The sequence below is a fragment of the Gouania willdenowi genome, chromosome 5 (assembly GCF_900634775.1).
Source record: "Gouania willdenowi chromosome 5, fGouWil2.1, whole genome shotgun sequence".
NCBI lineage: Eukaryota > Metazoa > Chordata > Actinopteri > Blenniiformes > Gobiesocidae > Gouania > Gouania willdenowi.
The window spans coordinates 22,371,124-22,434,999 of NC_041048.1; the positions used below are offsets into that span (position 1 = coordinate 22,371,124).

The following is a 63,876-nucleotide window of genomic DNA, read 5'->3' on the forward strand; positions in this document are numbered from 1 at the left end:
ACCGCAAATGGCACATAAAATTGAGCATGAACTTTAATGAGATTACATCAATAGAATGTAATATGGTCACAAATGTGATAAGATGTCCTCTACAGCATCAAGTAATCCTGTTTCAATAAATTACAACATTTAGGATTTTGTTGAGCATAGTACTGTTAGTTTGTGGTGAATTTGTCCCAAAATGACCTAAAAAAAAAAAAACAAGGAATATTCCCTGATTATTTTTGAATATGTTGTTAAATCTTTCCAAGGTACCCCTGCAATGTGCTCCTGTACCCCTAGGGGTACGCATACCCTGTGTTTGGGACCACTGAGAGTAATCCTCTAAAAATACGCAGTATTGTTTTATATATTATATTACTTCTCCAGAGAAGTCCAGATCAGTGTGTGAGGTACATCAAAACATCCGGAAAGGACGTTGGTGTTTGCAGGAATGTTCTCTCTCTCCTCTCTCTCTCTCGATCTCTCTCGCTCTCTCTCTCTCTCTCTCTCTCTCTCTCTCTCTCTCTCCTCTCTCTCTCTCCTCTCCTCTCCCTCTCTCTCTCTCCGGTGCAGACATGATTTGTGAATCACATCAAGGCGCGTCACAAGTTGTCAAGATTGTATTTTTTTAGCCCACGACGTGGACAGTTTGTGAGGCCACGACACCACTGGAAGAGCAACTTTGCATGCTCTGGGTTGTTGTTGTTGTGAGACCTTTTTTATTTTTTATTTTTTTCCCCAAAGGTGTGGGAGTCGTGTGCAAGAAGCCTGGCAGAGCCAAAACAAAGGACAGATGCAGTACTGAGACAACAAAGGATCCACGCGTGTTACCTGGCGTTTTTTTTTTTTTCATCAACTACAATTTTCCACGAGATTTCAACTGGACCTATACTCTTAAACCCTGCACGGCAGACATCTATTCGCAGCCTTAAACAATTTTAAAAAAATAAAACGAAAAATTCAAAGCCTAAAAGAGAAAAACAACCAAGCATTAGCCAAGCTTTGGGGGAAATCCGATAGTCAGTAAGCTGTTTTACACCGGGATACAAGCCTCTGAAAGGGCTAAGAATGGTGAATGAAAGGATGCTGGGAAGATGCTACTTCCCTGCTGCTGTCAGCTTCCATTGAATCCAGAGAGCAGACGCTTCAACCCATGAAAAATAATCTGTCCCCATTGGCTGGACCGCCGTGCACATGCTATAACAACAGGATATGCGAAGAGCTATGGGCTGATCTGATAGCCTATCATGTGCCAAATGTGTTGGTCAGGATGTGATTCGTCTACTGAAACCATAGTGCCTAAATAATACAAATAAACATTAAAACAAGCATATTATTATTAATTATTAATAATAACAACATAATGTTCAAGTATCGGATCCGCATGTTTTTTAATGAATTCAAAGTGTTGTTACTGATGCGCTCTGGATCGAGCGGCACGGACACGGGGTTCGGCGGCTGTGGGTGTTCGCAGCTCGGCTGTTCTCACCGGGACGATGAAGAGGAATACTACGGCTCTGACCCGCGGCCCCGCAGCCTCACCTGCCCGGATAACGAAGGGGCCAAAGCTGTGGAAGGAGCGGCTGCTTTCAACCTGGGAGCTTCTTCCCTTCCGAGCCTATCAGAGAGCGGGATGCTGTCACCACAGTGCCGGATCTGCTTCCAGGGGCCCGAGAAGGTAAGGCTGGGGTTAGGGGTGGACTGGGACCAACATTTCATCTCTGGTATTTTCTGTCCAGCCCAGCCCCGTTATCCGAGGACACAATGGAGAAGCCATTATTAAGTCAGTGATCATCAACATGTGGCTCTTTATGTCTTAATTGTAATTATTATTCCCCCAGAAAACTTTCAAACTAGGAAACTTTTAACCTATTTTCTTTGTCTCATTTTTTCCTCCTTTTCAAAAAGTTCTGACACTTTTTTTTCAGACTTCAACAACCTTTAGCCAATAAAAATACCTTTTTCAGAATCAATCAGTATCAGAATTACTTTATTAATCCCAGTGGGAAATTGTTTTTGTCACAGCCACCCAAGAATTACAAATAAAAGAATAAACGTTTAACAAAGACGAAAGAAAGAATAAACGTTAGATACGTGTATAATTAAGTGAAAATAAGGATTGGATACACATTACAGTAATAAAAAAGTAAAGTAAGATGATAATAATACAAATATGACACAGATATTTACAATAATCGAGCTGTGAGGTTACAGTGATGAATTATACAGTTTGATCGCCACAGGCAGGAATGATTTCCTTCTGTGACTGACCAGCACATCATGTAGTGGGTGGGACTCATTGACCAAGATGGCCTTCACCTTGGACAGGCTCCTCCTCTCTGTCACCACTGTCAGAGAGTCAGTTTGATCCCCACAAACCTCACTGGCCTTGCAGATGAGACTGTTGAGTTTGTTGGCGTCCCCTTTTTGACACTTTTAGTAATTTTTGGTGCAACTTTTCATCCAAATAATTAACTTTTCCCCAATAAATACCACTTGTTTTTATTTTTCCTACATTTTTCCTTATTTTGTTCTACATTTTTGCCCTTTTTCACTATTGTTTGCCACATTTTGCCCCTTTTCACCATCATTTGCCACATTTTGACCATTTAAACTACCCCTTGCCATCACGTACCACTTGGTTCCTCTTTTTTTGCCAGTTTTTTAGACACTTGATTGCTTTTGGCCGATTTTAGTCAGACGATGCCCCATATATATGGCCAGTCCACTCAGCTCCAGCTGGCTGGTGGTAAACATAAGCTTGAATAGGACTGGGGTCAGTGGTGACCAGTTAAGTCAGCGAGCTGGGGGAAAAACACCACTCCATAATAAGTCACTCAAGAGCACGTAGTTCTCAACTGAGTTTAGGAACCAAAATTGTCCTTTAATGACAAGCTGTTACCCACACTAAGAAAAATGTATCTAAACCATAAAACGACTTTGGTATTGGGTCCCTGCCCCAAACCCCCAAGTTAAGAACCTCTGTTTTAGAACAGTGGGTGCCCAAAACATGCTCTCACATTAGGGGTCACACACATGGTGCCCGCATGCACCATGTGAGGTGCTCTCAGGAGCTCTAGTCACCAATGAGCTTCATCTAAAATCTGATCTACTTTCCAGGATTCAAACTCACAAAGATAAATTCACATGTCATATGTAGAATAGTACTTAATAGAGTTAAATACAGCTACTGATAAAGTTTTAGCATTAAATTACTATCTTTTAATGTGTATTTTTACTAAAACATTGTGACCAATGTTTTAAAGCGCTGCAGATTTGGTGTATGGTCAGTGTGTGGTATATAATGATATATAGAATCTATTTTTAAAAATGCAAGGTGGTTTTTGTAAAATATGACATAATTGTTATTTTTATAAACGTTACTTGTTACACGATCAGCTAAAAGTTGTTTGTTAGAAGCTAGTAAACTAGGAAGATGATAATTGTCTATGAAATGTAACGAAAATAAAATAATTGCGCAATCAAGGAGAAATAAAGCATTGTATGTTGAAACTTAAACATGTCCTACCTTTTTAAGTTACTGCTAGCCTTCCTTATAATCTTACGCTCTAATTAGAGTGAAACCATTAACATTTAGTAATAAAAAAGTGCTTTTCTAACTGGTAGACCTTCAGACTATTTAGTACCTACGAAGTAGCTCACAGCTCAAGTTTGGTGACCCCTAAATCAGGGCATAGATGGGGGAGTAATTTAAAAAAACTAGTGTACCTTATAGTTGCACTTCCACATGTAAATGATACAGATGTTAGGCTATGTAAGGCATCTACAATATCCATGCAATAGGTGTCAGTCATCGTAGGATTTTCACTTCTAAATTCCTTGATTTTGTGATAATTTTTGGTGTATTTTAGAGGAATTTGGGGGACTTATTTGAAAAAAACAGACAAAAGCAAAAAAAGGTTTTGAAAAAATTTAAATTCTTTTCACAATTTGCAATTCAAAATAACTGCAGTCATGTTATATAGTGTATTTAGAGGGAGTGAGATATCTAGAACAAAATAATTTGGTTATTTACACAATGATTCATGTAAGCTGTTTATTTTGTTTCTCCTGCAGCCGGATTTGGTCCCTGGGCGTCAAGTTTGACACATGCCACTTAGAGGAATTAGTGAGACATGAAGAAAGTTTTCTACGTTGTTCAAAGTCAGGGGGTTATTGTGTCACATGTAGGCCTATAAATAAAATATGTATTTATATTGAGCACTGGATAGCATGTGATTTAAAGGTTAGTCATTGTGCCAGTAAGAAGGTTGTTGTCCCACAAATTTGGATTGGTCTTGATTTATTCCTTGTTGCATTTTTTTAGGTCACACCATGCAAGTTGATGGACTCTTTAATTGGCACTTTGTTAGATAATAGTTTGAACTTGTTTTGGACTATTTTTGCACGGTGTATTTGTACTTTGAGTGTCTCTAACTGTGGACTTAGTTGAACGTTAGTGAGCAGCTGCCTTATTTTACGAGTTTGGGTCCTACACACACCTCAGTCTTCAAAGAACCTTTATGTATCAAACTAATGCTTATTCCACGGGTCTATGGTTGTAGTTTATGTTGAGCAAAAAAGTAATGATGCTGCAGTTGTTTCCCACAAATGCTCACTGCCACAGAAGCCTTCTAAAACTTATATACACACAACACAACATAGATCTTTGGATTTTTAATGCAGGCAAAGGATGAAGAAAATGAAAGATTATAAAATGAAAGTGAAGCAGAATGCTGCAAACTGCATCGAAATCTGACTCTCTCAATCTGATAATTTTTTAGGCAGAGGAATGCATTAGTAGTCAATGATTCCTCAACATTATATTTGCTGCTTTGTTTGGATTTGACTGTGGAGGCTGTCTCCGCTCTGCAGTGCTGTTCAAACACTTTGCAGCTAATGCAGAGATAAAACCTTTGATCGCACAAAATGTACCGTAGCTGACGTCTCTTCAGTAAACATTATGGAAAACAAAACAAAAAAATATCTTGTCACAGTCATAAAATACACATCAGTAGACTGCAGGGTAGAATTAACGCTCAAGATCTAAACACGGTTGTTTCCTCTGCAAAAACAACAAACGAACAAAAACACACAAAAAAACCCAAATGAAATCACCTGCAGAGTCAGACAGAGAATAAGAGAGAGCTGTCAGTGCAAGGGCCTCAGAGAGCCTCATACTGACAACAACATCCTGCCTCAGCTGTCCTGTGATTTCTTTTGAGGCTGCAGGCAGTGGCATGAGAAAAGAAAATTATATATTGGGATGAAGGTGTTTGGCAGCAAATATGCAGCCACGTCACAAACTGTCACTTCATTACCAGCCCTTTTTCTCTCTGTCTGCTGCATTGCATTTAAAGACTCTAACATTACATTACACTAAGGGCAGTATAAGCATCAGAATTAGAGCACTGTCATATTACACAATCATAGCACATATTGCATCTTATAGCTCTGCAAGGAAGTATTGTGTATCTTTCCATATTGTCATTACTTTTAGTTAAACGAGAATCTACAGTAAGAGAGAAACCAGGATCTTGAGTGGATTCCTGCTGGGCCCTCTGTGTTGGGTGGATGTCTATGTGTGGCCTGGGGTCTGTGGGGTGTCAGGGGTGCGATGCAGTCTCTGGGCTGGTCTCGTGGGTCCGGGTCAGTGGCTTTCAATAGCGGCTCTGACATGCACATCTGTTGTAGATGCTCAGACATGTCTGGGGATGTGGGTTAGCTTACGGTGTGACATAACTTAGAAATCTTTGTTTCCAACAAATAGCTCTGTGACACTTGTAAGCACACACTCACTCGCTATGTTCATTCTTATCTAGAGGTTGACTGATATGGGATTTTCAAAGGCCAATGTAGATACAAAAAATCAGCCGATGGTTGATATCTAAAGCTGATTTTGGAAGCCGATATTTGAGGCCAATATACTTTTTTTTTTAAAGCACATTGATTATGAAAGACGATTGAAACACACATATGATATAAATGTGCATATTAGACATTAAATTAAATACACCAATAGAACGTTTAACATTTATTGAATTTTAAATATACCCGTACACAACCAAGTAAAACAAAAATCCTAATCCTATTAAGGATATAATAGGATATGGATATTTGATCAGGCACTATTATAATATATCCTTATCCTATTATATTGGCTTTTTATTTGTATGCCTATTGGCTTCTATCTCTCCCATGCACATTCTATCATTATTATTACTTTTTTAGTTGTTGTATATTCATACATCCAAATGGATGTTTTTTTATGTTATGTTAATGGCTACTCCAAAGTGCTAAAAAAAATTGGAAAAAAGTCCGTATTTCGGTTGACCTCTACTCTTATCTTCATCGCATCTGAGCATTAGGATTTTTATCCCGCTAATATTCTTTATTCATATGTCATTACATAGCATTTTACATTACATACATTGCACAGCAGATTTCACTCCTTGGCACATTAGTAGCATCACATTATAAAATCAGCACGCTCTCGTCCTTTGTCCTGTCCTCCCTGACCCCTTTACCATCGTATTGCTTCCCTTACTTTTCCCCAATAACGTCTAACTTGCCCTTCCTTAGGGAGAGCTGGGGAAAGTTACACTTCAAATAATAAATGGATTCTTTCATTTTTCTCAAGAATTAAAAATGGATAGTTGCTAACTTATCAAGAAAAAAACATGTAAAATATGAATGTCACTTAATCAAAGGAAACATTTGTTAATTTCTAGGTATCTTTTATATAATTTTAACAGTGCAGCATCAACAACAAAATAAAGTAGTCCATGAAAGGCTATTCTGTTGGGTGCACAATCACGTGCTACCTAAAGCTGTTTTATGAACATTTTTGTCCCATGTCACCCTTATCCTTGTTCTTATCCTTTTGTAATATCGCTTGTACCCCTTAGTTCACGTTACGCATTATTTGTGTCAACAGGCTCGTCTAAACCCTTTCCTCTGCCTTGTCCAACATTAACCACGGATTTAAGCCTTTTATTAATTTATTTCTGTTTTGGCCATTTTAGATTTTGACCTTTATTATTTTATGTATTTTAAGGTCGCCACAAATTGTTATCAGTGAAAGGGGAAAAAGTCTCTGTAAAAACTTGTCCTACAGGGCCTCTACTATGACGCTGGTTACTTACGCTGAATGACTAACCTGCTCGGGACCAGGTTAAGTGCTAGGATAAGATCTGAGCAAGTATAAAAGCCTCCTGACGAATCAGCTCTCTTGAAAACTCACCCGGCCAAAAATGGGCGGATCATTTTCTGTGCACGTTGCTGCATGGATCTGATCTGATCTGATCTGATGGCTGATTGAAGAGAAAGAATGGATTAATGCAATTTTTTCATTTACCCAATGATATCCTATAGGAAAGATATAGATTATTATCTGATGGACTGACCAACATTAGTCAGCTGATAAAGCCTGTGTGCGTTGGGGGCTCTTTGACTGATAACTTGATTCATCCATTCATATAAGCTGTTGGTGATGCAGAGAGCCTCAGTCTTGTAAGACAAAACAGCCTGTATAAAATACAAATATTGTCCACCTTATAATGTATGCTGAGACTGTATGAACCCAATATCAGAGCCACAAATTGCACCCAAAATAAGGCAGATACGTGAATAGAAACACTTCTACGTCATAGTAAAGTGAAACTGATCAGTGTCTGTTTATTCTCTGATGAATTAATATTGTATAATCTCACAAATGTATGAATTAACAGTCATCAATGATCTGCCAGCGTTCCTTCCTCCCTGCTTTTGCTGCAGCAACAGTGTTGTTTTTGATCTGACTTACGGATTTTAATTCTTCATATTTTTGAGCAATTATTCCTCATTTGTGACGTTAGTCGCTCTGCACAATTTCTCCATGTTTGTGATTGGTCTCCACCCCTTTTATGTGAGCCGGCACTGATCCAGGTTGGAAAACTCTGAATGTTTGGATAAGTGAAGTCTGCTAACAGAGACATATCCAGGATATACTTATCCAGCTTCGTAGTACAGGACCATAATGTTAGAAATAAAATTGACAAATGTTACTGTGTACCCCATGAGATGTTGTCAAGTACCCCTAAGGGTACACGACACGTACCCCTGGTTGGGAACCACTGACCCAAAGTACTACTACCAACCATATCTTTGTGAACATTGGAACTAAACTGTGTGACGCTGAACTTCAGCCAATCAGAGATCTTTCTACCAACGGAGCAATCTCATGAGCTGCTTTAGGCATTACTGTTGGCTGCTCGAGCTGTTCGTCAAAAGTCATTGCACGTTCTCGATCTGAGAGTAGGGACAGTCCAATGGCATGTCTTCCAGAAGAAGTCTCTAACGCAGCTTTTGCCACAGCGGTTACACGACAAATCAAGAGGAAAATGTAAGACCGAGATGGGGAAGCAACAGAATAAAGGCACAAACGTGTTCAGGAGGAACGGACTGCGCGGATGTTCATCTGACTTAGTATGCGGCGGACTGTGAGCAATCCTCTTTCAGTCAGCGCAGTCCACCCCAAGTTAGAGAGAGAGAGTGAGAAGAGACGAGATAAATAGCTTATAAAAAATTATCTAAGGTGGAAAGAAAAGAGCCATTTCACCTGCAGTGTGGACGGAGTGTGTCTGCTCTGATCAGCTGGGCTCGACTGCTTGTGTGTGAGGAGCACGGCTCTGAGCCTCTTACTGTCCTCACAGCAGTGAGTAATGCTTGCTTTCATGTCTCTAAAACATCAGAAATCTCTTCAAAAACACAAGATAAAGTCCCTACGTTTGTTGCTAGTTTCTATGAAGAAAACAGTTGCAAAGAGTTCCACAGTATGCATGTGCACAAGAAAACCGGTTAGGTTCGTTCAGGAGGGAAAGGGGGAGTGTGGAGCGCCTCACTATTCTACATACCGCAGCTTTAAGTTGCCTAAAGAGCAACAACTTTAGCTATTTTTGATATAAGTGTCTCAGAATAAGGCACAGCAGTCGATGATACGATGCCTCAATAGAGGAGAGGCTGATGAGGGATTAGTGCCCATGTTTTTAATACCATATTACATGAAGTGGCTCGATGCATGTACAATTCATGCAGCTGCCTTTTTTCTGCAGGGGGAGCTGCTGAACCCTTGTCGCTGCAACGGCTCCGTGCGCTGTACTCACCATTCCTGCCTGATCCGCTGGATCAGTGAAAGGGGATCCTGGAGCTGCGAGCTGTGCTACTTCAAGTACCAGGTCCTGTCCATCAGCACCAAGAACCCACTGCAGGTACAGTCACCACGGAGTTTGCAAGTTCTCGCTCAGTGTTATACAAACTCAACGCTTCTTCATTTTGATGTCTGATTGGCAGAAACACACAATACCTGAGGGAGCAATGTAGGATTCTTGCTTTCATGAAGTGCTTTTTATTCAAGGCTTATGACAAGGAACAGTAGTGCACAGCAGAGGTCATTTCTTAATGGGAAAATAACAACACCCTTTTCAAACATTCAACAGCTACGTCTTCTTTTTAATTGGTTATTCTTTACTGAGCAATATCATGTTTTTTGTTTTACTTTATTGCATATTGAAATGCTAATGAGTGCAAATTATAAACTCAAGACAGTAACTTGAAATGCACTGACATTTTCAGAGGTGAAAGTAATGGATTACTCACATTACTGTAACTGAGGTGCTTTTATGGGTACTTGTACTTTTTTGAGAATATTTCTAAATCAATAATGTTACTTGTACTTAAGTACGTTTTAAAATAAGTTAAGAAATTCATTAACTGGCACCCTGTCCAGGGTGTACCCCCGCCCAGCGCTCTATGAGAGCCGGAGATTGGCACCGGCAGACCCCCGCGACCCTGTTAAACGGGAATAAGCGGGTATGAAGATGGATGGATGGAAGAAATTCATTACATTTTGATTCTACACCCAACCGTTACTGAGTAAATTAATGTTTTTTGTTTTGTTTTTTCCTGAGGATTTTTTATTTATTTTGAATTCAATTCATTGGTGTTATTTTATTTAAAACAGAATTGTATATTTAACAAACCTTTTATTTTATACAGATGCCTTTGTGGAAAATAGATCAAGTTCCAATTGTGCAAGATTTGGTCTCTTCCTTTTTAAGTTTATACATGAGATGTTTACTGTAAGCAAGGGAATCGTGGCAATATTTATTACCAGAAATAAACGTAGGGCGTGAAAGTAACTAGTAGCTTTTACTTTGAGTTCTATTTAATTGAGCTACTATTTACTTGTACTTGTATTTTATGTATGATTTACTTGTACTTACTTATTAGTATAATGTCAATCAAGTAACAGTTCTTCTACTTGAGTAGGATATATCAGTACTCTTTACACCTCTGGGAATTAGCCACCCAATCAAATGTATTTATACTGCATTATATTACCACTTAATTTCAGTAAGTTACTGATGAGTAGAAGTATTAAAACCCTGCAACCCTGAAAAAAGGAGCAAGCAGGTCATAAAATGGATAGAACACATAACTACAACAAAATAACAACAAAAAGAAAACAACACGACCTACAAAAACAAATGATTGAAGTCAAGTTTAGTAAAGCAGTGAGAGTAGCTAAATAACAGTACTCAGAGACACTTCAACAGCAGTTAGCTCCTTATGACATTACTTCTGTCTGGAAAGGCTTGCAGGAAATCACAAAGCGAGGCAAACCAAGCTTGTTTTTTAGTAAAGAAAGAACAATGATCATTTTGCATCCAAAATATATTTATTTCAATCCCCTTTGCCCTCATCCAGTGGCAGGCCATCTCTCTGACGGTGATTGAAAAGGTGCAGATTGCAGCCATCATTCTGGGCTTCCTGTTCCTCATTGCCAGTATTTCGTGGCTGGTGTGGTCCTCGCTCAGCCCTTCAGCCAAATGGCAACGACAGGACCTCCTTTTCCAGATCTGCTACTGCATGTATGGCTTCATGGATATTGTTTGTGTAGGTAAGAATGGGGAGGGGGGCTTTTGATTCTTTATTCATTTTGATTCCAATCCATCTTTTATTTTGACTTTTGTGAACGTGCTTTGAGGGTGAAATTGTCAGAGTTTTGATGTGTATTCAGTTGGTCATGAGTGTTTAACAAAATTCAGTTCAGGACTTCAAAAAGCCAATTATCCCAAACCTTTCTGTGAACAAATATAAATCCATAACTTTCTGACAAAATATTTCTACCTATAATCTTTGATGGGATATTTTTAGGACGTTGTCTGGGTAGAACCTATTAGCCTTTATACTGGTGTCGATACTTCCTGCTTATTGGTGCATATTCCTGTCCTCTCTTAAACAAACAAAAACATAAATACCCATTTTGAGGTTAAACATACCTCACATTTTATTTCATTGCAGTAAACATAGTCAAATGCTGCATATATAAAACAACCACTTCCACAACTACTCCTTCACAATAAGAGCTCTGGATCTTAAATCAACAAATTACTTTTATAGGACTATTCGTCAGCGTATATATCAACTAAAAAAGTGCATAACCACAAGCTAAATTATTGTTAATAGAGATAAAATCCACTCCAGCCCAAGCAGACAGATTTGTTGGATGTGTTATAAAGAAGTGTGACAGATTATGATGGATATCTAGCTCTGTTGGAAAAGGGAATATGCTTACCTGTTAGATTTCATTGCTTTAGTCCATTCAGTGTATCATAGATGGATTGTTTTAGTTTTTATTTATTTTTTTAACTCTGTCCACAACTGAAGTCTGAACCAAATAGTCATAATCTACATTATTCTCAATGAATATATAAATATACCACAGTACTTCCCCTCCTTTTTACTCAATTGTGATTCTTAATGAACAATGAACTGTTTGTCTGTATGTAACCCTGTTTCCTGTTCCACCTCCCGTCCCTTTTACACCCTCTACTTAGGTCTTATAATCCACGAAGGATCATCTGTTTACCGGATCTTTAAACGCTGGCAGGCGGTTAACCAGCAGTGGAAAGTCCTGAATTATGAGAAAGTGAAGGACCTCGGTGACCTCATGAGTGCCAGCAGTAAAGCTTTGGCTCGTGTTGGGAGGGACTCCCCTAACATCGCCACAGACAGCGAGAGGAGAGCGATACGGCACATCAGGACTATCCTCCAACACCACTGTGGCTACACTATTTTGCACATCCTGAGTCAGCTTAGAGTCAACAGCCTTCACAGCAACAACCATGAGGTGGTCATGAGAGTGACCACTGTATGAGGTTGATTTTTGTCTAAAGGACAGCTACAGTACGTTCAATGGACAGAATAATGTTGATTTTGGGTGATTTGTAACAAAAAGCCAAAAACTAGACATAATTTATTCTAATCTGCCATATAAACACTGCTGCAGAGTGTCAGCCTCAGACTTTGAATCCAATATCTTTAAGGGTTTAAAAGGGTTTGTGGTTGTGAACAGATACGTGTGGTTTTTACAAAAACTGTAAAAAAAAAAAAAAAAAAGAGGTTAAAACTTTTGATTTGTGTCAACCATGAATGAATCTTGGTTTAAAATGTGTCAGAGTACATTTGTTTTGTTTCATAATAAAATTGTGATTGGATCATCATAAGCATACATGTGTAAGGTTTTTGTTTTTTTTAACTCTGTACAAATGTGACCACATAATGAGTGTTTAACATCAATTTAGTGGATTCAAGTGGTTTGCAAGCAGTCGTACAGGAGCTTCTAGAAATGATTAAAAACCCTGAGCTTGGCCTTTCAATTAATTTAGTCAAATTTATTCAACATCAGCACTCATTAAACACATCCATTTGAATTCCATGCAAAGGTGTTTCCTTTGTATCTGTGATAAAGAGCTGAAAAGCTGACTCGGGTGCCTTCACAATAGAAACAGAGCCAATAAGTGAATGAAGTGGCTCCTTGTGAGCACACAGATAAAACATAAAAACAGACCCATCTGCTGAAACCTGGCAACCTCATAATTTATATTGGGTGGGATTTTTTTCCTCAGAAGCTGAGAAAAAAAAACCATTTGGCTCAATATAAAGTATAGCACTGTTGTCAATGCGGTTTTTAAATGGATCCAAATGTGTAGAAGGTATTTTTGTAGAGTCGTAAGGATTTATTGACAATTGTGTGATTATGTTTGTCTATTGCAGTCCACAATGTTGTTTCAAATAATTCTAAATCCATATCCAATATTTCTTTATTTATCCTCTAGTATGATAGTAGAAACAGGAAGTTTCACAGTAACGGTTGAACAGAACAACAACAGAGCCCTGCACAACCTACCCCGGAATACATTTTAAATAAATATACTGTACTAATACACATTGGGCTAGCCACAAACATCTTCTTTTTTCTTTTTTTTCTCTTCTCGTAATTGTTTTTAGGAATAAGACCCAAAATAGAAATATGAGAATCCCAAATGTTATTAATTTTTGACTTTGAAGCTTACTACTCCACAACATTACTGCATTTAAAAACACAATGTAATTGTGTTATCTGTCATTACAACCTTTAAGTTGAGTCATTGTCATCAGAACCAAATATTCTCATTGTAAAACAACACTCTTGTTTCAATTTGAAAAAACAAAATTCAATACTTTTTTTTTTTTTTTCAAATTAAAAAAATTTAGTGAACATTCGAAAACTATGGGTCGCTGATTGTAAAGTTGCGCATGCTGAAATAAACAGCAACTTTTTTGCAACATTTAGCAACAAACCACGTTTAAAAAAAGGTGTGATTTTTTTTAATATTACCTTTAACCAGATTTACAATGTGTGAAATTTGTGATATTTCTTTTCTCGTAAAAATATAATGTCAATGATGAATCTAGATGTTAAATATAAAATATGAATATAAATGTTAAATCTAAATGTTAAATGTTGAATCTAATTGTCACGGGTGAAACAAAATATTAATGCGCACATTCACCAAAAGTACCAAAATAAAAGCTCATTCCGATGAATTTGCATAACTAAAAATGTAGTTTCACCCGTGACATTTAGATTTAACATTTAGCATTTACATTTAATTGACGTTATAGTTTAACGAGAAAAGAAATTTCACGAATGTTGCTGTAAATCTGGTCAAAAGCAACATAAAAAATACCCACATTTTTTTAAACGTTTTTTTTTTTTTTCTTCGCATAAATGTAGCAAAACGTTGCTGTTTATTTTAGCAACTTTACTATCGGCGCCCAATAGAAACAGTTACAATGTCTAAAATTGTTTATTTTTTCTGATTTGGTTCAGAAAATAATATTTATTAATAATGGGTGGGAAAAAAATCAGTAAATAACTGACAGTTAACGCGGTGAGTAGCGGTTTTTATCAAACCTGGCAACCCAGGTTGGACGCTTGAAGATGACGTCACGTTGTGCGACACACACACACACTCTCTCTCTTCAGCGTACACATGTGATAGAATAACAGCGGAGAGTCTAAGCGGAGTTGTTTGTCCGATAAACGAGGCACCATGAAGCGGTCTGCGTGTTCCTCTGAGCCCGCTGACAGCTCACCAGCGATGCCTCAGAAGCGCTACTACAGACAGAGAGCTCATTCTAACCCCATGGCTCATCACTCCTTTGACTAGTGAGTTGAGGCCATGTGTGCTGCTTATTCATCAGTAACAGTAAACCAGGGGTTTCTAATAAGTGCACAGCTGAATTTGTCCCAATTACCTCCTAAAGCCCTGCCCCCAGGCTAATGGGTTATTATTACTACTTTACTGGTTTAGCCTAAATCAATGGATTGGGTGAACCCAGTTACATTATTCATTGCTTTCCTAAGGTTTTGTGTTTTAAGGCAGGAGTCAGTCATCAACCTTTCTGTAACCGTGAGCTATTCAAAGTTACTGGATAATCAACAGTTTGATACACACATAGATACTACTACAATTTCCCAGTTTCACTTTAATTGGGGAGAGATACTGTAATCAAGAAAGACTTTGCATCTACTTAAAAAGTTAGGAAATACTTCAGTGTTTTATTGCAACACGTTATTTCTCTTTAATGTTTGCCATTGTTTCATTTTCAAATGACCACTTATGAACTATTTCATCGGGAATCATCATGTTCCTATTTTACTAGACACTAACTACTTTTTCACTAACTGAAGCATGTTCTTCTAAAAATCTAAACACCAAATGTGCAGAATCTTTAATGAAATTCTATCTGCGATACTTGAACACATTTGTCTCAATGTTTCAGTGAAAATAAACATTTAAGGATAGTTAATTTAAAAAAAAAAAAAAAAAAATGTATGAAGTGCAGCAGTGTTTAACTCTACTAAGGCTCTGACGACATATGTCATCAGAATTTATCTTTGTGAGTTTGAAGCCTTGTTACTAGGGATGTAACGATTCACTCAACTCCCGATACGATTCAATTCCCGATACTGGGTTCACGATACGATTCTCTCATGATTTATTTTACAAAATGGGACTGTAGACAAATGATTGAAAAATATTCCTTTATCTTTTTTGGGGAAAAGAACTAGAAAATACTGTACTATTTTCCTTTTATTTTTCATTGTCAAAAGAATCCCATCATAAACTATTCAAAACATTGCAATTTAATCTTGAATGAAATAAATAAAGGAATAATACAAATGAAGAAGAAGCCTATTAATTTAAATTCTGGTTCTATAGTAAACAATGCTAAACTGCGTAATAGTTCTTTTTCTTTTTAAAAGTGCAACTGAAAATGTATTTTGTGCCTTAACAATTGGACTTAAAAAAAACAAAAAAACAGTCATTTTACTGTATTTACATCAGATATTTGTTTAGACCAGCAGAGGGCGCTGGTAATCCAGTGTTTGGTTGGGATGCAGCTATTCTGTGCAGTGAAGAAGCGATGCTATGCTAGCAGACAGAGCTAATTGAAAAACGTGACTTTTACAGATATTCACGTAATATTACAAATATTCTTTCGGTGCTAAAGGGGTAAGGAATCATTTATGAACATGTTTAAGAGTAGAAGGCGGCCAGAAAGAAAGTAGTAGCAGATTCCGCCCTCCACTTCGGCATTTGGACAAGAGAAGGATAAATATATAGCGCCCTCTGCGGTTTAAAAAAGTACTGCGATTCAATTTTCAGAGTCGATGTGAACCGTGATAGCTATGAATTTATTTTTAACTGCCTTACGATTAATCGTGACATCCCTACTGGTAAGTAATCATGTTTTCTTTAAATGGAGTTATTTAGTGACTAGTGCTGCTGTTAGAACAGGCCTGAGGGCGCGTCACATGGTCCATGCGGGCTACCTTGGGTCTGCAGGTTACCGTGTTAGTGACCCCTGCCTTAAGGTTATCAGTAATGTTTTCTGTCACTTCAATTTCTGAACCTGGATCTAAAAACGTGCTCCATGTCTGCACGCCAATCCCTGAAGGGTCAAGAGAACAGGGAGAAACCAAACTTTGTCTTGGCAAATGGAATTTTGCCACTAATTAATTTAATATACCCCAAAAAAGTTCTAACCAAAAATGCAGACTGTTTCTAAACATTACATGGACAGTTTTACTTGTTTCCAAAGTTAAGTAAAAATAATTCATATTAAAAACTCAATAATTGGATCCTAAAATCATGTTTAATGAATATAATTAGTGTGGCTATACCAGCCTGTCATTGCCCGATCTTGTCAGATTTCAGAAGCAAGGCCTGAGTTTACCTCCATACTGAGATTTTCTTACAATCTTAGTACATGAATGCTACGTACTGATATGTACCCGTGCTGGATTAGCCATGCACGGAGTTTGCTGTACTGAAAAAAAAAAAAACCTTAAAACATCACAGCGGAACTAGCAAAACTTCATTTTCCGGTAGTGTGCATGCTCATAATCGATCTCAGACCCTGACACCGGGCCTGCTTGGATGGGAGACCACTGATAATTCCAGCTGCCACAGTGAGGGGCAGTTGCTCTCGTGGTATATGTCATTGTGTCCTTGGGCAAGGCGCTTCACCCACATTGTCTAGTATGAATGTAGTGTGTGAGTGAGTGTTGGTGGTGGTCGGAGGGGCCGATGGCACACTATGGCAGCCGCGCCTCCGTCACTCTGCCCCACGGCAGCTGTGGCTACAATAGTAGCTTACCACCACTAAGTGTGGATTGAACGAATAATGCCATGTAAAGCACTTTGAGTGACCAAAATAAGGTGCTATATAAATCCAATGCATTATTATGAATAGAGCCATTGCCATAAACATGTTTAAGACTAATTTAAATGTGTTGATATGCTGTAATTTTAATAAACGTATTACGAATTGTTATGTAATTCATATTTAACAGACAGTCGACGGCAAGAGTAAACTGGCCCCCAGGCTGGTTAGTTTGAGACGCTGATACAAGCATAATAATGTGTGCCCTTAGTGCAGGGTTTCTCAAATGGGGTACACGATGGCACTACAGGGGGTAAAAATGGGGGTTTGTAATGTTTATTTTAGTTAAAAATGAAAATCATAATAGTGATGATTAATTTATCTTGATTAGAACATGAACTGAAATTACGAGAGACAGTCTTGGTCTACTACCAGGACGGAGACGACCGGAAATTATAAAACTCAGAAATATATTCATTAAATAATAAGATATTCATTAAATGCTGTTTCGTTCCACTTATTTACAAAATGAGATTTTTTAAAAATGTGTGTTTTCATTCATTCATTCCATCATTATGACCTATAGTTGTTGTTTTCAGAGGATTCTGAGCAACATTTTGAAGTTGGACAAAAAGGGGGTACTTTGAATCAGAAATAAGAGAAAGTGGGTGCTTGGGCCCAAAACGTTTGAGAACCACTGGTTTAGTGCAACTTTATCAATAAACAAGCGTTGGTGAAACATAATCCCTGCCTAAAATCCAGCTCAGAATCAATTCCTCCATGAGAAGAATTCAGCCTAACATTCTGCGTGTTTGTACCTTTAGACTTTTCACGTCATTGTTTAAATATTTTTAGGGTGATCCAGAAAAGAAAATGGCCTTCATTTTAAGCCTCTTCTCTCATGAGCCACTCGTGCACAGTGCAGGTGCTTGTGTTGTTACTGATTCCTGATGTTTTCCTCCTCAGCCCGGTGGCGCCTGAAGAGATGGATTGGTCCCAGCTGTACCCAGAGTTCATCTCCAAAGAGCGGTCAGATGCAGACAGCCCTCGAGTTGAGTTTGCTGACATTGGATGTGGCTATGGAGGACTTTTGGGTACTTCCTGGATGGGCCACACCCCTGGTTCTACAGCTCTGTACTCTGTACCAATCATATCTTTCTCTCTACCTTTTATCCACTTCAGTGGAGCTATCCCCCCTTTTCCCAGATAAACTCATGCTGGGCTTGGAGATCAGGGTGAAGGTGTCGGACTATGTTAAGGACCGGATTGTGTCACTGCGTGCGTCAGAACCAGGAAAATACCAGAACATTGCCTGTCTCCGTAGCAACGCCATGAAGTATCTCCCCAACTTCTTCTTCAAAGGGCAGGTGAGTGTTTCTGTGTCCTGAGTCGGCCTCTAAAGCAACACCGTGCATAATGTTTGAAGTCCACAAAAAAGCACTCACTTTATTATTATAATTATTATTATTATTATTATTTAAAGCGACTGTGAGAACTTATATTGAGTAAATGTTAATACAAGAATCCATAACAAGTATGTTTAAATGTCTTTTTGAACCACTTTCCTTATTCCTACTCCATTCAAATTCGTAAGCGTTCAGCTGTGCGTGTCCCTTTAAATTTTGTCCCCGCAAGGAATTGTGTGTCAGCGTTATCTTGTTTCCTTTGGTAAAGGATGCATCGGTGTTTCCTAGGCTAAAGGAGGTAAAAAAGGGAAACAATGAGCCTCTTTCCCTGAGCTTAAATAGAACTTGGACGCTCTTTATCATGGCCACCATTTAAACACTTCCGGGGTGAAGGAAGAGTGGATAGGAAAGGAGATAGGAGAGAATATTTGGATGCAGCCTAGTATTCCTCTCTAGTTGTCACAAACTGCTGACTCTGGCCGCCCCCTAGTGGGCTCCCTGTGTAACTTCAATGCCAAAGTGAAGGAAGACAAAAACTTCTTTCCTATTACTTTATTATCAACCCTGTTGTCAGAGAAACAGAAGCATGAATATGACAATCTAGCCCTACGATCTTAGGTTTGAAAAATTTGATTAAAATATCTTCTTAGATAATTTGGATTTAAAATAGATATACCAGTACTTTTCATAGCCTTTTCAGAATTAAATGCAAAAGTGACATTTGGGGAAAAAAATCACTACAGTTAAATTGAATTCAGTCTCTGTGAATCCTAAAGGACGTGCTGGTTTGTTAAATGTTGTGTAATATATTTATTAGTGAATATTTGTAGCATCCTCACTGTTGAATTTTGATATCCCCGCACTTTATTATTTTTTATTACTTTGTAGCAGATAACTCGTCAACCACATTAAGTTTAACTGTTATACTGAGGATTATACTGACTCCAAGGGGTTATACTAAGAGTTATACTGACTCCTAGATTTTATATTGACTCCGAGGGGTTATACTGACCCTGAGTGGTTTAGCTTATCCATCCTTGCATTTTCTATAGGAATTGTAGTATATCTAGTTTTAGTTTGTAGTACTCTAATATTTAATACAATTTTTAATGGGAACAAGCCAAACCTTTTCTTGCTATTTGTGCCAATAATTACAAAAGAGCTTACCTATGGAGTAAGTTTCCTCATACTATAATAAGATGGGGGTTTTTCTAAGAAAGGGTTTGTTATTTGTGGAGTATAGCAATACAGTGGTGTGGAAAAGGTGTTTGCCCCCTTCCTGATCTTTTACTTTTTTGCATATTTCCACACTTAGATGTTTCAGATGATCAAACAAAGTTAAACATTAGTCAAATATAACACAAGTAAACACAAAATGCAGTTTTTAAACGAAGGGTTTTATTAATGAGGAAGAAAAAAAATCCAAAGCTACGTGGCTCTGTGTGAAAAAGTGTTTGTGGATAATGACTCTCACTGTGGTTTGCTGGAGTCCCAAAGCTTTAGAAATGGCTTTATAACCTTTTCCAGACTGATAGATTTCAATTCCTTTTTTTCCCATTTGTTCCTGAATGTTGTTGGTACTCGGCATCATATCTATAGCTTTTGGGGATCTTTTGGTGGACTTTACTTTGTCAGGCCTGGGTGTGGCTACAGAAATTGAACTCGGGTGTGATGAACGACAGGTATGTTTTAACAGGAGGTTTCGGGGGCAAACACTTTTTCACACAGAGCCATGTAGCTTTGGATTTTTTTCTTCTTCATTAATAAAAACTGCATTTTGTGAATACTTGTGTTATCTTTGACTAATGTTTAAATTAGTTTGATGATCTGAAAACATTTAAGTGTGGAAAACATGCAAAAAAGTAAGAATTCAGGAAGGGGGCGAACACTTTTTCACACCACTGTGTGATACATAACGTTCTTTTGAAAGAGATGCTTTAAATTTCAGACGTAACAGAAGATAATAAATGAGACATTCTAAAGTGCAGTCTGGAATTAAACCAAACCAAGACATGAAATTTCAACATTACACTCCCTCAACTGTGTTATCTGACCTGTTCACTATTTGATGATAAGGACTCCTGTTCTCGTTGTATTTTTTATTTTTATTTTTTTTACTGCTTAAAAGCTGAAGATTTTCTCAGAATTAACAAAGCAACCTTAATCCCAGGACAAAGGTTTTTTTTTTTTACTTTAAAATTGAAGAAAAGTACATTTTTGTCATTGACTCTAAGCAGCTCACACAAGTCTGGCTCAGCCTGCACTGCTTTAAGCAGATTATTATGACAGATGTCAATAGCTCACTTTATACTAACTGCTAAACCAGAATTAGTAATATTGTTTCAGTCGATTTGCTCATTGACAGATTGTACAAAAAAAAACTTTTTCGAAAGGAAAAAGGAAAACCCTAAATAACCCGCTCGCCTCAACGTGAGACGACATCATTATTCTAACAGATGGTGTATAGCGGCCAGCCCCGTATAGAGATGATGTAAACATATGCACATGTGACTGAATCCCTGGATTATGGTGTTTATAATAAAAGCCTGTCTTAAAGCTGGCAGCCTGTCCTGGCACTGCCAAGGTAATAAGAACACTACGGCTAAACGTTTCACGGTTAAACTAATTGCTTTCCACATGTTAAACATAAGGATTCTGAATTAATTCATACAGGTCATTCAATAAATCCAGGGCTTCCACAACAATGGGGTCATTGACTGACTCGTACAGCATCACATCAGCTGAGTATGGAGGCACGCAAGAGGCCATTTATTCAGCCCAATTAGCTTCGATAATCTATGACTTATAGAAAATTGCTTTAGATTACATGAGGGGCTTTGTGTACCAGGGTTAATTTAGGTCCCATGGATAAAACTTCACCTCAAATGCCCCGAATGCTTGAAAACCCAGAGAAACCCCTCAGATCAGCAGTGAGATATCAGTTCTGGGGGTGTTTCATAAATAACACACATCAGTTTGACTCGTTTTCCTCATCATTTCTCCATGCAGAGACAGAAAGGGGTCGTCATGAGCCCTGCAGTGTTTAGGTAAAACACTTTGTAATAATTTAGCTTCAATGGACCATAAATCATTCACAGACTTCATTTTTCACTCATGAATTATCAGACAGAGACTGCGTTGTGTCGCTGCGTTTCACAGCTGCATTAGTCATCTATGTTGATCAGTACAAAGCAAAAGGATTAGGCGGAGACCACCCAAAGACTCGTGTCACAAATCTCACCCCAATCCGCCTCACATGCATGACACCATTGAAACTGCTTTTTTTTACAAAAAATTGAAGAAGAAAAAACACACACACAGGCTTGTTTCTGTTTTTCTTTCTTCTTCATTGGATTTTTTTATAACTCTTAAAGTAATTGTTGAGGTTTTTCCCCACATCACTGATGGAGCCCTTCAGGCAGTGACTGGACCCTATGATTATCCCCATTTTGCTCTGTCTTTACCTGACGTTATTTATTCTAGCTAATAAAACACCACTGGAATGATTTCATAATATATCAGCTGCACTAATCTCAGTAGGGACTTCACATGTAAGCCTGTCGCAGACTCAAACATGCACAACTTTTTTGGGGAAAAAAATGAAATCCATGGAAAATCCCCTTTCGTGGTCCATATTGTTTAACACCTAACCACAGAGTGTTTCAGGGGCCATGTTTACAGCCGTCTGAGAGCCTTTTTTCTACAAAAACATGTGGCTGTCGCAGCTTTAATATCCTATGGATCTCATTGTCATTTTATACAATCAGCCTGAACTTTATCAGCACTCAGCTTCTAAATATTGCACAAGCCACACTTTGTTGCCACATGAAGGACAAGTCAACACTTTTCTTATGGTTGTTATCTTCAAAACATCATTGGACTACCCACAATGCACTGTTTTTCTAATTTAGCGATTTAAAATATACTGAATTACCAGCTGGATCAGATATCTGAGCTGTTGCAGGCCTCAGTATTAGTTACTGTATGACGTAAAGCTGTTGGAGCGACACCATGTTATGATTAGCGTAATTCAAACAAGCTGTCGTTTCCTCCTATCCATCTCAAATCTGTTAAATTTGTGGTGTCATTTAGTGTTAATTATTTGATTAAATTTGACTTAGGGCTGCAACATTATGGCCCAAATGACAATCGTGATTATTTTTGATCAATATTGCGATCACGATTATAATCACAATTATTTATCAGTAAAAAATCTGTTTTCAATGTATTTGTATGTTTACAGTGCAAAATTTTGCTTTAAAATGGAATTATAATAAAAAAGATATTGTACCAAAGGCTAACTGAATAAATAAACTATTACAGTGCAGAGCCCATATTTTAAATCTAAATATTGCAGACGATCAGGTTAATTTAATCGTGGCAACCTTGTGATCATGATTAAAATGTGATTCATTGTGCAGCCCTGCATCAAATGTGAGTGCACAAACAGAGCAAATATTTTAATAGAGAAGCTTACTGATTAAATAACATTCTTTTGTGTCTGTTTCAGCTCAGTAAGATGTTCTTCCTTTTTCCTGACCCTCACTTTAAAAAGACCAAGCACAAATGGAGGATCATCAGTCCCACTTTGTTGGCAGAGTACGCCTACACGCTGAGAGTCGGGGTACGCCACACACCTTTAAGAGCTTTTGCTTTGAGAAGGTTGATACCTAAGAATTAGTAGACGTTAAAACTCTATTTTGCAATGTGTTTTGTTCTGTGCTTTAAAATGCAGTTTGAAATTGAAGATGGACTCATAAAGACTTTGTTAAATGCTGAATCTTGTCATTTCGAGTCATTCTAAATTAAGGGGTTCCATTGCGCTTGATTTCCAAAAGGTGCGAAAGAAGAAACCTAATCATTTCTGATTGTGATTCTGAAACGGTTCTTCTTCTTCAGCTACTACTACTACTACTACTTTTTCTTTTACTTCTACTTGTACTTCTATTTGTACATTCTACTTCTAACTGTACTTCTTGAATTAGGGGAGAATTTTTCCATGATCTCTAAATAAAAAGGAGGATCACTCTTAAACTCTAACGCTGCGATCACGCGGCACAATATTTTGAGATGCGGGCACCGTGTGACAGCTTCCGCAGGATTGAAAAATGTTTTCCCCGTATTCGCTTCATATGCGTGTCTGAAGCGAATATAAAAGCGCCGCCAACCAGACTCCCTTTCTTTTCACCATCAACTATGGAGGACCCCAGTAAAATCGATGCTCTTCACTTTCTGTGGAAGCTGAAGAGCCGTCAAAACGCTCGATGCTGACGTTCCTGAATTCACCAGGTTAACCAGCGACGCATCCAACTCGGTGAGTTTCACTGTTTTCTTCTAGAGCTGCGCCAAATCCTTCCTGGTCCAATCCCAGTAAAAAAAAAAAAAACTGGCTGTGTCGTCGAGCTTCGGGTGGTCTCACACACCACAGTTATTTTCTCCTCCATGCTGAAATAGGTGAAAAGACCGTTGTCCGTGTTGACAGCCTGACGTCATTGTCAACAAAGACTTTGATTGGCTTTCACACCTGCGTTTCTCATGAAACAGTCGCTAGAGTTCAATATTTTCAACTCAGACGAATGTCACGGAAAATCGAGAGCGTGCATGCCGTGCTCATGCCGCGCTGATCAAACCGCGCCACCCAACAGGAGAAGAATTGGCCTCTTTTAGCGTCTCCCATTGACTTGTTATGTAATCTGTCCGCTCAGACATTTTGTGCTGCGTCCGGTGTGAACACAGCATTAAATAAGGATCATTTGTTGCTGCTGAGTCTGTTCTGTGTGTGACCTACAATATTGTCATTGGTATGTTGGACTACAATGGCACAGCGTCTGATAAAGTGTGCCAGACTGAACAACAGTCATCTTCATCATGTCATGTCTGTTTATTCCAGCGAGCACAAATCCATAAATTCACTGAAAGAAAATGAAACAACGTGCGGGACATCTGCACACAGACTGTACCTGCCTGTCCTGTATGAGGATGTTTGATGCTGTCAGTAATGTTGCTATTGTTCATTGTAAAGTATATTTCTACAATCAGACACAGCTGAACAAAATGTATTATTTTATTCTCGTCTCCTCAAACTTTAATTCATTAAGTTAAGGCAAACTAGGCTGTCTGATGTGCTGGATTATGTTCGGCATCCTATGCATCACTCTGTGTCTTCCGTGCACATTTTGTACCAGGAATATGTTCATTCATTGGGAATTTTTTTTAACATTGATGAGAACTGAAGTGTGACATTTGCGATTATTGTTTTATTTCTAACCCATGCTGTCCTTAAGACCCTCACTGTGGTGGTCAGAGGTGGTAAGTCACCGCCTCTCATCCAGCCTTCTGTGAAAAACCAAAAAAAAGCCTCCCATGTATTGACACACACGGGTGTGGAAATGTGTGCCATCACTGAATTTTCTACGAAATCCTTGTTCAAGTAACTTTATCTGTCCAGTCAGCAAAGCAAACTACATTAGGGGGTGATTCACCTCTGTGTTGTCTGCAGGCTATTTTTATCTTTCCAGATAAATTCCTCTGTGAGGTGAGGAAATCTCCAAGTCTGAGCCTGAAACACCTGACAAGCTTTTTAAATAACATTTTATTTTATTTTAAATATCTAATGTAAAATATAATGTATCTAATCGCTCCAGTGACTTTTCAGTCACCTTCTTACTATGAAGTGTATTAATAAACCGTGTGCTTGTCTGCTGGTGACAGGGTTTGGTGTACACCATCACAGACGTGGAAGAAGTTCACCTGTGGATGGTGAAACACTTCACTGAACATCCGCTGTTCGCCCGTGTCCCTGAGGAGGAACTGGTACGTTGACACAAAGCTGTTCTCTGTGTTTACAGATCAGGACAGCAGTGTTTGCTCATCAGTTTGCATATGCATTAAAGGGGACATAATATGAAAAATTCACTTTTGCACATATGAAGTAACTTGAGTGTCAACCGGCACACAAAATGTGAAATAAAACCATCCTGTTCTTTGTGTGTGGTCTGTGTAAGTCTTACAACACAGATAAAAAATGCTGCGTTTCAAATGTTTTAACTTTGTGCCATCACAAGTAGAATCGAGAAAGAAAATACCCTCCCCTCCGCTGGTATCTCTACCCATGGACTCCACCCCCAACCTGATGAAAACTTTTGGGAAGGTTAGCCATTGTTTTTTTGCTAGCGAAGGAGTGATGGTGCGTTCACACCGAACGCGACTGCAGTCACTTCAATCGCCCGTGATGAGTCGCTTGAACATAGTGGTGCTTTTTGGTTACTCCATTTTATTGCTCCAGTGACGTGATGACCAGGGTAGTGTGTGTGCGCGTGCGTGCGAAGCTGGATGACAGGAGAGAGAGAGGGCTGATCACTTCTACAGCACTTAACTTAATAATTGACAGCGCCGCTTTTACGGTTTGAATGATCAACTTACGGAGTTACTAAAGGATGAGTTCACCCAGAATGTAGGCTTATTCAAGAAGTTAACCGCTTTAATTTCACCCCGGTAAATTGAGGAAGCCTCTCGCTGCAGCCGTCTCACTGTATTGGGAGGGAGGGGCTGCTGCCTTGGTTTTTTACAGACAGTGATGGACGAGGGAGTTGTCACTTGAAGTCGCTTGAAAAGTTCAAAATGTTTTACTTTGAGTGACTCGGTCGCGCAGAACCTCTTGAAGTCGCATCATTTACATTGATTTTGAATGTAATCTAGTCACTTCAGTCACATTCGGTGTGAACACACCTTTAGTGTGTGCAACCCTGCAGGAGGGGCGGGGGGAGGGGGAGGTCTTTGCAACTCCAGGAACTCACCCCCCAAGACAGAGCGCTTTGGAAGAGCTGGATTATACAGGGTCCTAAACCTCCCCTGTTGCTTGTTTTGACCAAACCCCAGCACAGATACTGTATGTCATTTAGACCACATGGAACTGTTTTAAAATGTGAAAAATGGGTATAATATGTCCCCTTTAAAAAAAAATAATAATAAAGAGGTTAAAATTTGAAATCCGTGCATTTGCTTAATCACTCAAAGGATTCAAAAGAATTATGAAGTGACTTTGCCAGAATGGCACAAACAAGTGTTGATTGGTCATTTTTTAAAAATGTTTAAATCTTAAGACCCAAATTAATTGTAAGTTAAAAAAAAACATCTGCATTAGTAAAGCTGTAATTACAGCCAGTTGGACACTGAGTATAAGACAGTGTGAAGCAGGGTTGGGGTCAATTATGTAATTCTAACAGGAATTGGAATTGGAAAAATCTGTTGCTACTGTTGTTGTAATTCAATTGTAACTGAGTTCAGATAATTTACTTTTGAATTGTATTTGGCATGGAAATTCTATAAAAACAGTCATTTTTAATTGAAACGTAATCCGTGGAACCATATCACACTTCTATTGCTTACACATATGTACTTAACAATTATTAAAATATGTTTTATATAAACTTTTTCCACTATCCGTCACTTCTCTTGAGGGTCATTTCATTATTAAAAAAAAAAATTAATTCAAGGGGTATATTTTCATACCAAAAATATTAATACCAATATTTTCATAGATAAAGAAGCTTAACAGATAACCATGAGATAAAAAAACAAATTGCAACACAGATCATATTTTTTACTGTATTTTACAGCTTTATTTTACTGTCCATTATCATAAGTGATGCTAACACAAGAGAAAGGATACATTTTATGGTTTTTTTAAAAATTTATTTCAGGCTCAGTAATTGTGATTAATTGTAATTTAACTTTAGTAATTAAGAACGTAATTGTAATTGTCTTTCAGGGGAAAAATATTATTTGTAATTTTAATTGTAATTGGAAAAATGCCGGTCATCGTAATAGTAATTAAGTTAATTACTTGAACATGAATCATCAAAGACGTAATTGTAATTAAAAAAAAATGTAATTGACCCCAACTCTATTGTGAAGTACTAAACACAGTGCTAAATAGCCTGTTAATGCAGGAAGGGTAGAAACCTATAAAATCTGTTCATATGATGTCATTAAATTGTGTAAAAAGTCCAGGTTGAAGTTAAAGTGTTCCATATTCCTTTTATTATGTATTTTATGGCAGAGTGAAGATGTGATTGTGGGCCGCTTGGCTACGAGCACAGAAGAAGGAAAGAAAGTGCAAAGAAATAAAGGCAAGACCTTCCTCGCAGTTTTTCAGAGGATTGAGGATGAAATGACGGACTCTGGCACAAACTTTCAGCAAACTGCAGATAAACAGTGATCGTTTCCTTGTTTTATTTGGCGAACTACATGATTGCTTCTCTGACTTGTTTTTTTTTTTTTTTCTCTTTTAAGAGTGTCTCGCTCCAGTTCAGCCTCACCTCAAATGTAAAGTGATATATTATCATGATGCTCTTCCTTATTTTTATCACATCCTCTTTTTTAAGAAATAGTTTATTTTGCCAAGCTGTGACATGTGCTTTGGATTTCCTTTAAAGATTAAAAAAACTGAACAATCAAACAGAAACTGCATGTTTTTCATTATTGTATTAAAAAGGAAATGCCAACACATGATACCTTTGATATTATGTTTTTAAATCACACAGAACTAGACATCAGTCAGCTTAAGACATCCAGATGTTGAGCTTTGTGAGTCCTCACTTTTCCTCTGTCTGACCTAATGAGAGCCGATCTCAGTGTTTGTTCTCATCTGAAATGACCTAAGCTTATGACGCAACCTTTCTGAAGCCTTTGTGGTATTAATGCGCCGTGTTGCCATTCGTGACTAACTGATTGGACTGCAGAGTTTGCCAACAATATGTATCACGTGTTTAAGCTGAGTCAGCATCTGATGTAAAAGTTAAATCTGCAGTATGCGTTGGTCACGGCGCTTTTCTCTTGACAGTAAATATTACAGACCGCAGTTTTAAATTACACCATCAACTGTTGACCTTCACACACCGACCCATGAGCCTTATCTGGTGTGATAATGACAAACCCTTCACCCGACTCGACATCTATACACGCTGTATGTTGCCAGTTTGCATCACATACAGACTCATGCAAAATGCTCCTCCCTTGTTACTTCTTCTGTGTGTTGATGGTGATAAGGGGTCATTTCAGGCTCTAAAACCAATCCCAAAGTCAGCTCTCCTTCGCTCTTTGGTGACAGACTATTGAACACTGTTATCGTCTTGCACTTCCTCTAATGGTGGACCGTTGTCCAACACTCCCCTGTAAACATTTAGTCCTCATCCATCCGTCCAGTCATAGCAAACGATTACAGCTAATTAATAAGCTGTTCCTCTAACCTCACAATGTACAACAGTCTGTGCCATCAATGCAAGATGATACCAATGGATGCATTTTTTTTTAAAGAGTCCTTAACATATTTATGTATTCCAGGCTTAAAGCTTCATTTATCCCAGTTGTTGGTCAAGTTTTGTTGCCGACTTCAGCTGCCATTTGACGAGATACATTTCATTTTGGCTCCTTCAAATAAATGTAACCGTTACTTTGATTTGATTTATTTTATTGTATTTTAATGCAATTTCCAGCCCTTCATAAATGTTTTTGTAGAGCTTATCATCTTTCATCATAGTTTTAATTAAATACAGTTTATCATTGGACTAAAAATTCTGCTGCCCGGCTCCTCACCAACTCTCGCAAACATGACCATATCACACCTGTCCTTTACTCCCCACATTGGCTCCCGGTCCTTTGCAGAATCCAGTACAAACTTTTGCTTTTCATTTTCAGTTCCTCGCACCAGCGTATTTATGTGAGACTGACCCCTCACCAGCCCAGCAGAGGCCTACGTTCTGCCCAGGTCATGTTACAAACAGTGGGGTGGTCGTGCTTTTGCTGTGTTACGTCCAAAACCCTGGAGCTCGTTGCCGCTTGAGTTGTGTGCCATCACAGACCTGCCCCTGTTCAAATCAAAACTAAAGACTCACCTGTTTAGAAGGGGCATTTGACACAGACCTATGGCATTTGTTATAAATGTGACAATGGTCTGTTTTTAATGATAGATTATGCCTTTTTAAAAAAAAATTTTTTAATTGTGTACAGCACTTTGGTGTGTAAAGTGCTTTAGAAATAAAACTTGATTGATAGTTTTATATATATATAGTTAGTGGAAAGGATTAAATATTTCTCAAAAACAAATATATAATAATTAGAGCTAATTACCAGTGGGTAATTTTGAGTTTGGAGGCAAGTTGTTTTCATGATGTGAAATCAGCCAATCTGAAGTAATCTCTGTGTGGGAGAGAGACACACACCAATAGCAATTTTATATTTTTAATTTAGTGAATGAAAAAACTATAGAGATTCTGATCCCTAAGTTCAAAAAAAAAAAAAATACTGAGGACTAAAGTGTTCTTTGCTGTCAAATCTAACAGTGGAAACTTCTCAGGTTTTCCCTCCATGGAAAGCTTTTGATTGACCACTGTTGACCCAGATAGTCAGAGGGTAAATGTCCCACAAACATCAAACCATAAGAATGGTTTGTCTCTTTTCCTACTCACTCAGTTTATTCACGTTGTTGTTTCTTGAACAGCCTTTTTAGTGAGCTGCTTTAGTGTCATGGATGAGCACAAATGGGTCGTAACTCTGAAATAGATCGAGCATTCATCATCTAATGAGTAATAAAGGCGCTCAGAGAAAGAACCTGACGTGTGATGCTTGTAAACAATACTTTTTTTTTTTACAGTTCACTGAATAGTTATTATGAACACAGATTACTAATGAGTTAAAGTATCCCTAAGTTATAGATGGGCGAGCAATCAAATGTTTAACAACATCATGTTACGGTTATGTGAAACTGTTTTAAGTAACATTTTATTTATCCAAACTGCTTATTGTCCCAAAGTTCCTGTTTTAGAGGAATAAACAATGGGTTATATAAATGAAGATATCAAATATTATGTTACTGTAATATGCCGGGGTGCCACTTTCTAATGGACGGAAATATGTCTAAGTCTTTTAGACTCAACCCAATAATATTGAACCAGGGGAAGGAGTTTGAACCACCAACTCTACACCTAATAAACACAGCTTTAATAATTCAGAGGAATCAAAGATCGCAATTTAACTTTTTATTTTCATAATACAATAATAAACAAAACATTGTGGTAATTACATCATGATAAAATGCAGTTCTAAGCTAATTTAACGTGATGAATATACCATAATAAAGTGGAAATACAGTACTACACTACAAAAATCTAGTCTAGGCTAAATATTGAATCAAAATGAAGGGTGAATATTCAAATAAAAAGGATCATTGTGAGTTTGTTATACTTCTTTTCACTAAATGGTGAAACAATAGATCCCTTAGTTAACATTTGAATTGTTTTCTGGACAAAACAGTTAAAATAACTTCCTGGTAAGGGAACATTTTCTGGAAAAGGCTTTAAGTAATAATGCCATGTATCAGGTTTCAACTTTTCAACAGACCATCAGAATATAGTTATTTTGGTGATTTTCTTTTTGAAGGGAAGAACGAGAGAGAGACATTTCGGGAAAAGTACTGGTTAATGTCAGAAGTGACACTTATTTATGGGGGTCAAAGAAGCAAGGTTAAAACAAAGAAGAAGGTATCTGTTTGCGGGGGGGGGGGGGGGGGGGGGGGGGGGGGGCAGGATGTTTCCCTCTTTGTGGATTTGAAAAGAGGGTCGAGGGCCGGAGTTTCTGAGAAACGTCTTGATGTCCCGCCCTAAACAGCCTCACTTCCTCCCACAGCCTTTGCCAATCTACCAGAAGCCACGCCTCTATTTGTCTGCACGCACATCGCGGAACATAACAAGCTGGTTGCATCGGGTCGCATTGATGTAAGTCTATGTGTCAGGTAAGAGCCAAAATCATATTTACCTGTTTTCTGTTTGGATGCTCGGCCTTGTTTCCGTGCACAGTTCCGCATTCACTTTGATTGACAGTCTCAAAACCAGGAAGTCGAAGCCTATTGGCTGGGCGATCACGGCGCTCGTTTCCTTTTGTATAGGGTTCTATAGGACAAAGGCAGGACTTTGTCCTAATGACCACCAGCAGTAGACCATAGTAAAAGAATAGTTAGGTATTTTTTCGCATTTTAAAAGAATCATACATAAACACAGATTTCTCAGAAATTCATGATATCATCTTTAAGGTTCGGTTATTGCGAAGCAGACTCTCCTTTGTTTCCTCCCCTTTCAAGTGGGAGAAAAGAGAGTCATGTAAACAGTTGGTGATAAGAGACGGGTTCCTATGTCTGTTTTGTTTAGGTACAGGGGAAAAGAAGAGAACGAGAATCCCAGTTACGCATAAAACAGTAAAAAGTATGTTCCTTTTGACTTGTAAGTGTTGGTTCCCTACACTGTGTTTTAACAAAGATGAATTTCACCTATGGAAGAGCGTTTTATTAAATGTCATTTAAGGTTACCCGTTGTCCCTACATGTAATTGAAAAGAACAATTGCCCTGTGTTCATCTTCAGCTGTGTGAGGCAAGAGCAAATCAAAGTGGCGTCCTGAGGTCATACTTTGTAGCAGGGTTGGTTTGTGGAAACTGTCAAAAGTCTGAAAACCAGACAGTGCAGGCTGTGAGGCCTTTGTTTGCTGCAGGCAGGGGTGATTAAAGACAGGACGGCACTTGCCTCTCTGACTGAAACCCAGAAAAGAAAATGTTTTATAAGCACAAATTTAAAGTTGCTATATCATCATTTTTCATGTTGTTGATAAATGCAAAAACATAAATACTGTCACTCTGGGGCAGCATGGTGGTTTAATGATTTGCACTTCGGCATTCAAGAAAGAAAGAAAGCCCTGGGTTCAATTTCCAAGGTGGATATTTCTTTATAGAGTTTGCATGTTCTCCATGAATGTGCTTCATGCTGTTTTAAAACAAAAAGTGAATTGACGTCTATTAGTGAGGTGTTGTTGCAGTAATAACTAGTGAGAGGACACTCTGTTGTGACCTTTTGATCAAATTGCTTTTGTTTTCTCAATGACGTCTTTTTTTAAATTAGTTCCTACGAGATGCAGGAAGCCTTCAAACATCTTAAAAGCTGTAATGGATATCTACTGAAATAGCTCTGCGAGAAGCTGCTACTTTCTAATTACCATGTGGCATTAAAATACGTCATGTAACATTTTAGCGTGATCAGATCATCGAAGAACAAAGATGAACTTTATGATTCACCATGTGGCAACACCATAGCAGCAATGCTGTGTTGCTTCATTAATGAAGCATTTGTTACAGCAGGACACAAACATGTTAACACCGTCTGTGACTAAAGCTTCACTGAATGCTCTTACACTGGTGATGTGCAAAATTCAAATTAGATCACACAACTTTACATGTGGTGCAACAAGATGTGTGAAAAGATTATTCTAAAATCATCAAATTACAAAGACTCTTGTGTTGTTTTCACCTTCTGGAAGACAATAACAGTTTTGTCTGTCTCTGTCCTAGGGTAACGTCTGCATCTTCCAGCAGTTTGTGGTTTCACAGGTGGATTACTGTGCTTAACAACTGGGATGTTACAGCATCTCTCCACTATGTATACCTATTTGCCCTTGTTCATGCTTGCAAGATGCCTTTCATACATCTAAATTCTACTGTGTTGTTGCCTCTATCCTGGATAATTCACCGTTCCTCCACAGGGCTCACACACTCTCCATCTATCTTATACGCCCGTACTTTTTGGAGCCTGTAAAATTCAATCCCAGTCTGCTTGGTAGGATCATTAGTATAATCCCTTTCATTTAAAGCCTCTGGTCAACTTTCCTCAAATCTTCAGATTGTAGGTGAAAACCACAGGACGTAAAGGGGTGTAGTAAAACTGGTGGTGAAGCAAAGTCTAATGATGCTGGTACCAGTGTTAAATAGTGCACTGGTGGTAAAGCCAATGGCAGTATAAAGCTCTTTGAGAATACATTGAGAAGCCCTTCTGTATGGATGATGTCACCATAAACGCCTCTTTCAGAGCCACAAACAACAGAAACCACAGGTACCATGGTGACGTTCTAAAGTGATCGCCCGTTTTGAAACAAGTGCTAAACAAAATTAGTTGTTGCGCTGCTTTATCCCACCAATAGGATGACATTATCTTTAGTATATTTGCAAGCTGATTGAATGTCATTGGAGACCTGTTGCCACCATGAAGAGCAATGTAAAACATTACATCATCCAATTGCTGACAAATACAGCTTTTATAATGCTTTTATCTCGTAGTAACCATTTACACCTGGTGGTTATGTCATCAGTTTTAATTCAACTTGCAGCAGATGAGCAAATGATATCTGCCATATGGTGAGCCACCTTGTTTTGACTGCCACTGGCTGCTTAAACATTGTGCATGCAACTACTGTACATACACAGATATTTTACAAAATTGTCATTGGGTTTGTCTTTGTGACCTAATCTTCAATGCATCGTTTATAGCTATAGTTAGCTTGTCATGCATTTGTAGAATCTCCAGATCATTGAAATCTAGACTGAACTGAATGGATGTATGTGTGACGGAGATTGTGTGTTTTTCTGTGTGGGACAGGTGTCCTGTACAGGGTGTGTCATCATTATTCCTTAAAGGGGCAGTGTTGTGAAAAATTCTATTTATATTGGTTTTGCTATAGTGATATACAGTACATCCCTTTAGTCTCATTCAGAGGGTCAAAGTTGAAAACTGTATGTTTCTTCCCTCCCTTGTTATTCCTCATTTTGTAAAAAGGTCAGCTCCAAACGGGCGAATTGGATTTTTTTCGCCAGGTGATGTCACCTAGCGGAAACTCCTTTTCCTGACATACCTGGCTCCTCCTACCCTATATACTGTATAAGCTCCCTGAGGAGCAGTGGGCAGCAACGGTGTAGCACCCAGGGTGCAGTTATAATCAGCATTGGCGCCACCAGCCGGAATCCTGTACACACCGTGTGTACAATTTTTTTGAAGGTATGGAATTTTTTTTTTTACGTTTTGCTGGGCTGTATTAATCTGTGTTCCTGTACAGTTACCATCCACTGCTGTAAAACTGATCTTCATTTTTTCGTTGAGTAAAAATATACTTGAATTGGAATTGATTACAATCGTTTCTTGTTGATATTGTTTGTTTTGCCATGCTCTGGCAGCTGTTCACGGTGCTGAAGCGGTGACAGCATTACGACTCAGAACGGAGAATTCTTGTGGCTTGTTTGTGAATCATGCGAGCTGTGTCATAAAAATAATGACTGAGGTTAGAATTGAGCCCCCAAACATACGCCCCCAAGTGCGCCTTCTTACCCGCTGCGCCACAGTAGACTTAAAGCAATTTGCATAATATAGAATTCAAACCTGGTGGCACCACTGGGCGCAAGGTTGGGGTACACCCTGGACAGGGTGCCAGGCCATTGCAGTGTGTTAAATATAATGCCATCAAATGTTCATATTGCATCAGTAAATCCAACTTTAACAAACGTTTGCTGTCCAATGCAGGAATTGTTAAGAGTCCCAGGGTCCCACGACTGAATCCCACTATATGGCAGGTCTAGTGACAATGCAGTACAGTAATGTACCATTTTTTAGAAAGAAGACATGAAGAAAGATGTCTCCTGAAATGTTTCCTGATAAATAGGGCTCACTCACCTGGAGTAAACAGGGAATGTATTCACAACTAAGCATCGCTGTAGAGGAGGTTGACGGCTGGATGGATGGATGGATGGATGGATGATGGATGGATGGATGGCTGAACAGATGGATTCCTGCCTGATAAACAGTGTCAGAAACCTGCATTAAATTCAAGGTGAGAAATCATCAGGTGTGCTTTGACAAAAAACTAAATAATTGTTCGCTGTTCTTGGTGATAAACTACAAATAATTATGTTTCGTGGTTTTAAATCAGTTACCAAAGTCATAAAAGTGGCTCTGTCAACAAAAGCAAACTACTAAGAATAATAATGAATGACATTGAATAGTGTAAAATGAAATATTTGTTAAGTAAATTCTAGTAACCACTTTACCATTGATTTATTTACTTTGAATCTGTAAATATCAAAGCTCAAAAAATGAAGTGTCCACATTTTATTGGGCGTTTGTTGTAGTTTTTTGGTACAAAATTGTTTCAAGACAACATTTTAGAATCCACATTATGACCATTCCTCTATATATATATTTTTTAAAACCAAATTCTACGCCTCAAATTTAGAATTAACTATGATTTCATAATAATGTTATGACTGATTTGGCCCCTTTGAGATCAAAGTAATTATATTTGCTTAGGTGGATATTGAACTGGGGGGGAGGAAGGAGTAAGTTTGTAAAAGCAAGTCCATTTTAAACTCAAAAAGCTTTAAAAACTGGGAACATGAGGGAAGAAGAGCCAAGATATCCAGCTGCAAAAACTCTGACCAAGCACTTTTTATATGGTGCCTGTGGTGGAAATGTACATATCATAAAATGTGTTTAATGTATTACCAATAAACAAAATATATACACATTATAAAAAGCTAAAAACAAATTTGAAATACTTTTTTCCCATGATTTTTTTATCTCAAGAACAGCCCATGTCACAGCATACTTACAGCGCTGCGCATTAGTAATTAAAGCAAAAATAATAGTAATAAAATTCATAATAGTAAAACGCTCTTTTTATTACTAATATGCTGCAATATTGCTATATTTCACAAAATCATTATTTATTGTGATGGATGTGATTGTTGTCCTAATTGTATACATTTATATTGCTGTGTGCCATCAAGGGCTTTGTAAAGTAGAAGGATTTTGAAGTCTATTATTTGACTCACATGAAGCCAGTAAAGGGATTTTAGGACCAGGGTAATGTAGTCCATATTCTTTGTGTTTTTCAGCAGTTTTGCTGCAGAATTGTGGACCTGCTCCTGCTGTTTGATGAATTTCTTGTTTGGACCTGCAAACATACCATTACAGCAATCTAGTCTGCAAAAAAAATAAAAGCATGAACATAAATCTATACAGGTAGAGAGAGACAGAGGATCAATGTTTGTTTATCTTATCTCTGTTAAGCCTATTGATCCAGCCTCACGACCACACGACCACGCGCGTGTCTCCACTGCAGCCACTATCAGTACCTGAGCAGCAGTAGCCATCGCAGTCTTTTACTTTAGCATGTGTTTCACCAAGCTATATCATTACAGCAAACCACTTTAGTCAGACATGAATGATAACCTTTTAATTTATCAAATAACAAATTGTGTAGATAAATCTATCATCAGTTATGTATAATTAGATGCTGAAATTCAAGCTCCCTCCCTTTCTGACGATATCAATATGGTATATGACACACAGATTTCATGAATTCAAAAAACCTGATGCTGACCAGATGCGAGAATTAAAATATCTATTCAACAATTACCAGCAAAGCCTGTTTGGCATTATAAAACCAGATAATTACATGATAATGCAAGACATGATTTAAAAAATGGTGACAAAGAGACTTTCACTACAGTTTATTTATTTATTTGTCTTTTAGCAAGATTACGTCACAAGTACTTAACGGATTTTGACAAAGGCATAGCCAAAGATAGACCTTACGCCATGGAAGAATCCATACAAATTTGGAGGGGTGTCAGATCACTATACTGATTTTGAAACAGTTTATAAGTGACCAATCTTTATGAAATGTAACTTATTTATGTTGGGTTGGTTCCACAATCACCCCATCGACTTTCATCAATCCTGATTAGGTCTGGAATGCACATTTAATTTAAAATAAATGAAAACATGGGGGTGCCCATACATTTTAACCTATACTGTATCATTATTAATGGGAATAAAAATGTCTTCCAAGTCTTTAAAGTGCGAATGATCATGGTACCACTGATCCAGATAACTGCAAATATCTGGCAAATTCAACTATTGTCAATAAAGTGCTAAAGTAGTATCAATGTTGAGGAGGTTAGTATGTGCCAGGATCATCAGGAAATCAGACTTTAGGAGATTGCATATGTGATGGTGAGCAGGAAACAAACTCTGTCATAGAGCACCAAACGCTGAGAGTGTCATTGGACACCTGATTACCACATAGACACAACCATAGCCTGTGAGCTGACAGTGACCACATACATGCACACACACACACACACATACAGTTGGAGAGTACCTGTGTGAGTGCGTGTATGCGTGTGATGGTGTTCTGCTTCTGACACCATACAGACAAGCAGACTGCAGACATGAACTTTAACATACCAGTCTGGGAGTATAGCCGCCTCCCCTCTGGGCACTGGGCCAATTCAGTAAAGGAAATACCTCAGGCTGTCCTCAGCACTCCATGGCAAGCCACATCACACAATATATATATATATATACAGATATACACCTATACATACATACAGTGGGGAAAATTAGTATTTGATACACTGCCAATTTTGCAAGTATTCCGACTTCCAAAGACTGGAGAGGTCTGTAATATTCATCATAGGTACACTTCAAATATGAGACATAGAATATAATGAAGAAGAAAAAAAAATCACAAAAACACGTATGTCATGTTTGATTTTTAAATAATTAATTTGCATATTATTGCATAAAATAAGTATTTGATCACCTACCAACATGCAAGAATTCAGGCTTTCACAGACCTGTTAGTTTTTCTTTAAGAAACCCTGCTATTCTCCATTCATTACCTGTATTAACTGCACCAGTTTGAACTTGGTACCTTTATAAAACACACCTGTCCACACACTCAATGAATCAGACTCCAACAACAACAACATGGGCAACACCAAAGAGCTGTCTATGGACACCAGAGACAAAACATTTAGACCTACACAAGGCTGGGGTGGACTACAAGACAATCTGCAAACAGCTTGGTGAGAAGGCAATGACTGTTGGAACTATTATTAGAAAATTGAAGACACTCAAGATGACTGTCAGTCTACCTCGGTCTGGGGCTCCATGCTAGATCTCACCCCGTGGGGTACAAATGATCATGAAAAAGATGAGGGATCAGGCCAGAACTACACGGGAAGACCTGGTCAATGACATGAAGCTAACTGGGACCACAGATCCCCCTGCGTCAGCCAGCACATGTCCAGGCCCATCTAAAGTTTGCCAGTGACCATCTGGATGATCCAGAGGAGACATGGGAGAAAGTCATGTGGTCATATGAGACCTAAATAGAGCTTTTTGGTTTGAACCTCACTCTCAGTGTTTGGAGGAAGAATAACGATGAGTACAACCCCAAGAAAACCATCCCAACCGTGAAGGATGGGGGTGAAAACATCATACTTTGGGGGTGCTTTTCTGCAAAGGGGACAGGACGACTGCGCCGTATTGAGGGGAGGATGGATGGGGCCATGGCCAACAACCTCCTTCTCTCAGTGAGAACATTGAAGATGAATCATGGCTGGATCTTTTCAGTATGACAACAACCTAAAACACACAGCCAGGGCAACTAAGGAGTGGCTTCGTAAGAAGTTAGTCTCCAGACCTCAACAACCCAATAGAAAATCTTTGGAGGGAACTGAAACTCTGTGTTGCCCAGATCAGTTTGGAGGAGTGGGACAAAATCCCTGCTGGAGTGTGTGCAAACATGGTGAAGAACTGCACGAAGCATCTGACATCTGGAGTTGTTAACAATAGTTTCTATATTCAAAATTAGGTTCCATTGTTCTATTGTATCAAATACCTATTTTATGCAATAAAATGAAAATGAATTATTTGAAAATCATACAATGTGTTTTGTAGATGTTTTTTTCATATTCTGTCTCTCACAGTTGAAGTGTACTTATACAATAAAAATTACAGACCTCACCAGTCTTTGGAAGTGGGAAAACTTGCAAAATCAGCAATGTATCAAACACTTGTTTTCCCCACTGTATATCTATATACATAAACAATGTACATACAGTAATATTATATACTACCCATATACAAGTTATAATTACAATATAAGCTACCTATATAGATATGAACACAAAAATAGTTATATTAATAAAGGTAGAGACTTTACCTATATTGTACATAGAACCACATTTCTATACATTGCTATACACATACCAAAGATATCATGTGTTTGATGAGCACAATAGGATGAGCAATAACACAATTTTGTTGATTTGCAGTGAGTTGGGATAAACTTACAGAGCTTACTTTGTTTAAAAATGTGCTTATGTGTTCAAAAAAATGTCAGAGGTCACTTTTTTATCTTTTATACTTGGAAGACACACGTGTGTCTATAAACGGCAAAGTCTCGTGTTCTTGTCAGGCTCGTAGCCTATTTTCAGATTGAATCATCGTATCAGATTTGATTCACATGTTCAGGTCAAGTCCTGCACACAGGTCTGATGGATCATTGAAGGTCATGAGATAGCCCTCTGATGTTACCTTTTGCACCCCCGTAAGGCTTTGTTCAATAGCATAGGCTGCTGTCCAGCGTTTGGATCAATTTCATGTCATTCCACTTCAGCAACCACAATCATTATTGTGCAACATGATCAAACTTTGTGACATCACAGTCCCTCTGCAACGAGCACTTTAAAAAGTATAATACAAAATATATTACTTTATTCATTTTTTCCTTTATTCCAACAATCACCACAGACGATTGGATGTTTTTTGTCCTTCCAGGCACAACCAAGAATCTCTTAGCATCTCTAACTACATTGTTGTGATTACCTCTGCCGAGGAGGTAACATTTTCACAGGTGTTTCTTTATTTGTTTGTCTATTGGAGTATTACTTCAACATTTTTACTAAATATAGACCTTATGTCAGATTCTTTTCAATTTTAGAGGGGATCAGGATCAATATATTGATTCTATCAGTTATAAAAAATAAAAAAAAATTCCTATCTCATCATTGGTGAAATTTTAGAAAATGTATATATTGGTTCGTAATTGACTAATGTTAATGAAATTTGGTTTCTGTGGAGTTGGTTACTCATTTAACTGAGTTTCATATGGATTGGATCCGAATTTTGAATTTCATCTTGATTTTTCAAAAAAAAATGGGGGTGTCCATACATGAGGACCTATTGTATCGTTAATGGGGGCAGAAATGTCTGCCAAGCCTTTATAGTGGGAATTACTATGGTACAATAATCAGCATCATTGACCCAGATAACTGCCAATATCTGACAAAGAGAATATTTGGCAAATGGCAAATTGGTTTGCCCTCTCCTAGTGCTCTTTTGTTATTAATGTAAATTATTTATTGCTGGTCATTTTTTTATATACAATGAGATACAAAAGAACCTGCTCCCAACATAGCAAAGTTTTGGTCAAAATAGTCCCTTTCAAAGGTAATGCATGTGTGACTGATTTCTCACTCCTCCCCAAACTGGTCCTCGGTGTCAGGATACACACACAAACACACACACACACAGAAAACACAGGGACACAGAGACAGAAATGGAGACACACGAGGATGAAGACAGACAGGGAGACATAAATGTTACTACTTGAATGTTGCTTTTGTTTTTGTTTTTTACATTTATCATTGTGCTATATAAATGATGTTTCTTTAATGTCTTCCACAAGATTTGCAAAGTGTCAATGTTCTTGTCTGTTCTCTCATCGTCTAACACTAGTTGAACGCTGTCTATCCCTAAATGCATATAGCAAAATGTCTGTAAAGGCTCTCAGTAATCCTTCACTGACATGTTGCTACGCATTTTGGGAAACAATCCCAATGGAAGGCTTGTGTCTCATCTGGGAATAGTTTGAATAGTAAATAGCTGTGAGACTTAGCTTGTGGCAATGAAGCACTGTAATCTAGAGGAACTGTATTTTAGAACAGTCTCATTAACCGGTACATGTTGTTGGATTTAGCAGTGCTGCAGAGAAAACCCTCCAAAACAAGAGGAGAACATGCAAACTCCATACAAAATGGTCCCAGGTCAAATTATAAGATTTTAAAGCTGGGAACCTTTTAGTGCTGATGACAAACAATAAAATAATTTGCTCTACTTGCCCTCGTCTGGAAGGAAAGGCAATTTGCCAAGAATTATTCCTCAATTGATTTTCTACGAGTTTTGCAGACAAGTGCAAAACTCGTAGAAAATCAATTGCCATGGATTGTTGGGAGGCTTCAATGTGGAGAGGTCTAGGATTCTGGAGGATTAGCAGACAGAACTGTTGGAGCACCTGAAACTGCCAGTCAGTCAGCAGAATAACCCTATAACTCAATGATTTATGATTTTCAATTTAGACATGAAATGGTAAAACAAGTTTTCAAATCCATCCGGAGTACAGCTTCAGGGCTGTTCACAGTCCACACACACACACACACACACACACACACACACTGTAGAATAATTGTTCAGGTAAGGGGGAAAAAAAAAAAAAAAAAGTGGCATGGAACAGTGGTTATGTATTGCCTAATACGTATTTTGCAGATGGAAGCATATAATCTGCACATCATATTAAAAAGAAAGCCTGCCCCGCTTTATAAAATATATAAATATATAAATATGACCTGTCTGTCTGTCTGTCTGAGGTCTTGGCTTGTCTAGAGTGTGGCTGACCTGGAGCCGCTCTATCGCCATTAAACAGAGCTAGTCTACCATAGTCAGGTACGTGGGGATCGATATTGACATTGTCTTTGGGAGGCTATCGGCCGCTCATCCGCGAGGACGTGGTCGCTCTAAAAAAAAGTATCCGTCTGACGCTCTATCTGGGAGCAAAGTGCTGCAGATAAGGCTGAACAGTCCCACAGGATCCATGATGTATTAATTATCCACCATCTCCACGTGTGCTGTCTGAGTCCAGCTCTCTGATTGGATACACCTGCCTCTGGGTTCACGCCTTCATTAGTCTCCTCCAGCGGGGCGGGGCGGGGCAAGGCTCCAGGTCAATGATTGGCCCGCTATGGGGGACCGTAATGTCTCGGGCTGCCCGGGTGAGAGGGGCATGTCGCGGGTTATAAATACAGACTCCAACCGGGACAATAAAATGAGCTCCTGCGTGCCAGGGTCCCGCATCAAGCCACCGCTCTATTCTCGTTGTGAGGAGGATGTTGCAGCAGGCTCTCAGAGCTTCCAGCCGGGGGTTCCCCCTGCTCAGGTGGGTGGAGAGGTGGGCCGAGGGAGCAGCAGCTCGGCCGGGGGCCAGCCAGGTGGTAAAGACTCTGAATGACATGCCCGGGCCGTCGTTCGCCAGCGTCACCTGGGACTTGTGTGCCAGACAGGGTCTGTCCCGGCTGCACGAGTTACATGTAAGTGAAGACACAACATGTTCATTCTCACAGGGACCGAAACGGCCCAGTTTGTTCTCCATGGAGCCAGACCAAAGAAATCCTGGCATCATATTATTTCTTAATAGAAAATGAAAGAAATAAACACATTCAAATTATCTATTATATGAAAAATGTTGAGACTTTTTATTGACTGTATTATTTTATCGAACAAAAATGAGAGGAAATCGAACATCGCGGTGTACCCATCATCTGCACATACCAATTATTGATATATCACACAGAATACTAATTTATGGCATGGTGTAAATTAGTTGCTCAGACGAACTGCATTTGACACTAATGTTTATGTATTAATTTGTGCTTTTCTCCAGAAATTTGTGATTTTGCAGAAAAGGTGAACCAATCACAATCATGGATGGTGCACTTGCTGACTGCAATGAAAACCCCATTGTACCAGTTATATATATATATATATATATATGTAATTTTCACAAACCCAGTACAATCTTCCTAATATGACATGTGGCACCATTAGGTCAATCTAATAATGTACTTGGGATTCATACCTAAAACAGATTATCCTTATACTTTCTTTATTGCTATACATTTACATAAAACCAGCTTTCCCTTTCATTTAAAAGCTTTTACACAATGATTTGCACACGTCATCTTTTAATCTAATTCCAGTAAGTTGCCTTTCTTACATGATAATGCCTGCAGGTGACCAGGTTTCTGCACTAAGCGTACAGCTGCAGAAGTGCATCTGCAGGTGACATGTCAGTCATGTTTTAGCCTGCAGATTTTAACAAGATCATGCTTTTCTCTCATTTCCTAGATGAAAGCAGTGAAGCGGTATGGACCAGTGTGGAAGGCGAGCTACGGCCCCCTCATGACAGTCCATGTAGCTGATCCAGCACTTATCGAGCAGGTCTTACGGCAAGAAGGCCATCACCCAATGCGCTCTGAGCTTTCCTCCTGGAAAGACTACAGGAAGCTTAGAGGACATCATTATGGACTTTTGACAGCGTGAGTATCAACTAGGATTTGATTTGTTCATTTATTTTGAGTGAGTAACAACATAAATTACCTGTTATAACAACATCCAAGAACGCAAATATGCAGGTACATCTCAACTTCCAGTTTTTTTTAATCAACCACATTATTGTAAATTGCAAATACTGTAGATTCAACTTTTTTTTTGTTAGACTGTCTTTGAGGGTGAAATGAGCTAAGACTCACTAGAAATAAAAACATTTGAAAAATATATTTACTAAGAAATTCACTAAATGTCCACCCTAGTTTTAGAGGTGCTACAGTAGGAATGATCATGGGCAGAACCACCTTTTTGATGCAGGAGGTGACCGTTAGCGGGGTGGGAATCAATTGCATGTGTTAACTACAAAATAAGTCAGTTAGGGGTTATAAAAAAAAAATAATAACTACAACTGCGAGCAGTTATGAAAGACGCGTGGGAAGGCTTATCCCCCAGGTTTTGCAGAGTCCATGGACACAAAGGATGACGGGCTTGGGGCGAGCGTCAGGACACAGGCCAACGTGTCATTTGCAGTTTTGTAATAGTAATGCTCGTGGCCCAGCCCAGATGATTCAACGTTTGGTGCAGATAGAGCTTAAACACTAGGAGGAGTTCGAAAAAGTAGGTTTTCGCAATTTTGCGCAAAGAAAATTCTAGGCGGAAATGGGCGTGGCCTAGCCCAGCTGATTCAGTGCTATTCATGGAATCTGTGGATATGAAGTTTTTGAATGTGCGACATGGTGTGGGAGTTATAGGTCAAAATGTGTTGGTTATAGCGCCACCTGCTGGCAGGACATATGTGAGTTTTTGCATCCAAGGTAAGCTGGCGGGGTTGAACCAACCCTGCAAAGGGCACCGCCCTCCCTTGCACATTTTAGCCTGCAGCACCACATTTACCGGGGGAAAAATAACTTTACACAAGGGTTCCTAGGTATTTGAGCATACATGGTCCCCAGGCCCCGTGGGCTTGGCCCCCATAATAAAAACACTATTGGAAGCTATTTAAATGTTATCACAGTAAACATGATTTGAAGTTATCTATTTCCAGGGCTCTAATTGTGAAACAAAAAAAACAACAAAGTTGCACCCACAATCAAAAAGTAGGTGCCCTAATAAAAAAGGTGGATAAGAGGAAGCCAGACTGACCCCAATGTATTTTAAACATTTCCTCTCCCCTGTTCATTCCCAGTGAAGGGGAGGAGTGGCAGACGGTGAGAAGTCTTCTTGGGAAACTCATGCTGCGCCCAAAGGCAGTGGAAGCCTACAACGAAACCCTGAACAGCATCGTCAGTGACCTCATGGCCAAAATCCACCATTGCAGGAATCCTCAAGGCGTTGTCACCGACATCGCCAGCATATTCTACAGCTTCGGGCTTGAGGGTGAGGGTTCATGTTGTATAAGAAGCACTAATGTTTATACAGTTCTTCTGGGTGTGTCACTCCATGTGAACATTGGTAATTGAATACATGCTTAATATGGGTTGTGTCTGGATAAATACAATTTATTTTAACCATTGTAAATCAACAATAGGTCCACTGTGATGTAATCTTGGTAGTGACCATCAAAAATTCCAATTACGCCTCAGTAAAGTTTCTAAATACTGACATTGAGTTGATTAGCAATCATCGTGGGAAAGCCTTTTGTCACCTTTTTCTCTACAGCTCATAGGCTTTTCTCTTGCTACCAACAGGTATTTCTTCAGTGTTGTTTGAGTCCAGGATCGGTTGTCTCAATAAAGTTGTTCCAGAGGAAACGCAACATTTTATCGAGTCCATTAGAACTGTGTTTGAGAAGACCATTGTCACCATGGCCATACCAAGCTTTTTGCACTGGTTATTACCCAAAACCTGGAGGGCCTTCTGTCAGCGCTGGGACTACATTTTTGAATTTGGTAGGATATAATTTTATAAAGTCTTATATCTTTAATACCACCTCAGGATCTGTCACCTTGTGTAATTCTGACAAATGAAAATGTTAACTGTGAAAGAAAGGAGATTAGTAAACACGTGTTTCACTTAGACTATTATGCTGGTGTTGTTTTTGCCAAACCTCTTTTTAACCAATAAGATATTACACAAATGGGATTTAAACTGTATTGAATTTGTTTTCATTTCATTTCGAAATGACCTGTTTTCGCAGCAAAAGGTCACATTGATCAGCGACTGAGGGCCGAAGCAGAGAAAGTTGCCAGAGGAGAGAAAGTGGAAGGCCATTATGTCACCTACTTCCTGTCAAAGACGGAGCTGCCCATGAAGACGGTCTACAGCAACATAACAGAGCTGCTCCTTGCAGGAATTGACACAGTAAGAGCAATGCCCGAGCTAGTGTCTTTGTTGCTGTTTGGTTTTAATTTAAGGCGTGTCCAACATGAGCTTGTAAATCATTTCAGATCTCCAGCACGATGTCCTGGTCGCTATATGAGCTGTCTCGCCATCCAGAGTTCCAGGCCTCACTGAGAGCTGAGGTGCTGGCTGTACTGGAGGGCAGAAAAATAGCTAATGCTGAAGATATAGCCCGCATGCCTCTCCTTAAGGCCACAGTCAAAGAAGTGCTGAGGTAAGCTTCAGAAGCCTTATTCCTCATAGAGACCTTTTTCAATTTAAGATATTTTTAAAACTCTTTGTTGCTGTTTTTAGGCTGTATCCTATTATTCCTGGAAATGCAAGAGTCATCACAGAGAAAGACATTGAGGTTGGAGGATATCTCATCCCTAAAAAAGTGAGTCTATGTCATTTTCTTACATCCTAGAACTCAGCTAGCCTACATCGCTTTGTGTTCCCTAGAATTGATTAGGGGAAGCAGTACATAATCTGGGTTGAAATGCACTCACCTAATTTATCTGACTGATCTAAATATCCTCCCATTCAGACTCTTATCACCTTGTGCCACTTTGCTGCTTCCCGGGATCCTGCAGTGTTTAAAGATCCAGACAGTTTCCAACCGGCGCGATGGCTGACCAAGAAGAAGAGTCATCACCCATACGCCTCTCTGCCCTTTGGTGTGGGAAAACGCAGCTGCATCGGTCGACGCATTGCTGAGCTGGAGCTTTACCTTGCACTTTCCAGGGTGAGGCTGCCTCATTGGATCCCATGGGTTAGACAGAAATCACTTGTATTGAAACCAACAGTTTAGATTTGCAGAAACTGGTCAAAGAACATAGTATGGGCCGCAGCTATCTAATGTCATGGTAATTGAGTATTATTATATACATTATTCCATTGATTAAATAAGTAATGAGAGAAGATATACTTCTCAAATTTAAATATACAACGGAAAATAAGACTGATCACTTTCTATGAAAGATTTACATTTTTACATACGTATTAGCAAAGTAGAAAAAAAAACGTGAATATATGTCACGAAAAGATTCCACTACATGTGCTGTCAAATAAAACTAAAGCAGTCAGAAAAAAAAATTAAAAATTGTAAGCAAGGTATTCAAAGTTATAATTATATTTAAAGAATTTGTTTCCTGACTCGTGTGTGGGTCTCGCGAGTGTGTGTGCACGCAGTGGCGTGGGCACGAGTCTCACATGCAGTAAATACACTTTCCACTGTCCAAACAAATGAAGGTATGAACGAAAAACTGATTTTGACAGTTTTTCAAAGTAAGTTTAGCAAAACATGCATAAAAATGGAATAAAATCTTTTTTGTTTTTGAACGTTTATTTGCGACCCAGTAAAAAAATTGTCCAAAGACCTGGTGGTTGGGAACCACTGTATGAATGTGTTTGTCCCAAACAGCAGTTTCCCACAAATCCTTTTTCCTCACCTTTTCTTGGAATAAAGTTCGACACTAAAAGAAAGAGCTTTAAGCAATTGAACAGCTGTGTAAATCAGGCTCTTAATGAATTAAGTTGATTGCTTAATCCTTGGATTACCAAGTAGCTTTTTTTCATCACTGCCCTAACACTTTTCTAAATCTTTTGTTTCCAGATCCTTGTGGAGTACGATGTGAAGCCAAGCCTGGAGGGGAATACTGTGAAGCCCATGACACGGACCATTCTTGTTCCTGAAAATGTCATTAGCCTTCAGTTTATTGAACGATGACCTACTCTCCTGAGCTGATCAGTTACATGAATGGGAACGTGAGACCCACAGCGGTGGGGAGAACAGGCAGGTGGCATAATCACAAGAACCGTGAGCCCGCTGCACACAGCGGTCCATGACTGAATTGACCTTCAACCCAATTAATGACAAGGACTGAAGCCCTTCTTTGCTTGCAACTGTGTCCTGGCCAGCACGAGTCATGGTCCGCTAAGAAAAGAAAGAAGGCTAGTGGCTTATCAGCAAATTTACCACCGCATGTTCCAAATGCAACAAATATGCTTATTTGCACAGATATCAGGAAAACAAAAAACAGCAAACAAACCCCTAGACTGAGTCAGAGCATTATAGTTTCAATGCAATACAAGCCTCTAATCAAACCCTGTAAACTCATTACAAGCTGGTGTGCACTCTTAAATATGCACATATAGTCTTTGCATTATTCTGTGTATTAAACATACATATATTTAATGTCCAAAGCATTTAATCTCATGTCCAGGTTTCTAAAAGGCATGTTTTATGTACACAGTGCACCTTTTTTGGACCAGCCTCAGACTGGCAAACACTGTTTTCTAGGAACCCAGCACTGATTGGGTTCCTGTTTAGAGATTATGTCATGTGATTGATCCAGGATTGTTGGAGATGTGCTGAAAGTAAAGAAAATACAAAAAAACTGTAGAACTTTGAGTTACTGGTTCCCTAACAAGAGCAGCTAATGCGTTCATTCTCTTGTCGCGTCACATATGCAACTAAAACCCCAAACGTAGCATTTTTTGCATGTGTGTTTTATAAATCTGTCGAGTTTGTCGGTTCAACAGTAGAATAATGATTTTTTTTATACATAGCCTATTTTGAGTGATGCTAGTCTTTCCATTTCTGTTTCCTAGTTTAATGATGAAGATTATCTTTCATCTGTCGTGAATGAGTGTGAGGGTTTTTTTGTTTGTGATTTTAACTCCATTACTCTGACAGGCAGGGTTTTTTTTTTTATTTACCAACCATTCAGTTAATCTATATCAGATTGACCTGTAATGCAGGTGTGAGTCGGTGCTTTATTATAGCTTGCACTGTGTGATAATAGGGTGTGAGTTCCAGTTATGATCATACCATGAAAAACAGTTTATGAATATGTGATGTATGAGACATCATGCTGTTCTGTTTTTTTATGTCAGTTTACAAACACTGTATTTCATTGTTGAATCGGTCATCACTAATGATAGATTGTTGGTAGTTTTACATCAATGAGTAGTAAATATTTCTTTATTAAAACAATTGCACATGGACCAAAATTGTTGTTTGACATAGTTTTATCAATAAATGTTATTTGGTTGTACTGTTAAACATTGATTAATCGTCATGTCAGTGTCTTTATTCTAATAAATTACAACATTCAAATTTACAGGTCTTGTCTATATTGGATTTATTTGTCCTTTCCTTTTATTTTTTTATTTCAGTTATTGACAAATTGCAATAGTTTACAAATCAATAAAATAACAGAGAACACAGTCAGGGAAAGCATCACTAGTAAAGAATAAAGCAAATACAGGCATTACAGTATATCACTTGGAGGTGCAAGAAACAATTATTCATACAAAAGCAGAGTATTTTCACCTCATTTGTTTTTAAAGAACTTTAGAGTATTCATAGATTACTTAAACTAGATTTTTTTTTAAATTAATATTTGGAAAGGGATTTTGAGAATTTTGATTTATGAATATGGAATTTTTCCATTTATATGATGAGACTAATGATGAAAGGTATTGATTTATTTTTGTTTTCAAAGATAAAATTACCATATTTTTGTTCTGTTGCATACAAAATCCTCAACCGCATTCCAGAATAATAATAACGTATATGGGCAGTGGTAAAACAAATGTATAATAGTTTGAGCTTCATTAAAACAAAAAGTGCATCTACTTATTAGCATATTTTGAAATTATTACGTTACAGACAGGGATAAATGTTATGTAAAATTTTGAAATGTAATTCGTAAATTTTATTGGATTTACAAAATTGAAAGGGGCACAACCAAGCTTTTTTTTCCACTTTATGTTTTAAAAATGTGAGTTCTGAATTGCTTTACCTCTGCGTTGTGAAAAATGAATTCTTACATGTTTATTAATAGTCTTTTAATTCATAGTTTTACACCACTAAACAAGGGAATTTTGGTTTACATATTTGATACTTTAGGTGGCCTTTAAAATGTTACATTTTGCCTGAAGGCATAATCTTTCAAATTGAATTAAACTCCGTATATGTTACAGGAAAGTATTTAATGATAAGAACATTTTCATAAGAAAAAAGACATTAATTCTCATTAAACAAGTATATAAGAAATATTATGCTCCACTCAATCAATTTTTGGTTAAATAAATTAGGTTTTTGACAGTAATCCTACGAATATTCCAAACTATATCACTATGATGAGAAAAAAAAATGACTGTCTCATGTTCCAGTGGGCGGCGCTTGTGAGCGGTCACAACACCAAAGAAGAAGAACGACGTAGCTTTAGCTAAAGCAGCTGTAGAGCTAATGCTAACGGATCGAGTTACTGGATAATTGTCATGTAGTTGTGGTAAAATGATGTCGTGAAATTCATAGACGGAGAAATAATTCCGAATTACCAACTAAACTACCCTAACAAAGATAACTCACCTTGAAGGTAAATAGCGTGTTATTGTTGTTGGTTTAGCTTCAGAGGTAAACGAAGCTAGTTTTCAGCTAAGCTAATCTGGCAAACAATGATAAACATTGACTGATTGGCGCCATTCTGAAGTAGAAAAGATGTAGTCAGATTTTTTTTTTACACTACAAAACGATTACTAACAATATACATTGTTGTGGTTGTTGTTTATTCAGTAAATGATAGTTAAAAATAATAGTAAGAGATTGAACGGTGTTTTGACACAACTGGGCGCCAGGTTATCTGGTGACCGACATCCGGCCGTATCAATGATTATCAATCGTAAAATGGAAATTAGAAAACCTTAATATATCCAATGACTTTATTATTACTTTGGTAATATTATTTATTTGGTGAGATACACTCACGAAATGCTATCCAACTATTTTTGTCTAATGTGGCTTACAAGAGACCTATTTTAATGAATATTACATGTATTTTAAATGCTTGACTGGGCTTGTGCGTAGGGGTGAGTATTGGAAGGATGTTGCAATACGATACGTATCACAATATTTGGGTCACGATACGATATTATTGCGATATATTGTGATATTCTACCCAGTTGATATCAAAATTAAATGTAGAGTTAAAAAATGAAGTTGCTGTATATGTTTACCAGAAGATATTGATCATTCAGAGGACAAATTGAGTCAAAACTATTTGCTTGAAAACATTCTATTTTTTTATTTACTATTGGTGTTTTTGCACATTTTCACTGAAAAAAGAAAAAGCAGTGTTACACACTGCCATCATAAAATAAAGTGCAACAAGTTTCTTTTCACTGAAACTAGTAATAGTCTCGTAGTAACCATGACAGCATAATGACGGCATTGTAACATCTGTAAGTGAGAACATTAAGGATAAATCACAGTGACAATGCACAAAAATAAGAAAAAATAATTTATCCTATTGTGTCAGTTTATACACTGATCTGAACAGATTATATGAAAATAAAAGTGCATCAAGTAACCATTGCAACACATTGAAAGCATTGTAACCACTGCAATATTGCACAAATACACAAAAATATTGATTAAATATATATATAAAAAAAATCTTTTAAATAAAAAAAGATTTTAAATCAGAACCAAAAAATTGCAATGTACCGTAAAATCGATTTTTTTTTCTCACACCCCTACTTGTGAGACCATATTATTTGTGATCTGTTATTAATCTGTTATTCCAGTGACACAGATGCAAATCAGTCACTTTATGTTTTTGGTCACAGGAGCTAACTCATAACAAAGCCATCACCAAACAACAGTTATATTTATGTCACATGCAAGGTTGTAAAACAACGCAATGTATCCAACAGTTTTTAAATTAAACACTGTTGAGCTTTACTTTTAATCATGTAAGGACAATGCAGACAAGAAAACTGCTCATCATTAACATTTAACGAACAAAGCATTCTTGCGGCTGAAAGCATTTAAAATAAAAACTGAAAATAAATAAGTGGATACTTTAGAGCTCTTGAATGCCTAATAGTACCAGTAGTCATTTTTAAGAAGATAAGAAATAAACTATAAAAAAAAAAAAAATAGTCAGGAACACAACTTAGTTTGATTTAGGTGTTAAAAAAGGAATTGATGCAGAGGAGTGCTGCCAAAGTTCTGTGCCCTCTGCTGTGCCCTTTACGTTTTTCTTTCAAAGAAGACAATGTTGAACCATTGAGTGAGCCTTTTGAAAATATTTGGCTTGCTTGTTTGGCAACATTAATGAATGAACCTCATTATTTCATCCCTAATATGCTCAAATACATTGAATTGCTGCAACATGATTATCAAGTATTTCAATTAATTGTGTAATTCAACATTGGATTTATAAATCTTTATCTGAGAGGTTTGCAGTATGCTGTTAGGTTATAGTATGGTTGGAGTCTGAGACATTGTGAATAGTTTTTAATATTTATTCATTGTTTTGTTTATATTGAAGTCTGTTTTGTAAAAAGTGGAGTCCCAAGAAGCTTAAGCGCTTATGTATAGGGACCCACAGTTAAAATACAAATGAATCCAAGATACTGAATTACAAAAGAAAAACAAAATATAACAAATTTCACCCACTCACAGCAACCCACCAACAAGGTCACATTTACAAAAGGAAGCCTGTGAAATTCATCCATCCAGTTTCTACACATCACAATATTCAAATCAGATTTACATAATTACATCTTCAGGTTTGCAAAATATCTCGTACATTCAAGGGCCAGACCAAAATGCAACCAGTGTGAATAATCAACCATATTGGGTTATATTATAACGTAGCAATAAACTTTGCTTAAAAAGCTTTTTAAATATGTTGAGTGTGTTTCTTGTATAGTACTATCAATTTTGTTCCAGATCTCCGAGCCTTTAAAGCTGGTGCACTTCAGATGACGAGTTTTCCCTCTCAATAAAGGTTTCTTTCTCGTGTTATGTTTATAATATTTTCTTATTTGAATGAACAGATGCAAGCAGGTGATCCTGGTGTCGGTGCATCGCTGGGAGTGGGTAGTGCACAGAGCCGATCAGAGGATGAAGACTCTCTCATAATCAAAGACGTGAAGAAGACACCGACTCAAGCCTTCGGTGGCAGTGTTCCCAAGCGCAGAAGTTCATCCAGGTTTGACACACATTGAAACATACTGTGTATTAACTAATGTAGTTGCATCTGTGTGTTCTAGAGGTGGGACTCGATTCTAATTAATTAGAGATTTTTTAATTAATTGATTTAAATGAATCTAAATGAATTGCGTAATAATATTTCACATGAGAAGCAACGTTTTTTCAATTTAAATGTATTTTGGTATATGACTGAATCAATTAAAACAAATGAGCTTAAACAGCTAAATTGTTTATTATTTTCATCACTGAGTGCTAACATAATGTGCAATATGAATGAAGAATATTATGATTCCATTGTTCACAAACTTAAATTTAAGTAAGCTATATTAATGCTTTTCTTGATTTTTTTTTAATAAACTTTCTAAAACAAATGTGTTTTTGTGTATTAAAATAAAAAAACAGCACTTAGTACAGAACATTTGTTAATAGATAAGTGGAAACTGAACACTGCAAAATAGTTATAATACAAGAATATCTGTGGCATGAAATCAATAGAACAACTGATGAAGCTGATGAATTTAATTTGAAATTGTCTACATATCAGTTCATAAGTTGGGTCAGACAATGCTACTTGTAGCACCGGTTCTAGCACAGCAACAGGTTCTACCATTGTAGCCAGTGCATCAGTATTAAGGGTTTACTAGCAACTTGTGCAAAGAGAGGTTCCATGGTGTTTGGAGTACAAACAGCATGGAACATTATTTTGCTGTAATTAATTATTCACAATTAACGCATTGAAGTCCTAGCCCTAGTGTGTTGGTTTACAAATTATCAGTAATAACCATGAGCACAATGATGCTGTGCTGGTGGATAAGGCACTGTTGTAAATGTCAATGCTAATTGTTTTCATAGGTCAATTAAGAGAAAGAAGTTTGATGATGAGTTAGTGGAGAGCAGCCTTGTGAAGTCAACAACCAGAGTGAAAGGTCCTTCTGTCATAGAACCCATTCGGTACTCAGGGAGTGATCTTTCATCTAGTGAGAAGAAAAAGGTAAAAAGGGTCACGATTTCTTTTAAAGATGCTATCACAGCATTAATCAAATGGATGTTGTTTTTTAAGACTTTTTACATCTTTTAGGTTGCAAAATGTGGAAGTTCTCTGATGCCTCCTCTCACTATGGTAGTTAACCCTGCACTGATTACCAAACGAATGAAGAAAAGCAAACAACCTTTACATACTTCTAAAGACTTGGGTCGATGGAAACCCACTGATGACCTACTACTCATAAATGCAGTGTTGCAGGTGAGTTTAAACAAGTTTGTTGTCATGTAAACAATGTCTTCTGAAATAATGTGGTGCTGTTGTTTCAATGCTTTAAATGTTAATATGCGTTTGTTTTCAGACGACCGACCTCACCTCGGTTCATCTGGGGGTCAAGTTCAGCTATCGTTTCACTTTGCGAGAAATCAAAGAGCGATGGTATGCTTTGCTGTACGATCCCGTCATCTCAAAGTAAGACACGTCATGTCCTTTGTTTCTGTTATTGTTTTAGGTTAGCATTCTTTGATTAACATTTTACTTTGTGTTTTGTATGTTCAAGGCTGGCATGGCAGGCTATGCGGCAGCTTCATCCCGAAGCTATTGCTGCAATCCAGAGCAAAGCTCTGTTCAGTCAGGCTGAGGAGGCTCTGCTGGCCAAGATAGGCTCTGTATGTGGGGTTGTTCACCAATACTTAACTTTTTTTGCTTTACAGATAGTAATCCCCGTTTTGGAATATTGTGTATTTATAATCTGGGTTGTATTATGTTTCTTTCTCAACAGACCAGTCAGCCCAAACTGGACACATTTCAGGAGCTTTTGAGCAAACACCCTGGAGTCTTTCACCCGTCACGCGGGCCAAAGAGCCTGCTGGTACACTGGCAGCTGCTGAAGCAGTATTATCTACTGGACGATCAGAGCGGTGAGTCACACGAGTCCACAGGCTGCGGCTTAATAGGAGGACTAATTACTCCTGAATGATTTTCCGATTAATCGATTAATCACGACTATTTTTCTAATTTTAAGCACATTTTTTAGGCAGCTATTTTATTTGTATTCTGACTAGGGGTGTTGGAAAAAATTGATTCGGCGATATATCGCGATATTATGTCACGCGATTCTCTGATCGATTCAAAAATGATCGATTTTTTTTTTTTTAATTTTAACCTTTATTGAACCAGGAAACAATGTAACTGCACAAATAAGTGCACTGAAACCTGGGCATGTTGACCAGCTTGTGTTTTTTTAATAAAATCTAAGTACACTTTGTAAATCTGTAACTTAATAAAGCTGTAGTTAACCTGCCTGCAAGTTGTGGAGGTAATGAAGTTGAAATAAACTACAGAGTTGCTTTCACTTAAACAACACCATTAAAGTAAAATAATAAATAAATATTAAACACTGTGAACGGTTGGAGCAATACTGCCATCACCAGTCCATATATGGTACTGCAGCAACAATAATGCAGGAAATACGACGGTAGTTGACATGTTTGATTATGTCACTAATGTATAAGTAAAAAATAATAAAAACATAATTTAATTTACATCAGGTATTTTTATTTAATGGAAAATAGATCTCATATGTTTGCTGTGTTTTGCCGCTGTGATCTTCCAATAACAAACCTTTTATCTTATCTAATACACCTGGATTTGAAATACCAAAAAATTTGCATATTTTGATGAATATTTGTATTTTTACAATAAATATTTTCCTGAATTCTAACAGTGAGTTTTGATCTGTTGCTGCTGTTTTCTCTGATTGTTTATTACAGTACAGCCTCTTCCTAAAGGAGACCAAGTCCTTAATTTCTCTGATGCAGAGCAGATGCTCGATGACGTAAAGTTAAAGTAAGTCTTTATTTTGCTCTGCACATGCACTTTTGTACCTGCACACAGTAAACACTGAAACCTGCTTGTTACATGTTGTATGCTTTGAATGTCCCCAGTTTTTCCGCACTAATTTGTGTTTTTGTTTTTCCCTCAGGGAGACTAGAGACGAACTGTTAGAGCATGGTAATATGTGATTCAAGTTTTTACTAACTACTGTATATACACTGTAATCAAGTTTTTAGTTTTTTTTTAACTTGTATATGGAGTATAATTGCAAGCTTGTTAACATTATCTGACCCTTACAGATTAGTGAAACCTCTTCTCAGATATTCTCTCTTGTGTGTTGTTGTGCTCCCCTGCAGAGTTGATGATATCGGATCGTCATCAGAAAAGAGAAATCCGACAGTTGGAGCAGGAGCTGCCTCGTTGGCAGGTTCTCGTCGACAGCATCACAGGTGCGTTACGTGCTAAGCCTTATGAAGGACAGGCCTCATGGCTTTGTTGGATCTGTGGAGCTCTGTCTTATCCGTTTGTATTTTCGAGCACAGGAACAGGCATGCCTGACTTTGACAACCAAACTCTGGCGGCATTACGAGGAAGAATGGTGCGCTACCTCATGAGATCACGAGAGGTAAATCATTGCATAGGGTTTACAAATACTGAGGTGTTGTTTTGGAGGAAGGGATTGTGTGAGCTACTGCTTTCTAATGTTTGTTTATATAGATTCTAACTACATTTTCGTGTTTGTAAAGATTACATTGGGAAGAGCGACAAAGGATAAACAGATAGATGTGGATCTGTCTCTGGAGGGCCCAGCCTGGAAAATATCCAGAAAACAAGGTGATGTAAATGTTTAATTATTAGTTAGTATTATTAATTAATAACTAGGGCTGCACAATTAATCAAATTTTAATCGTGATCATGATTTTGGTTGCCACAATTAAATAAACCTGATTGTTAGCAATATTTATTATTAAAGTGTGGGTTATGCTGCATATCAAATCAGGCATTTTCTCAACCATTAGTCAGTGGCAGCTTTGAATAATTTGGTGCACTGATGAGAGCTGTGAGCTTTAATTGTTTGCAATGAGTTGCATTTTTTAAAAGCGCTCTGTAATAGTGTATTTATTCAGTTAACCCTTGGTACATTTTAAATTGTTAGGTAATTTTTTTATTTTTATTTTTGTATAATGTTTATTTAAAGACAGGGTAGGAGATTTTCTTTAGATACACTTTTTGGTTGAAATTGTCTTAATGTCCTGACAGAAATTAAGATCTTATGTGCTCTGAAAAAGGAACGAAGAAAAGCCGTCATCTGTAGCAGCTGTAAACCTGTTATAACTTCGACCAATCACATCTCCCTGCTCGTTCTCGATCCCTCGCATGCACGAGCTCACACTGACAGAGTTAAAACAGAGTTTTTAGTCACTTTAGTCACTTTAGTCATTTTAAATTGTTAGGTAATTTTTTTATTTTTATTTTTGTATAATGTTTATTTAAAGACAGGGTAGGAGATTTTCTTTAGATACACTTTTTGGTTGAAATTGTCTTAATGTCCTGACAGAAATTAAGATCTTATGTGCTCTGAAAAAGGAACGAAGAAAAGCCGTCATCTGTAGCAGCTGTAAACCTGTTATAACTTCGACCAATCACATCTCCCTGCTCGTTCTCGATCCCTCGCATGCACGAGCTCACACTGACAGAGTTAAAACAGAGTTTTTAGTCACGTTTTTTAACATGTATAATGGTAAAGTTTGTTTACTTACTGCTGAATGAGACATGAGACAACGAAGTTTCTACACAATACATTGATGAGCTGAGCTCCTCTTCTGCAGCAGCTATGCGCATTCATGTGAGTGAGGTGGAGCACAGAGGGGAGGGGGGTAAAGACGGAGCCGTCGGGGAGGCTACATTCAAAAGCATGCTAGCTTTCGAAAATCACCTACCCTACCTTTAAAAAAAAAAAAACCATTATATGAACAGTTTACAGTTCAAAATGAAGATTTAAAGTAATAATAATAATAATAATAATAATACATTTTATTTAAAAGCGCCTTTCAGAACACCCAAGGACACTGTACAGGGCAGTCATTAAAATAAACACAATAAAAACAGCAGAATAAAACAGATAAAACAAGTACAACGGAATAAAGCAGGGTACAGTGTTGGTGTGGTGAATGTGTGACTAGATGCAGAAGGAATATCTGAAGAGGTGAGTTTTGAGTTGTGATTTGAAGAGTGGGAAGGAGTCTATGGTACGGAGGTTAGTGGGGAGCGAATTCCAGAGCTGGGGGGCACAGTAGCTGAATGCTCTGTGCCCCATAGTGATGAGTTTGGCTGGAGGTACAGAGAGTTGAAGAGTGGAGGAAGAGCGGAGTGTGCGGGCAGGGGTGGCGATGTGGAGGAGGTCAGATATGTAGTGCAAAATAAATACAGATTTTTCCCAAACATGATAAATTATTGTGATTATAATCGTCATTACAATATTGATCAAAATAATCATCATTTTGGCCATAATCGGTCATCCATATTACGGTAGTAACTACTACCACCAGGTGTGCCTATGCTGTGTTTTTAAAAACTGGTGCTATGTCATCGCTCTAGTTGGGTGGAGAGCAGAATTTCCAATGAGAATGTTTTATTTTGTGTGATGTTTGTTAGATAATTTCTGTTCTGCTTTTTGAATCATAATTATTTTTCAGCATTGTACGTTACATTTAACGGTTTAATTTTTTTCTCATTATTCTAATGATACTTTTCATCTACATAAAAAACAAGTGTTTTCAATCCTAATTTGTATTCATTGTTCTTGAGCTTTTATTGTTCAGATTTAATTTTTTATATATTTTAAGTTGTATTAATTATTGTTCATTATTATTCTTTTATTAATGTTTTTGATACCAAATACGATATCTGACGGTGCAAATGTTATATATAATACTTTATAATTTACTGTATGTTCTGTGTACAATGATCATTTCTGGAAGTGCTCTCCCTTCTTGAGCAGGGTTCATATTTTTTCAAATAGAAGCACATGAATCACTTAAACCATCACTTAAATGTTGTTGACTATTTCAAAGATATGTTTTACAAATTATCTGTGTTTTTTTATATTCTCACTGTCTTTCTAAATGTTGCCATTTCAACCATGTAAAACATTGAGTTGCCCTGTGTATAAAATGTGCTATACTACAAATACATTTGCCTTATCTTTTTAAGATATCACTAAAAGATTCTGTCTTTTTCTGTCTAATCTGTGAATCAATGATTTGTGTTTTTCATTGTGATGCTTACCAGTGGAAACTACAAATGAGTCAATGTCAGTTACCTTTTATTGCTGACAGGAATCATAAAGTTAAAGAATAACGGAGATTTCTTCATCGCCAATGAAGGCAGGAGGCCTATCTACATCGATGGCAGACCAATCCTGTCGGGAAACAAGTGGAAACTAAACAATAACTCAGTGGTTGAGGTGCGTAGAGGGTTTGTTAAGTGTATTGTCAATGGTAGTCAAGTGTATGTAATCTAATTTAAAGGGCTAGATTGTACCTAATTTTTTTTGTTTTGTTTTTTTTTTAGATTGCAGGTCTTCGCTTTGTGTTTCTAATCAACCTGGAGCTCATTTCATTGATAAAAGCTGAAGCTGCCAAAATGACACCGCAGTGAGCATCGGCCATCCAGCAGCTGTGATGAATTGATGATACTCTTTTTTTTAAAAACCAAAAAACTTGAAACAAGAATCTCATGAGTAAAACCCTGGAACATAAGCTGCAGGTTTTATGTAGTGTGTGGATTTTTCATGTCGTAAAGTAGTCTTGTTTTTCACTGCATTGTTAGATTATGTAGAAATGCCTTTTTCAAATGATTAAACTTGTACACAAAGTCTGATGATGTTTGCAGTTCTTGAGTTCTGGCTGTCACATCTGGTTTTAGATTTTAACTCAAAGGTGTAACTGGGAGAAACCGTATTTGCAGTTTGTCATAGAAGGAAAAAGCATTAGCTTTCCCTCTCAGCTTTGGGTTTGTTCCAGGCTGATGCATTGGTCTTTGGATTCTCCTAGTTTTTTTTTATTATTTTCCCCTGGTACAGTTTAGCTTTGAATATACAGTGGGTACGGAAAGCACAGTGGCTTCCATAATCCTTAAATGGAAGAAGTTTGTGATGGCCAGAACTCTTCCTAGACCTGGCCATCCAGCCAGACTGAGCCTTGGTGAGAGAGGTAAAGAAGAACCAAAGATCACTGTTGCTGAGATGGGAGAAAGTTCCACTAAGTCAACAATCACTGCAGCCCTCTACCAGTCGGGGCTTTATGGCAGAGTGGCCCGACGGAAGCCTCTCAGTGCAAGACACATGAAAGCCTGTATAGAGTTTGCCAAAAAACACGACGGACTCCCAAACTATGAGAAATAAGATTCTCTGGTCTGTTGAGACCAAGATTGAACTTTTTGGCATTAATTCTAAGTGGTATGTGTGAAGAAAACCAGACACTGCTCATCACAGTCATCAACAGTAAAACATGGTGGTGGCAGCATCATGCTATGGGGGTGTTTTTCAGCTGCAGGGACAGGACGACTGGTTGCAATTGAAGGAGAGATGAATGTGGCCAAGTACAGAGATATCCTGGAAGAAAACCTCTTCCAGAGTGCTCAGGACCTCAGACTAAGCCGAAGATTCACCTTCCAACAAGACAATGACCCTAAGCACAAAGCTAAAATAACAAAGGAGTGGCTTCGGAACAACTCTGTGACCATTCTTGACTGGCCCAGCCAGAGCCGTGACTTAAACCCAATTGAGCATCTCTGGAGAGACCTGAAAATGGATGTCCACCAACGTTCACCATCCAACCTGACAGAACTGGAGAAGATCTGCAAGGAAGAATGGCAGAGGATCCCCAAATCCAGGTGTGAAAAACTTGTTGCATCATTCCCAAGAAGACTCATGGCTGTACTGGCTCAAATGGGTGCTTCTACCTAATACTGAGCAAAGGGTCTGAATACTTATGACCATGTGATATTTCAGCTTTTCTTTTTTAATAAATTTGCAAAAATTCTACGTTTCCGTTTTTTTTCTGTCGAGATGGGGTGCTGAGTGTGCATTAATGAGAAATAAAATGAACGTTTTTGATTTTAGCAAATGGCTGCAATAAAACAAAGAGTGAAACATTTAAAGGGGTCTGAATACTTTCCGTACCCACTGTAGTTGATGAGAATGAATGGGTATCTGTTGTTCAGCAAAGTGTGCTGTTTTCTTTGTACCAGCTGATGGCAGCAGAGTTAACCAATAACAATCACATACTTTATCCTAAGCCTGAATGTGAATACAAATAAAATAAAAAATGTATATAAAAATACACTTTTTTTTATTTTGTAAGGACAAACCACCTGAAACACCAAAGAAACTGTAAAATGAATATCCACTACCTCAAACAGTCAGGTATTTTTTTTTCTTGAATATAAAATTATAGCAAATACTAGCTGATTTACTTTGGGATCCTTAAGGTATTTAAAAATATTTAGATTTGTTAATATATGTAAAGCTTTTTAAAGTTTGTAAAATGTGAGGAAAGCTGATATATGTGGGTCTATTCAACTCAAAGTAACTTTTGGGTTTTGTTTTTGATTTTGCAAAGCAGTGAACGAAGAAGAGGAAAGTTTTACAGTGAGACTGGTGTGATCATCAGGTGCAAACTTTCCACATGTATGTAGAATCAGTTCATTTCTATTTGGGAATATGAAGGTCATGTAAATAATTCAATGCCACTACTGGTAAGTGGAAATATTGTGATCTAAACACAGACGGTGCAGTCTGGCTATTCTGTTGAGATCATCAAGTTGTCTGTTTGGATCGGATTTTCCACATCTGCCCTGGCTTACATTGGATAAGAATAAACAAAGGGGAGAAAATCAGCACATTAAAAGACAAAGGCCATGTGGAATGCACAAATCCTTTCCAATACCATTTCTAACTGCTTTCAAGAACTTTGACTCATCACAATGTGGAGTGAACCTGGAACAGGACACCAGTCTGTCACTGGGCCAACGCAGAGATAGACAGACTTTACATCCACACACTCATTCAATCCTAGCAATTAAGAGGCTCAAATAACTTGTCTTACATGTTCTAAGATGACGAAAGACACAAAAAGCCACAACAAACAATTAGAAATAGTCCAAGTCAAACTCAGGCCTTGCTCTTGTAAAACAGAAAAGAATCACTATGGCAAGCTTTTTTAGCATCAATTTTTACATACAATATGTTACTAATATCAGTAAAAACTCAGAGCTCCACTAGTACTACTAGTAACATAAATAGTATCTACTAGTTGACTAAGGTCTACTCGCACACTTGTGCACCAAAACCCTTTCTTTACAAGTAAAACAAAAATTCTCTTTACTAGTAGCTACTACTAGTTGACTGTATTTAGTCTACTGGTAGAACTAGTATACACTGTAAAGAATAAAAAGTTGACTTGTTGCCTTAAAAAACGAATTTTATGTTAACTTGGATCAATATTATTAGATTATAAGATTAAGTACATCAATTCTAATTATTCTAAGTAGTCATATTTGTTTTAAGACAATGAGTTTGCATATTTTCATTTTTTTAAGTAAAGTCAACATATTATTCTTTACAGTGTAAAGCCAAAAGTTTTACTAGTAGTACTAGTAGACCTCAAATGAAGTAGGCGGGATTATAACCAAATGCGGCCCTCTGATTGGTTGCAATATTTTTAAAGGCCCGCTGCTGTCATAGAAATAGAGTCCTGTTTGAGTACTAATGCACAACCCCTTGTAAACTGTGCAGAAGAGATTAAAAAAAAAAAAAAAAAAAATACATACTGCACTGGGCATTGATTCTTTAGATTGCTGAAATTACACTTATAATACCAACATCAGAGACATGAAGAAACCCTTTTTTGACTTGTTGGTACATTGAAACTGTAACAAAGAATTGTTGAGTGACAATGTGTAAGGTTTATTATACAGTTGGACCATTCTGTTTTTTCAAGTGAAAGTGGATATTTAAGGTCAGCTACTGATGAAGACCTTAATCCAACAGGTAAACAATCAGGGTGAAGTCAGGATTAGGCTAGTCTAATGCCTAACTAGTGGCTCAGGTTGTTTTCTGGACTGATTTACCCTCCTTTTAACATTAGAATCCCCAACATTGTAAGGTATAGTTTAAATCAGGTGCAGACTGACAAGATGACTGAAAAGAAAGATGATTCTGTCCTAACGTGTTTCTTTCCTTTCCCTTTCCTAAAACCACTTTTTCATTTTCTTCATTCATCACATTCACACTGATATACTTTGCTGATATGACCATATTGTCAGCAGCTCTGGACCGACACTCCGGGGTTAGTGTGCACGGTGCTCTGACTGCAGTGAGGGTTCTTGAACGCAGCACGCTCGGTGTTTTATGAGACGTTCAGGGACTGGAACAGAGTCAGTCTGCCCGTGTGAGCACAACACCTGGACACAAGCAGGAGGTGAGTGAAAGTGAGGAGTTCAGGGACAGCATTTCTTCTGTCTGTGCTTTTTGTTACACTGAAAGGCTTTAGAAAAGTGGCTAACTCTGACGTTAGCTGTGTAGGAGTTAGCTGTGACGAAGAGGAGGATGAAGAAGCACAAATGAGGAGCTGATCGAGATTGTAAACTGATAGTTGGTCAACAACCGGTAGATATGGTTTAAAAAAAATGATAATCTATACCTAGTGTGTTTGTAGAGTTTTGGTGATGCTGCGGTTTTTAACATCATTATCTTCAAGGTTAGGACTCACTATAACGCTCAGGTTTATGTCCGTGAACTCATCACGGCCACACCACTTCGCGACTCCATTATTAACCTTATATTAATCTTACACAAACACCTAGAACTTATAAACTGGACAGCATTTACTCTGTGACATCCTAATGTTGAAATAATGGGCAGTTTTACACCAACCTAGGCTCCACTAGACATGTGAAGGTGTGCTGTGGTATCCGACACCTATGTTACCTAGCTCAGGATATTTTGTTTTTAGTAACACTTTACTTGAAGTTTTATACATAAAGGCTGACATTATGCTGTCATTAGCATGAATAAGGTGTCATGAAGGCTGTCATTAAGTGTCGTTTCACTAAATTATGTCACCTTTGGAGCTATGTTGGCGTTTTTGGGGCGTTAGGTGGATGGATCTAGTGGGATTAGGTAGGGTTAAACCTGG

At 37.9% G+C, this 63,876-nt stretch overlaps 5 protein-coding genes across 6 annotated transcripts in view; all 5 read left to right on the forward strand.

Moving 5' to 3' along the window:
* The first annotated feature begins 566 nt into the window (after positions 1 to 566).
* LOC114463673 (E3 ubiquitin-protein ligase MARCH9-like) lies at positions 567 to 12,380 on the forward strand. The gene is made up of 4 exons (XM_028447373.1): positions 567 to 1,660; positions 9,075 to 9,230; positions 10,729 to 10,921; positions 11,862 to 12,380. Exons 1-4 carry the CDS (start codon positions 1,346 to 1,348, stop codon positions 12,179 to 12,181), a joined length of 984 nt encoding a protein of 327 aa, XP_028303174.1. The 5' UTR covers positions 567 to 1,345; the 3' UTR covers positions 12,182 to 12,380.
* Positions 12,381 to 14,300: 1,920 nt separating this feature from the next.
* mettl1 (methyltransferase 1, tRNA methylguanosine) lies at positions 14,301 to 27,794 on the forward strand. The gene is made up of 6 exons (XM_028447228.1): positions 14,301 to 14,518; positions 17,989 to 18,116; positions 18,205 to 18,389; positions 22,939 to 23,052; positions 25,140 to 25,241; positions 27,490 to 27,794. The coding sequence occupies exons 1-6, from the start codon at positions 14,403 to 14,405 to the stop codon at positions 27,646 to 27,648; spliced, it is 804 nt and encodes a 267-aa protein (XP_028303029.1). The 5' UTR covers positions 14,301 to 14,402; the 3' UTR covers positions 27,649 to 27,794.
* A 14,369-nt stretch (positions 27,795 to 42,163) lies between these two features.
* On the forward strand, positions 42,164 to 48,542 carry cyp27b1 (cytochrome P450, family 27, subfamily B, polypeptide 1). Its single transcript, XM_028446046.1, has 9 exons — positions 42,164 to 42,508; positions 43,326 to 43,516; positions 44,713 to 44,903; positions 45,215 to 45,415; positions 45,664 to 45,827; positions 45,914 to 46,080; positions 46,161 to 46,242; positions 46,393 to 46,590; positions 47,461 to 48,542. The coding sequence occupies exons 1-9, from the start codon at positions 42,308 to 42,310 to the stop codon at positions 47,572 to 47,574; spliced, it is 1,509 nt and encodes a 502-aa protein (XP_028301847.1). The 5' UTR covers positions 42,164 to 42,307; the 3' UTR covers positions 47,575 to 48,542.
* A 1,514-nt stretch (positions 48,543 to 50,056) lies between these two features.
* On the forward strand, positions 50,057 to 59,383 carry mcrs1 (microspherule protein 1). Its single transcript, XM_028446047.1, has 14 exons — positions 50,057 to 50,233; positions 52,701 to 52,855; positions 53,710 to 53,848; positions 53,936 to 54,100; positions 54,201 to 54,310; positions 54,399 to 54,507; positions 54,621 to 54,759; positions 55,612 to 55,687; positions 55,824 to 55,852; positions 56,032 to 56,124; positions 56,218 to 56,300; positions 56,422 to 56,509; positions 59,014 to 59,141; positions 59,249 to 59,383. Exons 2-14 carry the CDS (start codon positions 52,701 to 52,703, stop codon positions 59,333 to 59,335), a joined length of 1,401 nt encoding a protein of 466 aa, XP_028301848.1. The 5' UTR covers positions 50,057 to 50,233; the 3' UTR covers positions 59,336 to 59,383.
* A 3,637-nt stretch (positions 59,384 to 63,020) lies between these two features.
* suox (sulfite oxidase) overlaps positions 63,021 to 63,876 on the forward strand; it is a 15,190-nt gene continuing 14,334 nt past the window's right edge. Inside the window, exon 1 of one of the 2 annotated variants that reach the window (XM_028446042.1) lies at positions 63,021 to 63,159. The gene's annotated coding sequence lies outside the window, so the exon portion shown is untranslated. The remainder of the gene's footprint in view (positions 63,160 to 63,876) is intronic. The other variant, XM_028446043.1, reaches the window with a different exon arrangement.

What these genes read in the sequence shown, in the direction of transcription:
- LOC114463673 (XM_028447373.1), top strand. Translation starts at nt 1,346, where the DNA reads ATGTTCAAGTATCGGATCCGCATGTTTTTTAATGAATTCAAAGTGTTG. An exon ending in GCTTCCAGGGGCCCGAGAAG is followed by an intron (nt 1,661 to 9,074) that starts GTAAGGCTGGGG and finishes TTTTTTCTGCAG; the next exon opens with GGGGAGCTGCTGAACCCTTG. An exon ending in GCACCAAGAACCCACTGCAG is followed by an intron (nt 9,231 to 10,728) that starts GTACAGTCACCA and finishes GCCCTCATCCAG; the next exon opens with TGGCAGGCCATCTCTCTGAC.
- mettl1 (XM_028447228.1), top strand. Translation starts at nt 14,403, where the DNA reads ATGAAGCGGTCTGCGTGTTCCTCTGAGCCCGCTGACAGCTCACCAGCG. An exon ending in TGGCTATGGAGGACTTTTGG is followed by an intron (nt 18,117 to 18,204) that starts GTACTTCCTGGA and finishes TATCCACTTCAG; the next exon opens with TGGAGCTATCCCCCCTTTTC. An exon ending in GTGTCCCTGAGGAGGAACTG is followed by an intron (nt 25,242 to 27,489) that starts GTACGTTGACAC and finishes ATTTTATGGCAG; the next exon opens with AGTGAAGATGTGATTGTGGG.
- cyp27b1 (XM_028446046.1), top strand. Translation starts at nt 42,308, where the DNA reads ATGTTGCAGCAGGCTCTCAGAGCTTCCAGCCGGGGGTTCCCCCTGCTC. An exon ending in CTACAGCTTCGGGCTTGAGG is followed by an intron (nt 44,904 to 45,214) that starts GTGAGGGTTCAT and finishes TGCTACCAACAG; the next exon opens with GTATTTCTTCAGTGTTGTTT. An exon ending in GATATCTCATCCCTAAAAAA is followed by an intron (nt 46,243 to 46,392) that starts GTGAGTCTATGT and finishes CCTCCCATTCAG; the next exon opens with ACTCTTATCACCTTGTGCCA.
- mcrs1 (XM_028446047.1), top strand. Translation starts at nt 52,701, where the DNA reads ATGCAAGCAGGTGATCCTGGTGTCGGTGCATCGCTGGGAGTGGGTAGT. An exon ending in AAGCGCAGAAGTTCATCCAG is followed by an intron (nt 52,856 to 53,709) that starts GTTTGACACACA and finishes TTGTTTTCATAG; the next exon opens with GTCAATTAAGAGAAAGAAGT. An exon ending in AGACGAACTGTTAGAGCATG is followed by an intron (nt 55,853 to 56,031) that starts GTAATATGTGAT and finishes GCTCCCCTGCAG; the next exon opens with AGTTGATGATATCGGATCGT.